At 34.8% G+C, this 72,089-nt stretch overlaps 4 protein-coding genes across 6 annotated transcripts in view; 3 read left to right on the top strand and 1 right to left on the bottom strand.

Moving 5' to 3' along the window:
• The window catches only part of LOC120080590 (small ribosomal subunit protein eS8), a 2,678-nt gene extending 1,006 nt beyond the window's left edge, over positions 1 to 1,672 (top strand). The window contains exons 2-6 of the mRNA XM_039035308.2: positions 1 to 49; positions 138 to 210; positions 646 to 976; positions 1,137 to 1,306; positions 1,432 to 1,672. Of these exons, the coding sequence (XP_038891236.1) occupies positions 46 to 49; positions 138 to 210; positions 646 to 976; positions 1,137 to 1,306; positions 1,432 to 1,513 (660 nt within the window). The 5' untranslated portion in view covers positions 1 to 45 and the 3' untranslated portion in view covers positions 1,514 to 1,672. The remainder of the gene's footprint in view (positions 50 to 137; positions 211 to 645; positions 977 to 1,136; positions 1,307 to 1,431) is intronic.
• Positions 1,673 to 21,950: 20,278 nt separating this feature from the next.
• On the top strand, positions 21,951 to 26,692 carry LOC120079941 (VIN3-like protein 2). 3 transcript variants are annotated; one of them, XM_039034407.2, is made up of 5 exons: positions 21,951 to 22,338; positions 22,500 to 22,577; positions 23,312 to 23,984; positions 24,774 to 25,093; positions 25,293 to 26,692. In XM_039034407.2, exons 2-5 carry the CDS (start codon positions 22,553 to 22,555, stop codon positions 26,477 to 26,479), a joined length of 2,205 nt encoding a protein of 734 aa, XP_038890335.1. In that variant the 5' UTR covers positions 21,951 to 22,338; positions 22,500 to 22,552; the 3' UTR covers positions 26,480 to 26,692. The 3 variants fall into 3 exon arrangements, with proteins under 3 accessions (XP_038890335.1, XP_038890336.1, XP_090171110.1); XM_039034408.2 differs by having other exon boundaries at positions 21,954 to 22,338; positions 23,216 to 23,984; XM_090314984.1 differs by having other exon boundaries at positions 22,333 to 22,412.
• A 3,683-nt stretch (positions 26,693 to 30,375) lies between these two features.
• Positions 30,376 to 30,894, top strand: LOC150035640 (uncharacterized). Its single transcript, XM_090314382.1, has one exon. It carries the CDS (start codon positions 30,376 to 30,378, stop codon positions 30,892 to 30,894), a length of 519 nt encoding a protein of 172 aa, XP_090170508.1.
• Positions 30,895 to 35,343: 4,449 nt separating this feature from the next.
• On the bottom strand, positions 35,344 to 47,054 carry LOC120079547 (adagio protein 1). Its single transcript, XM_039033763.2, has 2 exons — positions 46,415 to 47,054; positions 35,344 to 37,604 (listed from the first exon to the last, which is right to left on the bottom strand). The coding sequence occupies exons 1-2, from the start codon at positions 46,639 to 46,641 to the stop codon at positions 35,996 to 35,998; spliced, it is 1,836 nt and encodes a 611-aa protein (XP_038889691.1). The 5' UTR covers positions 46,642 to 47,054; the 3' UTR covers positions 35,344 to 35,995.
• Positions 47,055 to 72,089: the final 25,035 nt, after the last annotated feature.

Raw genomic sequence — 72,089 nt, 5'->3', positions numbered from 1 at the left:
GAACCCTAGACTCGTCTTCACTCCAAGGGCTCTTGTCGCACCAAGATGGGTATGCCAGATAGATTTTCCAGATCTTTAACATATCTAAATTCTGTATGGGTTTTCTTTTTGTTAATCCAAGAGGACTTTTTTGATAGGTATTTCTCGTGATTCTATGCATAAGAGGCGTGCCACTGGTGGTAAGAAGAAGGCATGGAGGAAGAAGCGAAAGTAACTACCTCTTCTTATGTTTCGCTGAGTATATTTTGAACAATCAGTTTTTGTTTCCATTTCCTTACATTAACTGCTAAGAGTTCCATTGAAAAGTTTCTATTTTCGTTCTTTGCCTGATATCAGTAGGAATCTGTAATTTTGTAGGTTAGGCTGAATTTTTTGCTTTGTTGTGGATGATTGTTGTAGTTGGTGGCAAGGATTTGCCTTCTGTTTTCTTCCCCAATATAGATTTGATTGAATTGAATAATCTGCATTAGCCATCTGATCTTCTCTCATCGGTTGTTTATGCTTTATTAATCTGCATTATTGCTCTGATTCCTTCAAATGGATTTTTGTTTACTTTTCTGTAACGATAACAAATGATTTTTTTTTTTGTTTAATTCGAGATGCAACTTTCATCTGCTGTTGTTTCTTTTCTCATTGTTTGTGAAGGTATGAGCTCGGACGGCAACCTGCCAACACCAAGTTATCCAGTGACAAGTCAATCAGGAGGATTCGAGTCCGTGGTGGTAATGTTAAGTGGCGCGCTTTTAGGCTGGATACTGGAAACTACTCTTGGGGTAGTGAGGCTGTGACTAGAAAAACCCGTATTCTTGATGTGGTCTACAATGCATCTAACAATGAGCTTGTTCGTACTCAAACATTGGTGAAGAGTGCCATAGTTCAAGTTGATGCAGCACCATTTAAACAGTGGTATCTCCAACATTATGGAGTGGATATTGGACGGAAGAAGAAGACCTTGGCATCTGCTAAGAAGGACGAGGTAGAGAGATCTGATTGATTTGGTTTTATGCAATTTTCAGTTTGAGTTCTCATGTGTAATTAAGTTTTCTTTTAGAAGTTAGTGCACTCTGACCGTTACAGATAGTTTACTAGGACACAACACTTGATAGTTATCACAAGTTGATTTATATGGTTGATAGGAAGGTGATGCTGCCACTGAGGAGGTAAAGAAGAGTAACCATGTCCAGCGCAAAATAGAGAAACGTCAGCAGGACCGTAAGCTCGACCCACATATTGAAGAGCAATTCGGCAGTGGTCGTTTGATGGCATGTATATCATCAAGGCCGGGTCAATGTGGCCGAGCAGATGGGTAAGCATTGCGAAGCTGTTAATGATTCTATATTCTGTCATGTTCTCTTGGTTGAGCACAATCATTGTCGTAGGGAAGGCTTTTCTGGGTAATGTTGTTACTGAGGTTTTGCAACTTTTTGACAGATATATCTTAGAGGGCAAGGAGCTTGAATTCTATATGAAGAAGCTCCAAAGAAAGAAGGGAAAAGGTGCTGGTGCTGCTTAAATTTTGTTATCGAAATGTTTTTGGCATTTGTTTCTTGTCCGCTTTTCTTATGAAGACGATGAGCTGTTGCAGCTATTTTGGAACTTCAATTTTGCTGGTAATAGTTTAATTAATTATATTACTTTTGACCTTTTCATGATAGCAACAGTTGGTTTATTATCTCGAGTTTTCAAGTTCATTTTTTTTCTTAGTCTATTATTTATGTAAGCGGGTTGATCTGGTGTTTGATCTTGAATTCACTGAGAGTGATTTAAAGTCGCACATTGCTACTTTTAAACCAACAGCGCTTAAGTTCTCACTTAACTGTTTTGTTACGCCTCCTTGAGTTCAAAATTTCCAATTCTTCTTTATCAGACTCAAATTCCTTAAGTAGCTTCGTATGTGTTGAAAAAAGGATTAAATTATGGTACTTAGTACATTTACATAAAATATTATTAGGTTTCATTGACCTTGGACTTTTGGCTTGGATGGTCATCGTTTGTTGAAATTGACGTGTAGGGCATTTCACGGTTGATTTTCGAAACATTTTAAAAAAGATTTCAAGGCAGTATTTGTATGATGTAGAATCATAGATTCTGTTGGTAATGAATGTCCAACCGTTTCTTGTTCAATATTTCTACGATTGTAACAAATCATTCTTTTTAGTTTAAGAAAGTGAATGTTATAAAATTTTACTGTATGGTGGACAGCTCATCCGATACAAAATAAAAAATTTTAAGGACATAATAAACACTTATGAATGTTTAGGGGTTAAATTGACATGAATCAAATTATGCATTTGCTTTTAGGTTATATATAATATGAAAATATTTAACCCAAACAAATTATGCTTTTGCTTTTAGTTTACTTATATTTGAATATCATTTTTAATGAATCAAAATGATCATTTTTTAAAATTAAAATTATAAATATAAGATTAAAAAAAATGAACATTTTGAAAGTACAATATTTTAAAAATAGTATATTTTTTTTCTTTTATCTCTTTCATTCATCTTCCATTTCCCTTGAGATTCTCGTCTCCCTCCATCCACCCTATGATTTTGATGGGTATTTACTATAACCATGATTTGGCAAAAACTGAAACGGAAGTTCATAGTTCCGATAACGGAAAATGAATAACGTCAAAACGAAGAAGAGCAAAGAGATATCAAAACCATACCTTAGGATTTGGGAGTGCATTTCGTCCTTATTTTTTCATATAATGTCTATTTATTTGACATATATGTCTTAATTATTCTCAATGTCGTTTGTCTATATGTCTTGAAATTATGTTCTGTTTGCATGTTGTTGAAATAAAATAAAAAAAAACTAAATAATTACTTTTTGAAGGTTCTAAAACTAATGCAAATTCTAAAAATTTGAGATCAAAATGATATAAATATTTTAAAATTTTAAAGACTAAGATGAAGTAAAATTAAAAGTATATGACTATATAATGTTGGACATGACTTTGGGTCAAAGTCCATAGCAAAAAGTAAAAGTTAACATGGAAAAGGTAGATGTTTTGTTCCATATCAGACGATTTAGCATTGACAATGCACAATCTTTTCATTTAAAATTTTACCGTTTTATTGAATAAGTTATTATTTTGTTAAATTCAATCCATAATTTTTGGATTTGACTTAATTGATGACCCAGTTGTTTTGGGCTATTTTTAAATATAGAAAAATGAACCAAATTATTTACAAAATATAGAAAAAATTTAAAACTATTATTTACAAAATATAGTAAAAATTTAAAACTATTGGTGATAGATGCTGATAGACTTCTATTAGTGTCTAGACAGTGACAATGATAGATACGGATATAAGTATATCAATATCTATCAACGTCTATCATAAAATTTTACAATTTTTTGTTTATTCCATTCCTTTTTCTGACCAGTGCATGTATGAGATTGGAGGTTGTGTAAAACTTGGGAGCAATTGACAATTACATTTTAGCACCGAGGTTGTGCCAAATTTTACTTTCAAGATAGTGAATCCTCCACGGCATAACAACGATTTGATTTTGAAACTACAATTGATACTTAAACCAAATAATATTCTTTATTTGTTCCTCATGCCTTCGTTTTTTTTTTTTTTGGTTTTTTTCCTTCGTTTTGTTAAAATGTTATTTTGTTCACCAACATTTTTTTAAGTACAATACTAACTATTTGATCAAAATTATATTTTAACCTTAGTCTTATAAATGAAATATTCATTCTATTCGAGAGATATACACAAAATATGGGTATGAAGTTGCGTATATAATAATAAAGGATAAATTTTCCCTCCCAAATTCTCTAGCAAAAGCCTAAAAATCAAACTTCAATTTTCATTTTTCGGGCTAAAGTACCATTTTTTTTCTGTGTAATTTTAAAACTGTCAATTTAGTTAATGTAATTTGGGCTTAGATTCAAGTCTAAATTATAATTTACTGATCGCATTTCAAATTCAATATAGTAACAAGGTTAAATTGTAAAAAATATTTCTAATTTATGAGATTGATATCAATTATGCTATGAACTTTTAAAAATTTTATTTTATCCTTAAAATTTGTTCCAAAGCAATTATTATAGACTTTTGTCATTAAATTTATTGATAGAAAAAAATTGTATATACTTATGGAAACAAATCTAAACATATATATGAAAAACAAAGGCACGTGGTGCATTTGTAAATCATATTTATTGTCCTTGTTCTCTTTCAATCCCACACTCCCGATTTTTTGTTCTTCCATTTATGATTTATTTTAACAAATTCTAACACGCAAATTTACTCACAGTAATGTGTTCAAATTTGTTCATTTAAACAATTTTAAGCATACATAAACTTTATTGTCCATAAATTTAACTACACAGGTCTTTTAAGGATTGTTTATAAAAAGAATTTCAAATTTTAGGAACCAAAATGAAAGTTTTTTCAAAGCTCGAAGATGTAATTGAAACCAATCTCATAGTTCAGGGGTGTTTTTGATAATTTAACCTAGTAAAAATATGAAGGATTTGAGGTTTGACACTAAACTAATAATAATAAATCCTATATCAAAAATATAAAAACCAAATTGAAGTCACAGTGAACTTAGCTCAACGGTAATTAATATGACATTTCATCATAGAGGTGAGAGGTTTAACCTACCATTTCACCATTGTTATATTAAAAAAAGAAAACAAATGGAAGCTTTTACAATTATAAAGAAAAAAAAGTATTACAAATAGGTAACTTAACTTGTGTGTAATGATTCTACATTGGGGCATATGCCTCAAAGTCAACCATTGTGAGGGTCCTCATGAAGAATTTAATCTTTTACAAAAGATAATTTAAAAAAAGATGAAAAAGTATTTTATATTCCTCATTTGATAGTCATGGATTAGGATAGAAGGTTTAGTTGCAATAATGAGTATTTGGATGACTCAATCTTTTGTCTTATAATATTCTCTTTCTTTATATGTTAGTTAGGTATCAATAATATGCAAAAATGGTGGACTCAATTTAAATGTTTTAGGACTTGTTGGTTGGGTAAAAGATTTGTTTTTCATGTAAAAATGTCAACTTTTAGATTCTTCTTTTTAAATTATATTTCATTATTTTTATTTTTATGCCTTAAATCTGTCTACATTTATTCTAGAAGTGTACAAAGAATTATATGCAATTACAAAAAATACTTGGAAGATGTTATAATGTTAAAATAGGAAAGCTTCATTTTTCAAATATTTTCAAAAATGTATTTTTAATAAATAAAGTAGCATTTTTGAAACTTTTTATTGTGAAGTGTAAATATTTTTAAAATTTTTCTATTTATAAAAATTTTGCTTAACATTTCGTAAAATCTCATTAAATTTATACTATATTAAAAGGGGTTATGTAGGAGAATCTTTACATACTCTTTCTACCCTTACATTTTTCATAAATTCTCATATTGCCATTCGTTGAATGGTTGTGACTTTTTGAGTGGAAGTGTCCGTTTGAAAGACACTTTTCCAATTAAAACCCTTTATGGAGAAGACACCTCATCTACGAAATAACACAACTCAAATGAAATTTTTCATCCATTTAAATCTCGCTTCTGCCCCACTTTACTTCACTACTAAACTGAAGAAATCCAAGAGGAATAAACCACTTTGTGAAAATGGAAGAACTATATATCGCCAATAATCCAAACGCCATAAATGACGAACAATAGAAGAAATCTTTTAAGCTTGTATTTTGCATGTGGATAATAAATCTTTGGTCAAAGCGATTTCAGACGGTTAGTTTTATTATTTTGCTCTTTTGGATATGTTATATTGAAATTTATTTGTTTGTGTTTAGATTTTGAAGGGTTTTGATTCAGAAATTTATTTATATCCAAAAACTCAAATGCGAAATGAAGAAAAAGTCTTCTCAATTGTCTAGGTGGATAATGGATAGTTATTTGTTTGTTTTTAGATTTTGGAGAGGTTTGATTTAGAAGTTTATTTATATGGAAAAACCCAAATGCAGGACAATGGAAATATCTTCTCAAAATCTAGATAAAGGATCTTCGCACTATGTAATTTTTTGGCAATTTTTTTTGTATATTGTATTGAAATGTGTCTGGTTGTCTTTTAATTTTTAGTTTTTTGAGGAATTTGATTTAGGAATTTATTTACATGGAGAGATGAGACTTGAATTTGAAATGGGGAGTATATAAAAGGTGTTTGATGATTTATGTCTACATACATTGACTCCATTGGAAGGATTGATTCAAATTAGGGCATTTTGTTCATTATTTTTTTTTATTATAATTGGGAATAAGTGTATACAATTTATTTAAATTTATTTGTTCTAACTTTTAGTGACTCATTCAATTTTATTTGCGTTTCTTATTTTGCATGAAAATAGAAAAGAAATAGCACCATATGGCAAAGAAGATGAGGGAATGAAACAAATGAAGATCTCAATAATCTCATTTCTCATGCCAAGTTAGGTACATTGGTCATTACTTCCCTCCCTTGATTTCATAGATTGTGGGATCAAATGACTTATTTTTTATTCAATTTTTTTTAAAAATTTAACTGCAATGTATTTAGATATGAAAATCCACCTCAATAAAATTTATTTGATTTAATAGGTTACACGATATCCACAATATTCCTTTTATCAGCTTTCATTATTTTATATTTTATTTTATCTCATTGAATTGTATATTAAATAATACAACCGAATAAATTCATTTGATTTCATAAAATATATGATCTCCAATATATTTGTGTTACCCAACTTTCACTCTTTTAAACTTGTTTTATCTAATTGCATTGCATTTAAATATAATAACTCACTTTAATTAAATTCATTTGATTTCACATAATACATAATCTCCGACAATTTTTATTACTCCATCTTCATTCTCTAGATTTATTTTATATCATTGTCTTGTATTTTAAATATAAAAACTCATTTCTATAAACTTTGCAACTAAAATTTTGTATTATAGGCAATATGAAATGGATTGGATGATAACTATGGTTTCAAATATATTTTTATATTAAAAGAACCTTGCAAAGGAGAAAAAATCGAGAAAATCTTTTAGATTTAGTTTTGGTTCATGCTATCTCTTAGATTATTTTCTAATAATTCTCCAATCCAACCATTCGCTTTCTATGGATGAGTCAAATGTCTACTAAAGATTGGTTGGAGAAAAAAAAATTAATTGAAGGACTTTATAATTTTTTAGTGCTTGGAACTTAGCATAATTGAAGCAACTTTGTGAACCATAAAAAAGATAGCATGTTGATGATCGTAATCAATTTGATGTTTGTGTGATGAGGGGGAAGACTCGTTGGCATTGGCACTAGTGCAGGCAGATCTTGATCCGTTATCTGTTATAGATGGGATGTTTAGGAGTTCGGGCAAAGGCCCAATGGGAGGTGGTAGGTGTGATTTCTTGCAAGGTTCATGATTTGGTGTTCCTGGAATGTTAGGGAGTTGAATGACCCTGTCAAGTGGAGGGTGGTGGCAGACTTTCTGGTTTTCTCCTCTGTTACTTTCTGCTGTTTGCTTGAGACGAGGGTTCGTCGCGAGAATTTTGGTATGGTGATGGGTAGCTTTGGTGATGCTTGGAGTTGTGTGTGTAGCCATAGTGTGCAGGGAGTTGGGAGGATCTGGGTGATGTAGCAGAAGAGTGTCTATGATTTTTCTATAGATGTCAGTAGGGATCAATTCATTTTTGAACCCTTAGTGGATATTGTAACTAGTGTTAGGGTACATATTGGCGTTGTGTATGCCTCTAATCACATGAGCGAGAGGAGAAACTTGTGATCTCAGTTGATTGATGTGTGTGTCTCGTGGTAGCTTCCTGGAGTTGTTTTGGGGGATTTTAATGCTATTTGTAGTAGTTTAGAGGATTTTGGTGGTTGCCCTAGCTTGAGGGAGATGGGGGAGTTTGATGGGGCGTTACTGGAGGCGGATCTAGTTGAGTTGGGTGTGACAGGTAACTGATTTACTTGGACTAGTAAACTTCAGGAGAATGGTATCTTGCGCCGATTGGATCAATGCTTGTCTAATGAGGCGTGGAAGGTAGCTTTTCCGTAGTCAGAGGTTAGGGTTGGTCAGTAGGAGATTTCTGATCATAGCCCTCTTCTAGTTTCTCTAGGGGAGACGAGGAGTAGGTCGCCTCCTACGTTTATCTATTTTTCTCATTGGGTGGAGGTTGAGGGTTTTATTGATACTATCAAGTCAGTGTGGAGAAGGTCTGAGGATGTGTCTCTTATGATTAGCTTTGTGCGAAATTTGAAGGCAGTGAAGTGGGTTTTATATGCATCGTTTGGTAGGCATATCTCTGTGTTAACTGATAAGGTGCGAGTGGCTAGGTAGGTTATGGAAGCTACTCAGGCTGAGGTGGAAAGGGATCCTGATTCAGAGTCAGTGTGTGCGAAGGCAGCTCGAGCCATTGAGGTGTTCTGGTTAGTGGCGAGATTGGAGGAGGCGTTGCTCCGGCAGAAGGCCAGAGTGAGGTGGCTGAAGTTAGGTGATATGAACACAACTTTTTTTCTCGCCAGACGGTGCATGACAGGGTAGCAGGGGTGGCGGTAGAGTTCTTTTGGGGTAGTTTAGGATCTCAGCCTGTGGGGTATAGGGATCTTACTGCTCGAATTGGGGATATTGTGCAGTTCAGCTGGTCCGAGGAGGGGATGGAGGCGCTTGGTCGCCCAGTGAGTCGGGATGTGATTCAGAAGGCTTTATTCTCGATGAAGTCTGGGAAAGCTCCTGGGCCTGATGGGTTTTCGGTGGATTTTTCAGAGTTGCTTAGAGTGTAGTTGGGGATGATTTCTGTGATGTTGTAAACTTTTTTTAGTCCTGTTACATACCTGGTGGAGTTAATTCTACTGCTATTACTTTTATTCTAAAGAGGCGGGGAGTTGAACGTATAGAGGAGTTTCGTCCTATTTCTTATTGCAATGTTGTGTATAAATGTATCTCAAGGATTTTAGTTGAGAGATTGCTGTTGTGGTTGCCTGCTTTCATCAGTGGTAATTAGTCTACATTTGTTTCGGATAAGTCGATTTTCAATAACATTTTATTGTGTCAGGAGCTTATGGGGGGCTATAAGGAGGGCAGAAGGAAGTCGCGTTGTGTGTTGAAGGTAGACCTTCAGAAGGCGTATGATTCGATCAATTGAGATTTTTGTTTGGTATGTTGCTGGCTATAGGTACGCCCTTTCAGTTTGTTAGTTGAGTGAGAGCTTGTGTTACTTTGCCTACGTTCTCTGTGATGGTTAATGGTTCCCTTGAGGGATTTTTTTCTGGTAGGAAGGGGTTGAGGCAGGGGGGTCCGTTGTCTCCTTTGTTGTTTGTGATAGTGATGGAGGTCTTGTCTAGGTGGTTGGATAAACCTCCTGTGTGGTTTAGGTTCCATGATCGGTGTGAGTGTGTCGGCCTGACTCATTTGGTTTTTGCAGACGATTTGATGATTTTCTGTGCAACTGAGAGAGATTCTTTGGAGTTTTGAGGCAGGTCCTGACAGATTTTGCAGGGATATCTGGGTTAGTTGCAAATGTTGGGAAGAGTTCCATGTTTGTTGCGGGTGTGGAGTCTGGGGAGGCAGAGGAACTAGCTGTGTTTATAGGTTTCTCTCTTGGTTTACTGCCTGTTAAGTATCTGGGATTACCTTTATTGATTGGTCGGTTGAGGGCTGTGGATTGTGCGCCTTTGATAAAGAGGATTACAACTCGTATTAGAAGCTGGCAGCGCAGTCCCTCTCCTTTGCTGAGAGGTTGCAGCTTGTTAGGTCTATTTTACAGTCCTTTCAGGTGTTTTGGTATAACATCTTCATGTTTCCTGCGTGTGTAACTCATGAGGTTGATTGTCTGTTACGTAGTTATTTATGGAAGGGTAGTGCGGTAAGTCGGGGTGGTGTGAGATGATGTGTGCTTGCCGTTGGGAGGGGGGGGGGGCTGAGTATGAAACATGTGGCCTCATGGAACCAGGTTGCTATAATGAAGCTGCTCTGGATTCTCTTAATTAAATCGAGATCATTATGGGTGGCATGGGTGGAGGCGTATATTTCGCGTGGGCAATCTTTGTGGGCTGTTTGGAGTTAGGTTAGGAGGTCTTAGTACTTGAGGGCTATCTTGCGAAGTAGAGATAGATTCAAGCATCTGGTTCGTTTGATGGTCAGTGATGGACGGTCTTGTTTTGTTTGGTGGGATCATTGGCTGCCGGTGGGTGCGATTTTGGATTCATATGTGTCTACGATAGTTTATAATGCAGAGAGTAGTTTTGAGGCGTGATTGTCGGAGTTCATGGATGGTGAGGGAGGTTAGAGGTGGCCTATAGTGTCTTGGGAGTTGCTTGAGATCTGGGGTCTTATTAAGGTAGTAGGGCTTAGGTTGAGGGGGGAGGATTATTGGGTTTGGGTGCCGGATGCTAGTGGTCGGTTTTTTATCGATAGTGCGTGGGAGAGTTTGCATCCTCGTTGTCCTAGGGTGTCTTAGGCTGGTATTTTTTGGGCAGAGGGAGGTATTCCGCATCACTCATTCTACGCGTGGTTAGTTGTGAGGGACAGGTTGGGTACACGGGATTGGTTGAGGAGTTGAGGTGTGTTGTCAAAGAGGGGTATCTTCTGTGTGGAGGAGGTGTGGAGTCGCAGGATCATTTATTTTTTGAGTGTGGGTTTGGGAAAGAGGTGTGGTCTGCTGGGTTGCATTAGTTGGGTTCGTCTCATTGGGTGGCAGATTGAAATGTAGAGTTAGTTGATTGCGCCGGGTGGGGTCGGGTAAGGGGTACGTAGTATTTTTAAAATGACAAGAAAAAAAATATATAAACTTGACATTTGTACAGTATGAAGAATTGTGTCAACGTGAAAAAAATCCGAAAAACACCAAACCTTCGCCTTTTTTTTTTTGTCATTTTCTTGATGTTTTTCTTTAAAATTACATATTACTTGATGTTTTTCATAAAAATGACAAGTAATTAAAATTGCAAACGTCAAGAAATGTAGTTTTTCTAGTAGTGCATATGGAAAAAAATATACTATATTCACATGCCTAACAATCATCAATAACTCGCACATGAAAGTCACATAGGTTATAGTATATAGTATATATGTGATTTATTTGTACATTTTGTTTTCAAATAATTGGAGGACATCTTCTATCTTAGTATCATATACATGTGTATATATGACAAAGTATGTGGAATATATTTCTCAATAGAAACGAGACTTACATTAACATATGAATTATATATTATATATAAAACCTTAAATTTGTACTTGTTCTAAATACATTGGGAATAAACCTCGTACATATTTGAAATAAACCTTGCATATATATACATAAATACTGCCAAGAACCCGGTGTCGGACGCAAAAGGAAGAAATGGAATTCTATATATCGACGAATGAGAACCTTAAACGTAACTACCCTATCATATTCTTAAAATTTAATGATATATACCATATTAGTTAATAAATGAAATAAGAAATCATTAAATGAAAATCCAAAATTAATGATGATATATAAAGTAATTAATGATTATTAAAAAAATATCTAAATAATTAATGTTAATTTCATTTTGATTTTTTTAATATTTTAATTATAAAATAATATGTTTTTTTTTTCAAATGTATTGTAATTAAAGTGTGAGGTGGAAAATCAAACCTTTATCCTCGAGGTCGATAGTACAAACACTATGCCAGTTGAGCTACGCTCATGTTGACAAACCACGAGGTTGATATTATGAACACTATACAAGTTGAGCTGTGCTCTTGTTGGCAATAATATAAAAATTTAATATGATAAAAGTACTATAAAGTTAAAATTATCTTAAAATTATGTAGAAATCTAGTTATGAAATATAATTAAAATTGAGGATATTTCTAAAATATTATTTGAGAAGAAGGCCAATTCTCCAAATCTTTCTAAAATTTATTTCAGCCTATTCAATTTTGGTCCATTCAATAAGTTTTATATGGAAAAAGTACCTTTTGGTTCATAGATATTGAATTTAATTTTTGTTTGGTTTAAATTTCAAAATGTTCCATTTTTATTCGTGAGTTTTGAGTCTAACTTTTATTTGGTCCCTACATTTCAAAAAGTTACATTTTTATCCTTAAGTTTTGAGTTAATTTTTGTTTAGTTCCTAAATTCTAATATTTTACACTTTTTATCTTTGAGTTTTTACTAATGCTCTCTTTGGTATTTGATTTTGAAAGAAAATTAATGAAAACTAATTTAATAATTAATTTAATTCTTTTAAACTTAATAATAAACATTAACACCAAAGACTAAAAGTATGTTGTTCGCATAAGATTTCAAGAGAAATTTATTTCGTGGAACTTCAACTTTGTATTTGTATTAATTTTGTGGAAAGTGAGTACAATCTCTAATACACAGTATTTTGATGCTTTCAAAATAAACTATATAAACTTTAAGCTAATTGATCTTCTTGGGTGATCGGCCTTTGGGCTTGTTGATCTTCTTGGGTGATCGATCTTTGGGCTTGTTGATCTTCTTGGATGATCGGCTTTCGGGTTTGTTGATCTTCTTGGAGGATTAGGGTTCGCAAGAGGCTTCCGGAGAAACTTGTTTCGTGAAGTTGAACTTGAGTTGGTGTTGATGTTGAGGTTGATTTGATGCGATGTGGTTCGATCTCTAGTACTTGATCCTCTGATTCTCTCGGTTGGGTGGATGCGTTTGATTTGAAGAAGGAAAACACCGAACGTTCTTGTAGAAGTCTTGGAAGAGTGTTTGTGTCTTCAAAGGTCTTCTGTCTTCTAGGAGTGTAGCTTCAGGAGTCTTGAGAGTCTTCTGCTTGTTGATGAATTCTCTCTGGGCTCTCTGAATGTAAAATTACTTGTATCTTCAAAAGGACTTCAGTCTTCAAGCCGGGAAAAAGATTTTTGCTTTTTTTCCAAGTTATCAGGATCAAAGCGCTGCGCATTGTATCTTCAAAGAACTTCAGTCTTCAGGATGCTTGCATCTTCAAAGGACTTCAGTCTTCAGAATGCTTGTAGGAGTTTTCTGACTGTAGAGAATTTCTTATAAACTCTCTGGAGTATAGAATTGTTGACCCTCACAAATGAGGAGAAATCCTCTATTTATAGAGTTCTCTACTAGAATTCATGGGCTTGAGTCTAATTACTTTACTTGGCCAAAATTGGGTTTGAGCTAAAATTGGGCTTGGACCCATTTGTTGTTGGGCTGAAATACTGGGCTCGAGCTTAATCTTTAATTTAGCCCAAAATTCACCACGAGTTTGAATTGGGTTGGGCCCGAGCGACCTTAATTACTCGGCCCAGGCCCAACCCGACTTATAATTTTTCCAATAGGCTCGGGCTTTCATTGATGATGTAGTGACTCATGATTCGCCGAAATTTCTCCTTCAACAATGAAAATCAAGGTTAAACATATATTGAAATCCCAGAGACCAAATGAAAATGAAACTCAAAAATTGATAAAATATAACATTTTGAAACTTAAAGACTAAATAGAAAATAAATTAAAAATTCAAAGTTAAGAGCTAAGTGTATGTAACATTTTAAAATTTAGAGATCAAATGAAAATTATGTACATTAGTCTTTTATACCTCATTTTGTCGGTTTCCTTTTTTTTTCCTTTCATTTTTTTTTTTTTTTTTTTTTTGAAGTTGATCCAATTTATTCAATTATTTTTTTAAGCAAAACACAAAACTTCCTAAATGACCATGTTAATTAATTCTATATCCATTTAAAACAAAGATCATACCAATTCAAACTTGTTTACAATTCCAATACATTAAAAAAAAAAAAAAATTGTTTTTAAAAAATTTCTTAAAACCCCCCCTTCTATTCTTCAAAATTTAAAATTGGAGCCATATGCATTTAAAAACTAAGAAAATGATATATGCCAAACAAATATATGACAAAAAAGATAAGGTAATGAAAGCCAATAGAACTGCCGACAAATTAGGATAGATTTGAAGCCGTTGTAGAATAGAATTATCAATTTGGTTGCTTGTAGACGATGCCATTCACCTACTCCCTTTTACTTCTTTTTTATTTTATTGGTTATTATCCTTATATGTTTTCATATTTTTGTTAAATTACGAGTTTAGTCGTGAAAGTTGTTTAGTGGTCAAAAATTACTTTGACTACATTATATAAAAATACTCCGGAACTTTGTATTTTGTATAAAAAATACTCTCAAACTTTTTAAAAGGTCAAAAATACCCTTAGATTTTAAAAACAGTTAAAAAATATCTTTATCATTAGTTTTGGATGAAAATTATTAGTGTTTTGTTTCAAAAATACTGTTGAACTTTCAAAAAGTAAAAAAAAAAAATACTTTTACTGTCAGTATTGATGGAGTTAGCATGCAATTAGCGGAAGAAATCAAAATCATTAAACACTCTAATTCATCAATTTTAGCATCTAAGTAAGCATGTTCATGAGAAAAAAATAGGTTTTCAGAAACATACTTTTGTAGAACTCTTTTATCTTCAAATTGAACTTGAATTTCTACTCCAAAGTGTTGTAGATCATCGTTTGATCTACCTTACTATTCTCTAGAACCTTAGATTGGATTATAGGATCCAAAATGAGCTTGAGTTGAGAGAATTTTTTGAGAGGATAGTTGATTTTCTGGTTTTTGTTGAACACTTCTTCAACAAAAATAAAAAGAAAACTTTGCATGCCTTTTTTTCTCAGCAATTAGAGTTGGTTTTGATCACCTTTCTCATGCATTCAAAATGCATCCATGAAAGACAATTCCTACTTGAAGTATTAAGTGGGATTTGGTGTTGTCTAAAGTGGAAAAAACCCACTTAGTTGAATTTTCAAATTAAAAATGAATTTCAAATTAAATTCATTTTATCTTTTAATTTTAAGAAAGATTTTCAAAATTAATTTAGAAAATTCAAAAAAATATTAATTCTATCATTAATATAAAATAATTAATTTTATACAAAAATTAATTCAACAATTAATTTCAAATAAAATTAATTCTTTAATAATTAATTAAATGATTTAATTGATTATATTAATTTAATATCAAATATTAAATTAATCATATATCAATACCACAATCACGAATCTCTATTCATGTAATTAATATTTAAAATCAAATTTAAATATTATCCAATTCTCTAATTCCATTTAATTCAATGATTAAACGTTTAATTATATTGTATATAATTACTAATTCCTTTAATTCGAATTTAAACGTTTCAAATTTACTCATCACGCTATTCTAAGGTTTAATTCATTTATGAGCTAGTAGAGGGACCTAATTGACCTACAAATCATGAGCTCCAACGATTCGAGATTAATTAGCTAAACTCTTTAAACTGTATTATTCAACATTCGTTAACTAACGAGTTACTCCACTAAAACCCAATAGTTGCATACCCCTCAGTGCAGATATATTTTCGTCCACTTGATTTAACCGTAAACAGTAAGTCGACCATTTATAGGTTGTTTGTAATAACGGCTGGGTCAATTGTTGTTTTACCCCCGAGATTACATCTTACTCCTTAAGTCCGACTAATCCTCTAATGAACAATTAGTTTGTGATCCAATCACAAAACTGAGTCCGTCTCTGGCCAGTCCGAGGATGGAGCCCATTGTTCAAGACCTGGAATCAATACTTTAGAGAACAACCTCTCTACTATCCCTAAAGTGGGTATAGGTGAATTCCGTCTTGCACCTTATGTCCCCAGCTATCTACCCGGTCTTACCTCTGAAATGAAAGGCTTATTGAGCCGACGCTATTGAGTCGGCCCTCACCTATGCAAATCTAAGGATAATCCCGAATAAACAGGAGTTCATAATTAGCTTAGGATTAAGGTCGAGTTACCTAGGTCATCGCTTTGAAATAGTCGATCTTAAACAGTAAACAGTATTATAAAATAAGTGTGACTTGTTTCTTGGTCCAATTTTACACAAACTCATGCATAGGACGGCCTCACTCATATGTCTCCACATGAAAGATTTAGGATCACATCGTTTGTACTAAATACAAAGTGGGTCGCGTCTGATAGTGTTACCAGAATAAGATACCCAACCTTATTTGTATATTATAGACTATTTTGGCTATCAACTTGAACTTGATCCACTCTTATTTCTCCACATAAAGTCCAAGTACTCATGTAACAACCATAGATTTTTAGTTTATTGGATTTAGGTTTTACAAGTGCAATTTACATATTCAATAATATATTTATTGAATAAACATCAATAACCTCTTTATTGCAAATAGAATATGTTTAATATTACAAACTATGAGTTTTAGGACATACAACCCAATAAGTATATGAACACAAATCGTTGTTACTCGTTTAAAAAAATCCTTGAACTAATTTTAAGAATTACATTAATACTATCACCCTTGCAAAAAAAAAAAAAAAAAGGTTTTAAAATACTCCTACCGTTTGTGTAGTATTCAATTTGTTTGCAGTTTTCTTGAGTTCGAAAAGAACCAAGTTTAAAACAAATTATATAGATATCATTTTTTTTCATATAGACACTCTCATTTTTCTCTCGTTTGTCCAATTTTTACACCAATTTTGCCCAACAAAACATAAACCATAACTTCAAGTTAAAGCATAAAATACCACAAAAATCCAAAGTAAAAATCTTCCCTTAAAACTTACTAAAACTATAAATACCCAAATACAAAAAGAATGTATTTAGCTATGAACACACAGTCAATTATGTACTAACATATATTCTTGATAAAACATATAGGTCCTAAGGTCCCATTGGTGCTTCCATTATTCTCTCTCTTTTTTTTTTTCTCTTTGTTATAGTCTATATACCTTAATTAAATGGGTAATTTTTTTAAATGTGATAAAAAAAAAGGTTAAATAGTTAATAGGAAGAAAAGTAAGAAGGGAGAAAAAAAAAAGAAGAGAAAATAGAGAAGTGATAGATCATAGATTGAAGTAGGGGAGAAAGAAAATGGAAGAAGTAATAAGCTGTAGATAAACGGTAAGAGCATTTTTAACTTTTTTTTTTTCTTAAGGGTACCAATACAACTTTTGAAAGTCTACAGGTATTTATGCAATGAAGTATTAATGGATTCTGTTCATATATTAACAGTATGAGTATTGTTGGACTTTTATTTAAGTCTAAGGGTATTTTTGAAACGTTTGAAAGTTCAATGGTATTTTTTAAATAACCGGTTTCCATCCAAAACTAACGGTAAGAGTATTTTTTTGAATTCTTTTTGAAAATTTTAAAAGGTTAGGGGTATTTTTGGCACAAGTACAAAGTTCAAGGGCATTTTGTATAATTTAGCAATTTTTACTTTTGATCTCTAAATTTGTATGGAAGTTGCAACTTAGTCCCTGAACTTTAATAAGTAATAATTTAATCTCTATAATTTGAATTTTGTAACAATTTAGTCCATATTATAAAAAACTCATCAAAATTAACTGTCAATTTCAATGACATAATGACAGTTGTAGGTGTATTTGGATCTAGCAAAATAAATAAAAAAATTAGTAAAAGATAAGATAAGATAAGATAAAGATTTAATCCTACCTTGTTAGGGATTAGAAAAAATTCATATCCTAATTCTAGTAGGATTAAGATTATAGATCAAATTCTCTATTTGACATTTCTAAAGTTTTTGAGACTTATTGATACAAAATTCAAAGTTCAAGGATTTGATAGACATTTTTAAAACTTGTGATATATTTTCTACATCCTTTATCTTTTATAACTTCAATCCACCCTTAAATTTGATCATAACAATTTTTTTTGATGCTGTTGAAATCTAAAGTCCAAAATATTTTAACTAAATTAGAGTAGCAACTTTAAAATCCTTCTAACTTTAATGATTTTTCATGTAAGATGAACTAGGGGCAATTGTCTCATATTCTCGCAGAAAATGTAGTTGATTAATTATTGTTCATTATAAAAATAAATAAATAAATAAAAAATAAAAGAAAGAAAGATTTTTTTTTTTTAAAAAAAATAATTACAACACATATTTCATTCAAACAAAGATGAGTATGACTATTGAATAAAAAAGTTTCAAAACAGAAATAATAATCATAAAAATAGATTATGAAGAGTTAAAAAAACTGCACTAAATACCTTGATATATGAACTATACACCTCAAATATAGACATATGAACTCAAGCAAAATAACTTTGCATTACATACACAAATATATGAACTTCCCAAACAAATAACTCCATAGACATATGAACTCTAAACATTATATCTCAATTCAGTACCCCAAACAGTCCCTAAACTTCTTATCAAATAACCATTTATTTTTCGACTTTTGGATAAGATCGAAAATTTGCTATTATTTAAGTTATATAACCTATATTTGTCTATATAGAACTCAACACATTATGATTTTATTGGTGCTAGTTAGTTGCTCTTTATTTCACGTTTATGAATAATCTACAAAACAATTTTTTTTTTTTTGAAAAAAGAAAAATTAGAGGATGACATTTATCCAATATAATTTTATTATTCATATACCACATATTGAAATAACTAGAACCCTATTTGCTTTTATTTGATACATGAAGTTTCATTCATATTTTCATGTAATTACTCGTCTCATAGAGACTTGCCACTTTTGTTTAGCACTTGAAAATTCCATCTTCATGGCTAAGTTTTGGAACATCATTCTAATATTACTAGTTAAGAAGGTAAAGATCAATCCACCGACGAATTTAGTATAGGGATGGAGCTCAACCTCCCAACTATATATATATATATAATTTAACAAAACATCATGCACTTTAACTAGCCCGGTGGAAAAAGTGTCTCCCAGCCCCCTTAGACACAAATTTGAATCTTAGTCCAACACATCAAAATCCAAATACTTACTTTATAATACTAGTGAGCTTCTACTTCAATAATTCTTCGGTCTTTTAGGACCTGTTTTGTAGGCAATCTGAAAACAGAAATTTGAAAATAAAGAATTCAATAAAAACAGAGTTATATTTCATATTTTTCGATTTAGACATTAGATTCCAATTTGGTCAAGACTCTCCAGTTTATGGCTGCTTCTCTATGGTACCAGTTGTTGCTTCATTGAATTTGCTTCATTAATATGTTCATGATTCGACTTTGATCGTTATGGACTGGTATCAAGATCTAGTCCTAGACAGGCAGACTTAATTTTAACAGCGGGCACAGTAAAATGAAAATGGCTCATTCTTTAGTAAGATTATATGAGCAAATGCTTGAACCAAAATATGTTATCGCTATGGGTGCATGTACAATTACAGGAGGGATGTTCAGTATCGACTCTTATAGTACTGTTCGGGGAGTCGATAAGTTAATTCCTGTCAATGTGTATTTGCCGGGTTGTCCACCTAAACACGAGGCTGTTATAGATGCTATAACAAAATTTCGTAAGAAAATATCTCGAGAAATCTATGAAGATCGAATTAAGTCTCAAGAGGAGAATCAGTGTTTTACTACCAACCACAAATTTCATGTTGGCCCAAGTACTCATACTGGAAATTAGGATCAAGGATTACTCTATCAACCATCATCTACTTCAGAGATCATTCATCCTGAAACTTTTTTCAAATACAAAAGTACAATCTCTTCCTACGAATTAGTAAATTAGGCAGTATACTTTTGTACAGAATAACAAAGAACGAGTGAATCTTTAAAAAAAATTGGGGGGGGAGATAAACTAGTCAAACATGGATTGTTTCATAAATCTTTGGATTTCGATTACTAATGAATAGAGACTTTACAAATAAAGCTCGAGGAATGACATTCCATTGCAGTCATTTTATATGTATATGGTTACAATTATCTACGTTCCCAATATACTTATGATGTATCACCAGACGGACTGTTAACTAGTGTGTATCATCTTACGAGAATCGAGTATGGTATAGATCAACCGGAAGAGGTATTCATAAAAGATTGAATATAAACCATTACTAATTAATTTCTAAACTTATTTTCTATTAAAAAAATTTGTATAATTATTATTTGGTAATATCATATTATATATATAATATACAAAAATAATTGAGTTTATAACATGAAATAGTATAATTGTTATTGTTTTTATCATTTTTAATATAATTTTGCATTTTAAAATTTTGAATTCAAAATCTAGGTATACTAAAAACATAAAAATATTGTTTTCAGAATTTACACTATTTAGATCACATAATCCGAAACTAGTTTTTGAAAATAGAATCCAAATGGTCAACCAAACACATATTTGCTGAACTCGAATTTGAAAACATAAAACACAATTTGAGTTGCCTACCAAATATGCCCTTAATATCTTCTCCAATTTCTTCTTGGCTTCTTTCAACTTCTTCTCCTAGTTTGTGAGGTACATTTTTTAATTTATTTTTCTTCTTCTTTTTAAGTTTCTTATTTTATTGCATTTGATTTTCATGTTTCAAACCATCCTTATTTTTTGTTTTAGTTTCTTTATTTTATATTTAATATATTATTTTTTTTAAATAATTCATGGAGCTTAAGCAAACATCCTAAACTTTACTTGTTGAGTTGTTTATGTTATGATATAGTTGTTATATTGTCAATCTTTTCTTAATTTATTTTCATTACAATGCTACTGTAGATTTAATTTGAAATTTAAATGGAAAAATATTTTAAAAGAAAATCAATATAATCATCATCTCCATTGAAGAAAAATAATAATATTGATGTACAAAAGTTCATAAATTTATGAATTTTTAGAATTACTCATTTATAAATTATTCTTATTGAATTATAACACCTCTAGTCAACAAAATGTTTAGATCTGCTTTAACCCCTGTACAAAGCAATGACAAAGAGATAATAATTCACATAATAATTTATATAATTTATTTATAATAAAGCCATGTCTTATTTCCAACATCTATGGGGTTCCACTATAAAGATGAACATTACAATGGAAAGAATATTTTAATTATAAAAAGAAGTTACAATCAATGAACCTGTACCTCTACCGAACGACCTTGATAAACAATATAATAATATACATCATCATACACCATTTTTATTTTTAAAAAGTATATATTATAGTTTTCAAATTAATTTTATTAGCAAAATATAATAGTTTGCAATAAGAAAATATGGTAGTTTTGCTTATGTGATAATGAAAGTGGCAAGGAACTCTAGCATTCTAGTGTGAACTTTTATTTTCCTTTTCAATTTTACTTCTCAAACTTCATAAAAGTCGTGAACTTTCTAAAATGAGGTCTATAAATTTACTTGGCTATTGAACAAAAATCATCTAGTTTAAATCCCGATTCATAAAAAATAGATTATTACATGAATATAGTAGTACTCTGCTACTCTTCTAATTTACATTTGTATGAAATCTTAATCTCTTATGTCCAGAGATGGTAAAATCCTTAAAATTTTCATCTTAAACCGATAAAAAAGAAAAATATTTGGGTATATTCTAAGTTTCACCTATTTTTTTAAGTCCAGCCAATTATCCAATTAATATTTATCACATGGCAAATTTTTGTATTTTTGAAAAAAATTGAACTCTTTTACTATGTGATGCATGAATGTTGCACTTAAGTATTAGTCAATAAAAAAATTATCGTTTTAAATGAAGTTGAAAATATTTGTCACTTTTCTTAAACAAGGTCAATGTCTTCTTAACACGAAAAATGAAGCAAGAATGAAAATTAAAAATTCTCGTGAAGTGGAAAACAAGAGCGTATCTCGATCTCATCCCCTCACCCAAAGATTAAAATAATGAAGTCAATATTGATATCGAGATTTCAATTTTATGAATATAGTGATAAAATATTAATATCGATAGATGTTTTTGGAAGTAACAAAATTTATAAAATTGTTGTTTTTATTCCAAAACTAAATTATTAAGATTGTTATTAGTAATCATATTCATATTAGATTAATAGATGACAATTTTTTTTATATATATTTTAGGAATATTTATAAAAGATGTGGAAGATATTTATAAATATTTAATATTGATATCAAATTGTTGGATTTATAAATATATGGACATGTGGATACATCCATCATTGCTCTCACCTTGATCTCTACTTCTTACGTTGACCAATCAATAAGAAATGCAAAGAACTGAGAAAGAAGAGAAATTGTACAATGGGTGCTTGGATTTTTGCATTACAAATTTCCCAAACTCCTCAGCTTTGCAAGTTTACAAACTGCCACCCAAAAAAAATTGTATTTTTAATAACAAATTGGTCCCTTTTTTTCACTTGGGGTCCTTCCTTTATGCTCTCTTTTCACTTTCCTCACTGTAAATCTCTCTCTCTCTCTTCTGGGTTTTGGTTTCTGAAAAGATAAAAAAAGGACCCATAAAAGAGTTTGAGAGAGAGAGTTCTCTCAGCCTTCAACCCTCATGATGGGATCTTTAGTTGTGGCGGAATACAATGTGTCCTTTATTGGTACTTGTGATTCCGCCTCTCTTTCTCTCTGAATATACCTAAATTTTTTTTCTTCTACTTCTCTTGATTTTACGGTTTTTCTTTTTCTCTGTTCTCTTCTGTTTTCAGGAATTGTATATCTGTGTGTGTTTTTTTTCTTATTCCTTTTGCTTTTTTGGCAGGTTCAAAAATGTTGGTCTTTTGGTGGTAATGTGGAGGCTTGAGCACTTTCACCATGGCTGCTGATTCTTCCTTTGATGGTACCATTTTGCTTCTTTTTCTTGCAGATTTTGTTTTGTGTTTCTAACTCTTTCATTTAAATTCTTCTGGGGTTCTGTACTGTTGTGTTGTTTTGGTTTTGGTTTTTAGTGGTACCTGCAGATGGTTTTCTTTTTTGGGCTTCCCATGGGTTAGAGGGTTTTGTTTTTGCATTAGAGTTTTATTACAAGGAGAATTTTCTGTGTCCTTGAGGTTGGATTTGACCCAAGTTTTGGTTTTAGTGGCTATATAATTCATTGTTTTTACTTCTTGTACCTAGAACTTCCATGTTATCTATCTTTGAGTTCATCAAGTTTGAGAAACTGTATGTTATCTCATTGCAGAGAGAGGGCATGAGCTTGTATGCCAAGTTTAAGGAAAATATGTCATACAAGAAAACTATCAATATCTGATAATAACATAGGGGTTTTGGGAGATCTAACCCAACCATAGAGACATAATTGGACTATTTATAATCATAGGGGTCAAATTAAAATCAAGGAATCTAAGTGACTAGGATGATAATTTAACCAAAAATTTATGTGCAGTGTTGAATTTCCTTACATTTTTTTATCCTATGCATAAAAATTTGTGTTTACTTTGCCTCTAAATCTGGCTGTATTTTTTTTTTGTCTGTTAGCTGTCGTGTAGCTGAAGTGTTAATGAATTGGTATTCATATGGCTCTTGTTCCACTTGCTGGATTCTGATATGGATATTGCTTATACTACATTCTAGGTGCTATTTTTGACTCGCCAAAATGTAGTAAGTTGACTATGCAAGAGAAGAGAGAACTTGTATATGAAATTTCAAAGTCTCATGGTGCAAGTGAGACACTGCAGTCATGGAGCCGTCAAGACATTCTACAAGTCCTGTGTGCAGAGATGGGGAAAGAAAGAAAATATACAGGCTTGACGAAGCAGAAAATAATAGAGCATCTTTTGAGACTCATATCCGAAAAGAAGTCATCAGTGCCTGAGGTTTTGAAAAACCTTGAGCCACAGTCTCCTTCGGGTGGCCATAAAACTACCAAAAGGCAGAGGAAATCTGAGCATCTAGCTCAACTTTCTGTTCCTACAAGTGACTTTCCAACCAGTAGTTCTCATAATGATTCGGGTCCTACGGCTTGCTGCAAAAACTTGGCTTGTCGAGCAACTCTAAATCCAGAAGATGCGTTTTGTAGAAGGTGTTCATGCTGCATCTGTCGTCAGTATGATGATAACAAGGATCCTAGCTTGTGGATAAGTTGCAGTGCGGAGCCTCCATTTCAAGGAGACTCATGCAACATGTCATGTCATCTTGAATGTGCTTTAAAAGATGAAAGATCAGGAATTTCAAAAGCTGGACGAAGCAGGGGAATTGATGGGAGCTTCTACTGTGTGTCTTGTGGGAAATTAAATGATTTGCTTGGGTAATAATCTTTTCAATATATATAAGTATCAGAATCAGTAATTGAATTACTCTTATATCTCAGTATTATAGTTCTCTAACAAATAAGAAAGGAGTTTTCTGGTTCCGCAGACCCTTCAACAGTGAGACCTTATTATATAACTTTTTCGTTATATTCATGGTATTAGACCCAATCCAATTCTTCTAAAATATTATCAAATTTCCTCTTCTTGCTGAATTGATCTAGTTGTGTATTCTTGTTGAATAAATGAGACTGCATAAATAGGTGGTGGTTTCTACATTTTTCTCTCTGTTAAAGTTGGCCTTTGAGATTTAGAGCATTTTAAAATTTTCTTCCGTATGTTAGGCTTTCTGCACTTCTGTCCTTTCTTTTAATCTTTCCAGTTATAACACTGAAAAGTAACACGTATAAGTACACAGTTGTAGACGTATATGTTCTCTATAATTCTCAATAGTTCAATATTAATTACTATCTTATGAGTTACAATTAATGATTAGATTGTCTCGGGACTTGCGGCATATTGCATATTGGAAACTTCAATGCTTCGTTAATTCCTTGCAATGACAAAAATTTTTGTTTGACTACTAACATGAAGTATCACTGCCCAGGTGCCTGTACAATTCCCACGATAGTACGGCTGCTCTTGTAAACTTTCTTTCATGTCAATCATCACCTCCTTGAATTACAATTTTGCTTTTGAATGATGAAAAACCAAAGTAAATTGGCTAGGATTTTGTCTTCTGTTCATAGAAAGAAGGAAGGAGATTTGATTTGTGTTCTATTCTTCAGGTGCTGCAGAAAACAACTAGTTCATGCAAAAGATACGAGAAGGGTGGACATACTGTGTTATCGTGTCTCTTTGAGCCAAAAGCTTCTCCGTGGAACTGAAAAGTATAAAGTACTTTATCAGATTGTTGATGATTCTGTGAGGAAGCTTGAAGCTGAAGTGGGACCAATAGCCGGTGTACCGGTAAAGATGGGTAGAGGTATCGTAAACAGGCTTTCATCTGGACCCGAAGTTCAAAAACTCTGTGCTTCTGCTATTGAGTTACTGGACTCGATGATCTCCAGCAAATCATTGCATCTTTCGCCTAATCCTGACATTCAAGGTAAAACTATATTATGCAGATCCTTTTTACCATCTTTGCTGTGAATCTGTAACATATTCTTAATAGGTTGTCTATTCTCCTGCTGCAAATTTATTGTTCTTTTAACAGTTGTAATGTTTCTTTTTTCCTTTCATATTCTCATGGAATTTTGTTTTGAGCGTTTTCTGTCAGCATCTGATTTAGTTAGCTGGCTTTGCAGATGCAAATTTTGTTCCTGCAAACATGGTTATATTCGAAGATGTTCAGTCAACATCCCTCACTCTGGTTTTAAGTTGTGAAAATGGATCCTCAGAGAACCAGGTCGGCTTCACCTTATGGCATCGTAAGGCAGATGATGCAGATTACCCGGCGGAACCAACACGTATTCTACGACAACCGAAGGCAAGGTGTGTTGTGATGGGACTATCACCTGCTACTAAGTATCATTTCAAAATTGTTCTGTTTGAGGGGACAAGGGAGTTGAGGGAGTTTGAAGTTCAGTTCTCAACAATTAGGGTGGTAGAAGAGAACCCAGGCTGTTTAGAAATTGAGAGAAGCCAAAGCCACTTTACCAACTGTAGTGACCTTTCTAATCCGTCTTCAGTTGAAGACGAAACTACCGACATTCTTCCCTATGGTGATCGAACTGATAACCTAGGAAAAAACTCCACTGCCTATTCAAAGGGCACTGAAATGCTTTCCTCGGCTATTTTATCCTCTGATGCTTTTAACCTCAGTGACAATGGTGAAGAAGGAACACCTGCAGGTACAGTTTCTGTGCTAGATGAGGCAAATGGTGCAGGAATGGTAGGTTTGATTCCCAACTCTGTTGCATCAAAGCTCGAGAACAGGCATGGTCCAAGTGTCCCAAAACTCAACACTGATAATCAGTTAAACGCCCTTGTTCGATGTGGAATGGAGTGCCAGCCATTTGTTGGCTGTTCTGAAGATGGCTTGCCTATTACTCCCTGCAAGATTGAAGTGTTAAAGGACAGTCTTGGTAGAGGTGAGAGACCAAAATCCGGCTGCAAAGACCTCGACAATAGGACTCGAAAAGGAGGGGAACCCCAAGATGGTGGCACGTCAAAGATGCGAACTGGGGAAAGACAGGATGACAAATGTGCTGAAAATGGTGTTTCAGATCGGGATTTCGAACATTATGTCAAGGTAATTAGATGGTTAGAGTGTGAGGGTCATATCGAAAAAAATTTCAGGCAGAAGTTTCTCACTTGGTACAGCTTGAGAGCATCCCAACAAGAAGTGAGGATTGTGAAGGTGTTTGTTGATACCTTTATTGGAGATCCAGCATCTCTTGCAGAACAGCTTGTAGATACTTTTTCAGAGTGCATTTCGAGCAAAAAACCAACGACTACTCCGCCTGGGTTCTGCATGAAGTTGTGGCACTGATTAACCTTCTCTTGCATTCTGCTATGAATTTATAATCCAAACGCGTTGAGAGGTATAATGGTAGCAATTCTTTGGATGTCAAAAATGTATTTTTAGTTCAGACTCGAACATTTCTGTTCATCATACTTGTGACCATGTAAATATTGGTATTTTTCATTTCATCATATGATCTGGTGGATTTGGTTATAATGTGAGAGGATCAATTTCTTGAAATCATTGTTTGATTTTAAGTTTAGCATTTCTTTTTGGCACAAAAGTGACTTGTTTAACCATCATGGGTTGGGTTGGCCAAATATTTCTATGGCCATGTCGTTCTCATGGTAGATATGATTGTTTTTATCAATCATGGATATATGGGATATATTCTCCATAGGCTTTTTCCTTTTCTCAAGGTCATTCTTTGATCCGAAAAGATGTTTTTTAAATAGTTTTTTTCCCTTCGTTTGTAATGTGATGCCTTGTTTCTGTCTTCACGTTATAGTTCACATTTCAAAAACTATTTTGTTTCATTCCCTTGTCCAAATTCCATTCAAATGTTATTCCTTAGGAGATTTTTTCCCAAGTTTTTTTTTAATATAAAATATAGCCAGTATATATTCTCAAATTCAAAAGTATAGATCCTGTTTGGTAATCATTTTGTTTTTTAAAATTAAGATTATGAACACAACTTTCATATCCAAATTTCTTTCTTTGTTATCTCATTTTCACCAATGGTTTAAAAGACCTGGCTCAAAATCTAAAAAAGTAGCTTTAAAAAAGTTATTTTTATTTTTGGAACTTGACTAAGAATCTAAGAAAGATGTAAATCATTTTAAAAAATGTGAAAAATAAATAATCAAATGGTTACCAAACGAACCCCGTGATAAATTTTTCATGTAAGAACCATGTATGGATGGATTTTCATTTTCTTTGAGGTATATGTTTTTGGTTACTAAATAGATATTATGTTTGATATCAAGGGTGAAAATAGGTTGTTCCTTTGTCAGAATGGGCCATTGTATATTTGTTATTTTGGATAGACCAGCATTCAAATCCTGGTTGATGCTATAACATACACACAACTTTATATAAAATATTATGTATTACTTATCAATGCATTTGAGTTTAGTTTCTCCATTTTCTATTTAATGTCTATTAAGTTTCTAAACTTTCAATTTTATATCTAATAATTTATTTAAATATTACCAAATTATAATTAGAAGAATCATTAGTTCAATTATATATTGATGAACTAATCAATAAAAATCACTAACTAAATCATATATTCTAATATTTTGTTATAAACATACTACAATAACCAACTTATGTACTATGCTTGGCTATTCAAGTTTGAATTTGATATATAGTTATTCCTTAAGTTTGAAAATAGTTTACTAAAGGTCCTCTTGAATTAACTATTAAATGACAATGTTTATTTCTAAAATATCATCAAAATTTACATCCAAAAAATGGGGAAAAAAAATCATATTAAGGACACGTTTACTAATCCGTAATCAAGATTATCGCAATTGTAATGAGTTTACATTCATGTATCAATTGTAATGGGCCTCAATCACAAAGGAAATAAGATTCCTTTGATTGTGTTTACTACACAAAAATGTAATCGTAATAAAAAAAATTCATTGGCGTTGTTTACTTCTATAGGGAAGCCCAATTAAGGTAAAAGATGAAAAGTTAGTAAAAAAGAGGGTTTAAGTCTAATACAATAATTAAACGTAATTTTGATTCCATGTAATTGGATTGATGACCATCTTTTTCATAATAATATTATGTTTATTGCTGTAATTTTATAGTGGGGCCCACATTTCTATAAGGCTCCCAATTATACACACGGGTAAGAAAGGGGAGACTAAGGAGCATTATGAAGTTTGTTAGGGAGGTGGGGGTCAACATTAGGCATTATGGAGTTTGTTAGAAAGTTGGGGACCAAGAAGATTGCAGGAGGGTTTAAGAAGGGGTTATGGCGAGGTAGAGGATAGGCAATTTTGAGTGCATCAAGCTTGGCTTGCAGGAGAGGAAGCTAGAAAGTTTCTAGGAGGTAGTGATCAATTGTTCTTTTCTATGTTTTGCAATTTTGCTTCGGCAATTCACTTTATTTCCCCATAAAGTTCATAAATAAAGCTTTCAGAACATTGCTCTGTTCTAGGGAAGGTGTTACTGAATTTTCACTTGCAAAGGTTCGGGTTCCTAACAATTTCGGGTGCCAAAGCAAAATTACAAGAAAAAGAAAAGAATAAGATCACTACCCCGGTACTTTCTGGAGGGCTGGAATCCTCTCCCACAAGCCAAGCTTGATGCGCTCAAAATTGTCTATCCTCTACCTCGCCATAACCCCTTCTTAAACCCTCTTACCACCTTCTTGGTTCCCATCTTTCTAACAAACTCCATCATGTGTAATGCCTAAGATTACGTTTGTTGCCACTAATTTTATAGTGGGACCCACATTTCATTATAACTACATAACACTAATAAATAACAACAAAATTAATCAAATGAGTCAACTTTTCAAATTATATTTGATGGAATATATTTACAAGGAAGCAAACTGTCGAAAAAGGGTTTGTTTTCCCTAGGGGTTTATTTATAATTTACTTATAGGCCTAGGGCTTCCTATCTGTCTATTTATTTGAGCAATATTTCTGTATTTCAGTGTAATTTAATAATAAGATTCAATCGTGGTTTTTTCTCCTTGGCCTAGGGTTTCCACGTAAATCAGTCTTGTGTTTCTCTTCTTCTATTTTTATTTTTATCATGGTATCAGAGCACAGGGACGAAACCCTAGCCACCATTGATGAGTCTCCTTCGACGACAAATTTTGAGATGGCTAACACGATTAAGGAAGCTATCCAACAATACCTAGAGACTTCCTTACCTTGCCTCCTCCAACAAATGAGTGCCGGTGGACAGATCGGGTCTCGCCTAGATGTGAGCGATGCCTAGCCACCCTTCAACCGCAGACCAACCGACATCTCAAGTGTAGATAGTGATTGGCGAATAGATCCAACCTTTTTCGGTGTTCGGCCAAGTCCAGTCGTAGCCCATACGGCGTTCGGTGACTATTTAGATCCATTGACGACGATTAGACCTACCGATCGGTTGGGAACCTTCGCGCACAATAGGCCGGTCGATCTCCCGGAAGTTTTTGCACAACCTAGACGAGAGCTCCCAGCCGCCGTGACTTCGGATTACTTCCAGCCGCGACTTTGGACCCTAGGGCAGTCGACCACACCGGGTTACGTGACCAATCGACGACGTTTTCTGACCAGCAACCTCTGGGGGTGGGACGGCCGGTCCTCTCCGACTGCAGTGACGCCGGTCCGGTTGTTTTTCTGTCGAACTCTCCGGCCGGTCTGACTAGGGCATGTTCTGATGAGATTAAAAGCAGGTTTATTTTCCTCCAGCAACAACTCGCTGAATTTGGGTCGGTTCTTGGTACAAACTCAAAAATGGTTCAACTGGAATCGTCAAATTTACAGCTAGGCTCTGAGAGCCCGGTAAACTCTTTCCATTCTTTACCTGCTACAAATTTATTATCTGGATCAATAGAACACTCTGCAGGGATTATAATTGGAGAAAAGTTGAATGGCGAAAATTATTTTTCATGATCTCAATCCATACGAATGGCTCTGGAAGGAAGACAGAAATTTGGCTATCTAACTGGGGAGATAGCCAAATCTGAACCCGATAGTCCCCACGAGTGTCTTTAGAGAGCAGAAGATTCATTGCTACGATCAGTTCTAGTGAGTAGCATGGAACCTCAAATTGGCAGACCATTACTTTATACGGTGCCTGGCAAAGAGATCTGGGATGCAGTAAAATAGTTGTATTCGTAGAAGCAGAATGCATCCTGCCTATATACCTTACACAAACAAATTCATGAATGTAAGCAAGGAGCTATGGACGTCATGTCATACTTCAACAAATTGTCCTTCTTATGGCAAGAAATGGACTTATGCCGTGAGATTGTCTGGAGATGTACATATAATGGAACGCAGTATTCCAAACTTAAGGAAGCTGATCGAGGGTACGATTTTCTGGCAGGGTTAAATCCAAAATATGACGGTGTTTGCAGCAGGATTTTGGGTCAATGCCCTACACCATCACTGAGGGAGGTGTGCTCTAAAATATGCCTCGAAGAAGATAGGTCTAAGGCCATGAATATTTCAGTTGTTATGTCTCCTGAGGCTGCAGCTTTTGCCACCAAGTCATCTGGATCAAATAGTGACAAGAAACCTCCACCTATCTGTGAGCATTGCAAAAAACCATGGCACACGAAATACCAGTGTTGGAAGCTTCATGGGAAACCTCAAAATTACAAACGACGCCAGTCACAGGACAAGACTGGTTCTGGACGTGCTCTGGCCAATGACTCGACAAATGGCAAGACTTTGACTCCGCCTCAAGTTGACAGTTAGAGTAACTTAAGTGTTGTTGGGGTCAGTGCAATTGCACACTCAGGTACGACTTAGTCTTTTGGCTTTATTAGCATTAATGGTAAACAACCTTAGATTGTGGATTCTGGAGCAACAGACCATCTGACCGGGTCTTCTGATCATTTTATCTCATATCACCCGAGTGTCGGCAATGAAAAAATTAGAATCGCTGATGGCTCCTTTGCCCCTATCGTAGGGAAAGGACATCTGTCTCCATTTGATGGTTTAATATTGCATGATGTGATGCATGTTCCTAAAATTTCGTATAACTTACTATCTGTTAGTAAAAATACAAGGGACTTGAATTGTCAGACTGTTTTCTCACCCGACATTGTTTTGTTTCAGGATCTGGGCTTGGGGATGATGATTGGTACTGCCCAGCACGATAGGGGGCGATATTTCCTGACTGATGAAACTTCCTTTAAGGATGGTTATAGGACTAGTTTTGTTTCTTTGAATTTCTCTGTTGTTGAAATTGATCTTATGTTATGGCATTACCGTCTGGGACATCCCAGTTTTCAATATATGAAGTACCTTTTTCCGCATTTATTTCATAATATTAATATGTCATCCTTACAGTGTGATGTGTGTATCTGGGCTAAACAAAGTCGTGTTTCGTTTCACTCTCAACCTTACAAGCCGTCCAAACCATTTAGTCTTATCCATAGTGATGTCTGGGGTCCCTCACCTACCACTACCTCTACAGGCAAACGGTGGTTCATCACCTTTATTAACGATCACACCAGATTGACCTGGGTCTTCCTTTTGACCGATAAGTCTGAGGTGTCCTCCGTTTTCCAACAATTTTATGCGACCGTGAAACCCAGTTCAACACAAAAATTTCCATTTTACGGAGTGACAACGGGCGTGAATTCATTAATAACTCATTCCGAGACTTCCTGGTATCTAAAGGAATCATCCATCAAAGCTCGTGTGCCTATACTCCCCAGCAAAACGGAGTTGCCGAGAGGAAAAATAGACATCTGGTAGAGGTCGCCCGTTCCCTTATGATATCTACCTCTCTTCCTTCCTATTTGTGGGGCGATGCTATCCTCACTGCAGCTCACCTTTTCAACCGCATACCTTCCCATGTCTTGTCCTTCCATACTCCTCTTGAATGTTTCAAAGAATTGTATCCCAACACCCGGTTAATTCCTGACGTACCTTTGTGGGTGTTTGGGTGTGTTGTCTTTGTCCATACCTATGGTCCCAATCGTACAAAATTCACTCCTCGTGCCCAGAAATGTGTCTTTGTTGGGTATCCTCTCCATCAACGTGGGTACAAGTGTTATCATCCCTCGTCTCGAAAATACTTTATGTCTATGGATGTCACCTTCCTTGAGGATCAACCGTTTTTTCCCGTTAGTCCTCTTCAGAGGGAGTGTCCTAGTGAAGAGACTAACTGGTCCTCGTACTCTATCCCCCTAGAGATGTCGACTGAACCTGAACATCCTAACTCTGCTTTTCCTAGTCCTGTTCTTCCCACTAATCAAGTCCCTTGGATAACCTACTACACGAAGAATCTCAGGAAGGAAACAGTGTCACCTGTCGCCTCTCCGGCTTCAGTTCATGAGTCTGACTTGGTCTCAGTTCCAGGTATGAATATCCCTGTTTATGATATTGGTGATTGTGTTGAGACTGATAATTGTAGAATGGATAGAGATGTAGAGATTGATGCAGATAATGAGAAAATAGAGGGAACTGAGGAGGATGGAGAAACTGATGGAAAAGACAACACTGAAGAAATAACTTTAGCAAACGAGAATAGTGTAAGGGAAGGTGATTGTGTGGGAAATCCTTCTGACAAAAGATCCATAGATCAGACGGTTGACTATAGTAAGGAACGTGAAGAAGAGAAGAACCGTGATGCATTTCTTGATCTTCCAATTGCCTTGAGAAAAGGCACTAGGTCATGTACAAAGTTTCCTATGCATAGTTACATGACATATAATAACCTATCTCCTGAGTTCAAGGCTCTTACTATCAGTCTAGATACGGTAATGGTTCCAAGTACTATACAAGTTGCCATGGAAACTCCCGAGTGGAGGGCTGCGGTTATGGAAGAAATAAGATCCCTAGAGAAAAAAGGAACATGGGAACAGGTTACTCTTCCTGAGGGGCACAAGACGGTTGGATGTAAATGGGTAATTACTGTCAAGTACAAATCCGATGGCTCGATTGACAGATATAAGGCGAGACTGGTTTCCAAAGGCTTTACCCAGACATTGGTATTGATTACTTTGAGACATTCTCTCCTGTGGCCAAACTCAATACGATCCGAGTGCTATTATCTATTGCTGTTAATAAAGATTGCCCTTTGCACTAGTTAGATGTGAAGAATGCATTTCTTAATGGAGAGCTAGAAGAAGAAGTCTATATGAGCCCTCCACCTGGCTTCAAACACCAGTTTAACTATCGGGTTTGTAGATTGAAGAAGTCTCTGTATGGATTGAAACAGTCGCCAAGAGCCTGGTTTGACAGATTCACCACGTTTGTTAAAGCTCAGGGGTATGATCAGGGGCACTCAGACCACACGTTGTTCACAAAAAGGGCGAGTTCAGGAAAGACTTCGGTACTTATTGTGTATGTAGATGACATTGTTCTGACTGGTGATGATATTGATGAAATCATAAGACTTAAAACGAAGATGGCTGAAGAATTTGAAATTAAAGATCTGGAAAAATTGCGATACTTTCTTGGGATGGAGGTGGCCCGATCGAAAGAGGGTATATCTATATCACAACGAAAGTATACTCTAGATCTCCTCAAAGAAACAGGAATGACTAGGTGTAAACCTGTAGACACCCTTGCAGAGTATAATGTCAAACTGAGTAATGTTAATAATTGAGCTCCTGTTAGCAAAGAAAGATATCAGCAGTTAGTCGGGAAGTTGATATATTTATCTCACACGAGACCTGATATATCATATGCCGTGAGTGTTGTTAGTTAGTTCATGCAAGCTCCCTATGAAGAACATATGACAGCAGTTGAATGTATCTTACGGTATTTAAAGGGCACTCTTGGTAAAGGTCTTCTATTTAGGAAGTCTAGTAAACGTGGTATAGAAGCATATACAGATTCGGACTGGGCTGGATCTGCTGTTGATAGAAAGTCTATGTCAGGATATTGTACGTTTTTCTGGGGCAATCTGGTCACCAGAAGTAAGAAACAGGAAGTGGTTGCCAAGAGTAGTGCAGAAGCCGAATACAGGGCCATATGTTTGGGGATATGTGAAGATATCTGGTTGAAGAAAGTATTAACAGATCTTCGACAAGACAGTGAGCTTCCAATGAAGTTGTTTTGCGACAATAAAGCAGCAATAAGTATTGACAACAATCCGGTCCAGCATGATAGGACTAAACACGTCGAGATCGACAGACATTTTATTAAAGAAAGATTGGACAATGGGAGCATATATATTCCCTACATCCCTTCAAATCAGCAGCAGATTGCAGATGTCCTTACAAAGGGGTTGTTAAGACAGAGTTTTGATTACTGTGTCAGCAAGTTGAGTCTGATTGATATTTACGCTCCAACTTGAGGGGGAGTGTCGAAAAAGGATTTGTTTACCCTAGGGGTTTATTTGTAATTTACTTATGGGCCTAGGGCTTCCTATCTGTCTATTTATTTGACCAGTCTTTTTGTATTTCGTGTAACTTAATAATAAGATTCAATCGTGATTTTTTCTCCCTAGCCTAGGGTTTTCCACATAAATCAGTCTTGTGTTTCTCTTCTATTTTTATTTTTATCACAAACATTACATCTATTAGGATCTATTGACATTTTAATTGTGTGATTTCATAACTCCTATGAAATGTAAAGGAAAGTTGAAATGTCTAAAATTGTTAAACTATATTCATGTCGTCAAATTAATATATCTGTCATTTGATATTACAAATAAATAGCCAAAGAAAATGAACAACTAGACAAATAAGAGCAACATAATGAAATATTTTTTTTCGGCTAAATTATAGAAAATATCTCTAAAATTTATAATTTGTTCCAAAAATACCTCCAAACTTGAAGGAGTTCCATTACTACCCTAAAACTCAAAAACTCAAGTTTAAAGATATCCATAGTGTTAGTTTATTTATTATTATTTTTTTTATTTTACAAAAGCCACCAGTACTTTGGGAGAAAAATACCCCTAAGTTTCAAAAAACCTCACGTCACGCTATTTTTTGAACTTTGTCTCGACACAAAATACTACAGATTTCTGTTGATATACATACATACATACATAATATATATATATATATAAAATTTAGAACTCTAAATATAACCAAAACATGAATTCAGTCTGAAAAGCATATTTCTGATTAAAAAGTTTTTGTTGATGAATGGGAGTTGAGGAAGAGGCAGATAAAATCCCTGTGAAAGTTGATTGAAAAGAAAGGTAAACCCAAGCAGAGAAATGAGGAAAAGTTAAGCTACACAGCCAACCAAAGACAGCAAAATATATAAATAAGATAAGCAGAGTGTTACTTTTACAGAAAAGAGAAGGGGTTTTGGATGATGCCTTTTTTCCTTCTTCCTTCAGTGGCAATGTTGCTTGCTTCTATTTCACATCTTGAGGTCATGAATAGATGGCCAACCTGAGCAGAAAAGTTATTACAGACAGACATGGACCCACTCCCTCTTGCTTTGTTCCAAATCCTATAGAATCTGAATTAGACCAAAATATTCTTATAATATAATAAGAATATGCCCTACTTATATAGATCATTGAACTTAAACCTATCTGTCTACCTACTATGGAAGAAGAATATACTCCATTGTGCATAATACAGAAGAAAAGATTCTTGCTAAACCTCACAGAGAACACAAGAATTGGTATCCGCACCACTCGTTGAAACTGAATTTAAAGTTTTATTCTGAGTCAGAACAATTCCTTACAAGAATATGCACTTTTGGAACAAACATCTAATACAGAGTCCTGACCAGAGCAATAACATTTCTGCCAACACATCAATCTCATAAAGATCCCACAATCTTGCAATTCATGGCTCTCTCTCAAGTGTTTGTTTTTCGTTTTTTTCTCTTTCCATAATAGCTTCCTTTCATGATTCTACACTCTCTTCAATCAGATGACAGAACTGGCCAATGATAGTTCATGAAGCTCACTTAGCATCCACTCCTCTCCAGTTTGACCACCAAGGACTATTGCCCTGGTTCCCCCAACGACACATGTGCTGTGTCCCCATGCGAACCTTGGAGGCCGCCCAGGTACTTTCAATATCCTCCAAGTTGGTTTCTCTTCTGTTGGATCAAGGAGATAAAGCTGTGATGCAGAGTGAAGACCGGCAACTGAGCCACCAAAAATCAGTATTCTGCCACCCGGGAGACTCACAGCAACATGATCCAGTCTAGGTGGAGGTGCTACCCCTCCTGGGTTTCCAGCACCTGGCACTCCGCTTCCAGCTACACATCTCCAACATGGCTCCTCCTCACTTAAATCCATTGTGAAGACATCACTTGATCGAAACCGTAGAGGTCCACTTTTAGCTAAACCCCCAAACATCAAAATCTTCCGGCCACCATATACAGATAATGTGTGCCCCAACCGAGAGGGAGGAGTCCAAGATACAGGTATCTCCCTCCATATGGGTTTCTCCATTGAGAGATCGAGCAGAAAAGTATCGCTAAGAAGTACTCCCGAATCTGCACAACCACCGGAGACTATCAACTTGGTGCCGTCAAGAGTGCAGGAGCTATGCCACGATCTTGGGAGCGGAGGAGCCAATCCAGATATTTCACGCCAGGCAGGAGGATTGGCGTCCAAATCCAACAAAAAAACATCATTAAGCAAGCCCTGTCTACCACAACCTCCAAAGACCACTAAATGAGAACCATTTACACAAGAAAGAGTGTGACCCCATCTACCAGGAGGTGGAGAACTAACTTGAACATGCTGCCACTCTGGTTTACTAGAATTTAAATCCAGTACAAAGGTATCATTCATCGGTTGCATATTAACACCTTCCCCACCAAATAGCACAACTCTATTACCAACTGCACAAGCACTGAAGTTGCAACGGGAGGGTTCAACAGATCCCCCAACGGTTAGCTTCCTCCAGGCAGAAGCTTCAAGAGTTGTCAATTCTCTAGCTAATCTGCCCCAGCCAAGAGTTTTTGCACCAGGCACAGTCTCTAGAACACGTGTTGTTTCACTACCCCAGGCATTTTGGCAGACCATTCTCCAGAGATCCTCATTTTTCGTCAGCTCATAAAACCGCCTACAGACAGATCCCACTGATGCAATATCCCTGGGTGTCAATCGTGAAAGTATTTTCAAAGATATCACCTCATCACTTAATTGGAGAATACCACATACACCACGACAAATATTTCGGTCCCCAACAGATGTAAAGCGAAAAGATGAAAGGGCAGAACGAAACCTATCAGATGATTTTGTCAACTCCTTTGTCATAGAACTGGTCACAGGTCCCAGATCAATATCGGCTTCAGTGAAGAACTGGATACCAATAACATGAGTAACTGTTTCATCATCTCCATAGATAGGCGTTAACCTCAATTTATTCATTAATGGGGTTCCATCTTTTCTAAAGTTCAACAATTCGCCTTGAAATTCAGTGCCATCCTCTAGACATCTTCTGATCTCTGAAACTACTGATGAGTCAACCAGTGGGTGCCTTCTTTTTGCAAATGGACCTCTACATTGCAAGAATCGACTGCAAGAACATCCCAAATGTGTTAATAATCAAGCATCAAATATATATGAATCAAAACGACCAACATGGAAAGAAATGATAAGCTAGAATAATCTTGCATGGGCAGACAAAGAGACAGGATACCATACAAATTAGAGAAGCTAGGCATCATGAATTAGTGAAATAATAAAATTCCAACCATCTTATCCTATTATTAGGTAGAGCATTAGGATGCATCTAAAACGCTCCTAACTACAACTTATGAGAGTGGTCCAAGCATCCTCAAATCTTACATACAGAATCAGGATCTTTGAAAATTCATAGAGAAACAACTCAAAACAAGTTATCTGTAGATGAATCAGATCAAATCGTCTGAGTATACTGAAAAAAAATGTTACTTATACAAAGTAGGCAATAATTCAGTTAGTGACAGTACTATTAATTTAAGATATCCATATTCCATACAATGTAAAAATTGAGATTGTAAAGAAAAATGTTTGAGTAGCCATTGTATTGAACAATGCTTATGAGTAGCCATCGCTGTATTGAAAAATGCTTACACCCTATGAAGAGCGGATATGAAAGCTTATCCTCAATTATTGATCTCTATCATACTTCCATTTAGAAATATACCAAAAACTAAGTAGAACAATGTGGTCATCCAATGGTTTTTATCCCTATCATCTTGAAGAACTCAAATGAAAAGCACCCTCCCCAAAGATTTGTGGAATTACCCTTCCCAATGAAGAGTGACAATCAAAGTTCAAAACCTTATGCTTGAAAATTTGTTCATTGCAGGATTGCTTCTTGTGATTTCATCCCAAAAAGAAAAGCAATGAAGAGTTCCTTACTCTTCCCCTTCCCTACGATTATTCTTTAAACGATGACTGTTCAAATCATGTAACACCTCTCATCTACTGATCTCATTGAACAAGAAACAAATATTTAGTTGAAAAGATACAAAAGAAGCTATGTGGAGGCACTCCTAGTAATAAAAAAAAAAAAAAAAGATAGATAGAACAACTTTGCAACCGAATGGACTATAAAGATCTAAAAACGTTCAGCTAGATTTGGAAGAGTAATAGTCAGTCGTCCTCGATTATGTGAATTCAGTGTTCATGAGAGCTTTGCATAGGTCTCACCAACTAGGAAATGTCTGTAACCAAGTACCAACTTAATTGATCAAATTAATTGCCTCATTATTAGAAACTTAGGACTTCAACTTAAAAAAATGCAAAGAGTTAAAGAAAGAAAGAGTAATCATAAACTGAAAGTGAAGTGGGATAAAGAGAGAAGAACCAAGTAAAGAGTGAAATGGAAAGAGAGAAGAAACAATTGGGGTAAGAGCAAGAGAGCGCTTACTGAGAATCTAGGCTGTGGCGAGAGCAACCTGGTGGCTAATTGGCGAAGAACTAAAGAAGATTGAAGCAGAAGAGGGTTTTTTTGCAGGAAAATGGAGATAGAAATTGATTTACCTTTAAAATATTTATTTTATTACGTGCTTAAAAATTTGATAAATAACTACCTTACAACAAAAAAACCCTTGCGTCTAGGTTTACAAACATGCAAAAAAAAAAAAAAAAAAAACCAAAGCTAAGAAGACGAGTGCACATTTCAAAGCTTTAGCTTCATGGGAGGCACGCACTTCAATTGCGCCTTCCTAACAGCACCTCACTTCTTCAAAGCGAGGTGTCACTATTGCACCAAGGTGCATACTTTATAAAACACTCAGCCAGCCTAGTAATTGTTGTTCAATGGTCAAGGAGATCTCCCTCCATCCACCCTCCGTCATGAAAAGGATCATTTTTTGGCTTGCAAGAGGTTTGTGAGATTTTGTGGAACCTTTCAATTGAAAGGAGCAATAAGATTTTTGGAGGGATTTGAGAGATCTAAGGAAAGTGTGTGGACTCTTGTTAGGTTCCATGTCTCTCTTTGGACATCAAAGTTCAGGATTTTTTTTTTTTTTAATTATTATTCTTTACATCTCATCCTTTTTATGATAAAAATAACAGCTTTGATTGAGAAGAAAATAAAAGAATACATGGACATACGAAAAACTCAGTCCCACAAAAACACCACCCTCAAAGAAAGGGGCTCCAACTATGTAAAATACTACCTATAGAATAATTACAAAAGGTCTTCAAAACCCAAGCCCACAAAGAAACGTGATGATACACTAGGGTCCTTATCCACCTCTCTAGAAATCCTAACATTTCCACTCCCCCCACAAAACCCACAAGATCACACACACCCCAGCTAACCATAAAAAGTGACCCTTCTCTCCACGAGGCAGATTGAGGAGGAACTCCTTGATCATAGCACTAACATTCCTACGACGAACGAACGATAAGCCAAATGTCTGGATTGGAGCCTCTTGTTTTAGGATTGATGAAATAAAGGAGTAAAATACCACAGCAACTATTGGTGATTACAAGAATGACCTTTAATAGGTGATTAAATAAGACAAGTTATAAGTACTCGATCATCTTTAATACGTCATTGTATCCTCTTTGTTGAATCTATGATAAATTCAAACACGTGACTTGCACTGTCATTGGCAACCTACATGATAACCTGGACATTCAAGAACAAAGAAGTTCATACTGTATCTACCCGTAGAAGGACCTTATTACTTGATTCCAAGTATGAGGTCTTCTTAAGCTTGCGGTATTTTTAAAATGTCCTTACACATGAGAAAATAGGAAGCAGATTCGCTAACACCAGTTGATCCAATGTACTTCTAACAATCCCTATGATATTAACTTCTGTTATTGTAAATTCAAAATCATTTACTCTCAAATATATTTGAAAGAGCACTCCATCACTCAGAAAGTCCTTTGTTTTCTTTATGCCCACGTTGTCCATCCCGTGGAAAGCTCTAACAAAATATGCCCACATGATTTTCTTTTCCTTCTTGAAAAGGAGTCCAGCCAGAGGGTAAAGAAACGTGTGATGAGTTGCTTGTTAAGGCTGTGAACCAACAGAAAGAGGAGAGGACCCTTCCACAAAACCGCTGGGCAAACTCACACAGCAGGAAAAGGTGATTCTATGCTTGTTCATGATTTTTTATACCATGCCCGCCCATGAAAGGCATCATTTCTTGGCTGATCACAATTTCTAACAAGTTATAGCAGACTTGTTGATAGAACAAAATAGAATATTATCACTGGCGAATTGGAAGATTTTTCCATTCCAAGGCTAAAACCATCAACAAAGTTCATCTGTTGATTGAAATTGCCAATCAGCTCTTTTTTTTTTCTTTTTTTGTGGAAACAAGAAAAAAACTTTTCATTCAATTGGTAATTAATAGAGCCATTATGGAAGAAGACTTGAAACAATACCAAGAGTTAGAGAAGTGAGTACACCTCCATGTTGAAACCCTTGGTCATTCACCCATCCCTTGGACTAGAATTAATAAAAATAGAAAATTTTGTGTTAAAAATTACACTCTTTAATATATCCAATCCATTTCACGTGAAACTTCTTTTCCCTTAATAACCATAAACAACAAGTCTACAATCTGCCATTTACATGCTTTCTCAAGATTGATTTTTTTTTTTTTTTTTTTTTTTTTTAATTTTACTTTAATGCCTGGCCTTTTTCTCATCTTTTTGTTCTTTTGGTTTACTTTCTAAAGTTCATAAATTCTAGGAGAGAAACACAAAAGAGTACAAAATAGAATACCAAAATACAGCCCATATAAGGGATTCACGCCAAACTAACTAAATAGGAAAAGACCCCAATCCAAAAAAGGGGGGGAGGGGGGGGAAAGACAAAGCAAATAATTACAACCGTCTCCTTCCAAACCAATTATAAACCCTTCCAAGGATTGAGTTCTATGTTCAATCAATCCAATTAAAACGTTGCCAACCATTAAAAAAATACTAGAAGTGAGTACATCTCCATGTTGAAACCCTTGGTCATTCACCCATCCCTTGGACTAGAATTAATAAAAATAGAAAATTGTGTTAAACTTTAATATATCCAATCCATTTCACTCGAAACTTCTTTTTCCTTAATAACCATAAACAACAAGTCTACAATCTACCATTTACATGCTTTCTCAAGATTGATTTTTTTTTTTTTAAATTTACTTTTTTGCCTGGCCTTTTTCTCATCTTTTTGTTCTTTTGGTTTACTTTCTCAAATTCATAAATTTTATGAGAGAAACACAAAAGAGTACAAAATGGCATACCAAAAGACAGCCCATCAAAGGGATTCACACCAAACTAACTAAATAGGAAAAGAAAAGAAAGAAAGAAAAAAAGACAGCAAATTAACCTTATTTGTCTTTTGATAATCATTATTTCAGTTTCCACAAGTATTTGTCTTCCCTCCAGAAGCACTTAGATAGGACAACATTGTAGAACTCAGGCTACGCAGCACACCCATTAACCTTTCAACCAAGACATTTATTACTGATTGTGTGTAGGGAAAAATTCTAGACTAAGCCCTTATTAGTAATGGGGATATTGAGGATTATATAACACTCCCAACCAGGAGAGGGTTACTTTTAAGATTGACCTTGAGAAGGCTGTGATCACGTGGATAGAAACTTTCTGGACAAAATTTGGGCGAGAGAGGCTTTGGGAATAAATAGAGAGTGTGCATTTGGAGTTGCATCAGAATAATTACGTACTCCATTCTCATTAATTGTAAGCCGCTGTAGGATTCGAGCCTTGAGAGGTCTTATACATGTTGATCCTCCCCTTCTTTTCATGCTCGCAGTGGACATTCCTAGTAAAATTATTTCTAGGGGTTGAAGGCAGTATCCTTGATGGTTTTGAGATTGGGAAGGATAAGGTGTCTCCATCTCATTTTCAGTTCGCCAATGACATCGTCTTTTTCTACTTGTTTAACGAAAAGTTGTTCCTCAATCTTCTAATTCACACTTTAGCTATCACCAAGGCTATGTTTGGGCTTAAGATTAATGGATCGTTAGTGTTAGATTTTGGTTTGAATTGTGACGCTGGGAAGGTGGATAGATGGGTTGGTCTGGTGGGGTGCAAAAACAGGTTCATTCCCTTCATCCTATTTCGACCTTACGCTTGGCCATAACCCAGGAAATCTCTCTTTTTGGATCCAGTAGTGAATAAGGTTCATAAGAGAGCAGCCTCGTGGAAGAGAGGAGTTAGTTCTCAAAAAAGAGGTAGAATGACTCTTATTTATTCGATCTTGATTCTTGAGTGGTCTATCTTAGTCTATTATTTGTACCTAACTAGATTCCCTAGTTATGTTAGTAAGACTTTAGAAAAGGGACTTCATGTGGGAGGGGGTCACCAATGGGAAGGGTCTTGCCTTGTATGATGGAAAGTGGTGGCAAAGTTAGGGAATTTAAAGGCACAAAACAAGACCTTGTTCACCAAATAGTGCTTCCTCTTGAATCTAATACCTTATGGTATAGGATTATCACAACCAAATATGGTCCTCACCCTTTTGAATGGATGTCCAATGGGGCCAAAGGAACTTCAAAAAATCTTTGGAAAAAATATTTCCAATGAGCTCCCATTCTTTTCTCAATTCTTTTAATGTTCTGCGGGTGATGGAAGGATACTTATTATTGATAGGATAAGTGGTTGGAAGATAGACCTCTATGCTCTATGTATGAGAAATCAACGTACTCTCTCATTTAGATAGCTCTCTTGCTCTATCACTTCATTTGTTGTCTGATAGGGAAACAAGGGACATAATGGTTATTTTAACCTTGATCAAGGACTTGAAAATTAGTTGAGGAAGAAGGGTTGCTTGTCTTTGGAGTCCAAATCCCTCATAAGGGTTTTCTTGTAGTTTCCTGTGTCTGGTGAATCTCTCTTTCTCTAACGTGTTTCTTTACTTCATTGTGAAAAGTGAAAATTTCCAAAAACGTTAAGTTTTTCATGTGACAGGTCATTCAGGAAAAGTTAAAGCCTTGGATGGGTTAATGAGAAAGTTGCCTAGTTCAGTAGGGCCGCTTTGATGCATTCTTTGTTGGAGGGTAGTAGAACTTGATCATATTTTTTTGGAGCTATGGCAATTTGAAACTGTTTGTTTCAGGCATTTGGCTTCCAATTTGCCGAACATAGTAGTTACAAAGAAATGGTCGAGGTGTTCCTAGAATTTTCTCTGTTACCTGATTGGAACAAATCTCCTTCAACTGCTCTTAATGCACCTTCCATCTTGAATCTTATGTAGTTTCTCAATTTTTTGTATCTATGATTCAATATTCAACTAATTTCAACATCACAAATCTTACTTTCCCTTGTAATTGATCTAATCAATCAGGTGAATAGGATATACACTTCGTGTGTTTGTGTGCTCTCGATTGCTTCATCCACCATACAAATGCTATTTCATGCTTCTTCTTTAGTTTGTTTGAATATCTCAAGTATAGATGGTACACAATGGTCCATGCTGATGAGTCCATTTTTCAGACTTGGAATTACTATTACTAAAATGAATTCAATGGCTTTATAAATATGTGGCCACTACCCTCAGCTACTAATTGCAGGATAATCAGAAATTATGTTGCCTTTGAGACTGCCTTCAACTTCTTTTACCTAGAAAGAGGGTTTTGGCCCTGGTCCCTCCAACGAAAAAGAAAGGAAGGTTTGGGCCTTTGAGGAGAGAAGAATAATAAGACCTTTTCAGATGTTGATAAGGACTCTAGTGATGTTGTAATCATCCTTTTAAGTCAGTATTTTACTTTACTAAAGCCCATTTATTTAGTTTTGCTCCCTTTTTGTAAACTTCATTTATTGTATACCCTTGTATTCTTTTATTTGTTTTGAATGAGTTCGATTATTCACTAAAAAAAATCTTGAATATACTAGTAACCAAGTTGATCAGCCAAAGATTCTTACTTTTTCTACTTCCTGTTTCTCCTTAGTCAATGAAGTCTTCTTATGGTGGAATTCAAAATATCATTCACCGGGAAACCCTTTAACACCTCCATGACCTCATTCTTGAGGGGGAAAAAAAAAACCCAGAATTTTGTGAAAATTGTCATCTTGAAAGTTGAAAGTTTGAAACCATCTTGACCAATGCTTTCGTCTAAACTCTTCAAAGCTAATATGGCATCACCTCCATTCTTGAAGCTTGGCTGCCAGCACACCACTTCCCGAATAAATCTGTACTCTCTGTTTGTAGTGTAAAGCTTGCTAAAGAAAGCCATAACTTCATCTTATCCTATGAGAACTTGCTAAATTGTCATCTCACCAAATCAAACCAACTTTTTTTTCCCCTTTTTGTAGAAATCTGGCTCCCTCTTTGTGACTTAACTCCACAAATTTCTATTTAAGAATGATTCTCTTCTCCCTGTCCTCAACCAAGAACCTAGCCAAGAAGTATTCATCATGTTCGTCAACCCTAGACTCCTTGAAACTCAATAACCAATCATTGAAGACTCCAGTTCATGCATTTTATTCTAATCGTTTTACAATCATGAAAGTTACATCAAAACGTTGCAACCTTTTTTACCTTTGCCTAAATTTGGGGTTTTACCACTTTTTAAATAATTCATTCTACAAAGTATTTTTCCAGTAAACAATCTCCACCAACTTCAAGTACTGAAGATCCCAAACCAAGCATGAAGATTACAGCCCATCCTTCGGAGGGCAATACACACTAGATCTCCAAAATACCTAAAAGCTTGCATCTCGGAATCATAAGAATCCTAAGAATTCCATCTTTTACTGCCTCAAAAGCAGTCAAAATACCTTCCCCACATTGCAGCACAAGCACAATTACAACAGTAAGCCTGATCCTTCATTCCAAGAATACTGCCAATGCCATAGTACAAAATCCTGTGGTTGGTGCTTCCTAATACCTCAAAAGCAACTCGCATCTTCTAAATTTTTGTGAATAGAAAAAATTTAGCCTCAAAAGATTTCTATCATATGCTTCTCACTATCCATGCAAATCATTTGACATCCTACGAATTTGGCCATATAATTGGGGGTAGGAAGTAGGGATTACAAGATTGGAAAAAACATTTAGAAAAGCACCAACATTCAATATCCTCTGTCAAGTCAACAGGGAAAAGGGAAACCTAAACGGAATTTCTTAGCTGAAATGAGAATAGTAGAATATAAGAACAGAAAGGTCATTCTTCTGCAACGACTTGATAGAAATTGCAAAATGGATGTTAAGGCATGGGATGATTTCTTAAGAAACTTGCACTAATTTCATCAATCCCTTTCAGAGTCAATCACTTCTTGGTAAGGGAAGAAAATATCCATCATTGTCAGAAAGCCTTTTATTTATGATAGTTCTGCTCTACTTGTAAAGGAGTGTTCATTTACATAGGCACAAGATTACTCATGTAACCTATCCTCTATCCCCATTCTTTGAAGATTCATCTCAGTTTGAGAAAAGAGACCCTTTACGAAAACTGTAGTAGTAGATTTCTTCAAACTTCAACTGATTATAAAAACTCACAACGAAGCTAAATTGTCACAAGAACTGAAAACAAAGAAGTAGAAAGTTGCATAAATATCGATTATACCTTCCAGAGAAAACACTACGGTTTCCAGTAACCTGCCCATCAGCTATAAACACACACCAAAAACTTGCCAATTCATCCAATCCAACATTAAGCTAACTGACCAATTTAAACCAAGAACACCAAAGAAAGAATAACTAAGCCAAAGACTTCCTATCCGCCCCAGAAACCACAAGACACAACTACAATACGCATAAAAAAACAAATGCCACCCTGTCTCTAACCAACCGAAATAACCCCACCCCAACCCAAAGGAAGAGAAAAAAACGCATTCAACCCCTAAATAAGCTCCAGAATTCGAACAAAAAAAGCACTAAATCAAAAAAATACTACTACTTTACAATCAACTGACCAATTGCGACCAAGCACTTCCTCCGCACGATATCCAGTAACCATTTCGAAGACGGAGTTGACATAAATGATGGGATGGTCAGGTTCAAGAGAATCGGTGACGACGAACCCACACGGCGCAGTTTGAAATAAGTTCTCAACAGGAAAAGGAAGAGGCCCACCATCGTTGAGTAAGAAGCCCTCCTCTTCCTCGTCTCCGCTCAGATCCGAATTGCTGTCCCACTCCATTTTCCTTTCTTCCAAAATCCAAATATTATCTTCAACCCATTTACAAGATATCCAATTAGGAAGAAAACCCAGAAAAAATTCCGGCGATCGGAGACCCAAAAACAGGGTTTTAACTCAAAAACGACCAATTAAGACGGTGGGAACACTCGATAACTGAAATTGAAGAAGGTTGAGACGGTTCACAGAGGGAAAAAGATAACGAGTGGTTGAAAGGGTTCGACAATTTAGCTAAAAGTTTAGCTCTGGTATAGATGGATAGAAGAAGAAAGTGATTTTGGGTTTGACGGGGGTTAATAAAAAGTTGGTTTTGCCTTTCGTGTTCGCTCTCACCGCCGTCTGATGGAAGAAAAATCTGAGGGATGAAGAGAAACTGGGTGGTTAAGGCTTAAAGCAAAGGAACGGCCTTTATGAAATGTGGATTTTACTGTGGCTAAGGACTAGGAAAGGATCGAGCGAGGCTCGACTTGGCTTGGCTTGGCTTGGCTTGGCTTTGCTTTGCTTTGTTCAATCGGGCTTTCAAGTTTCATTGAGCTTTAGGTCTACGCTAACTCTTGTTGTTTGATGCCATTTTTCTCTTCTTACTGCTTTCATTTTCCCACGTTGGATGCTTGGGGTCCTCCTACTCGAGTGCCAGTTCTCACAGTGGGGCAATTGACAACAAATAAAATGGCTCAAACCATGGCTTCTCCTTGCAATTTTTGGTGTTTTGTTCAGGTGAATATACAATCCTATCCTCGTTTTAAATGTATATATGGTATATATTTTTTTTGTTAGTCTCGATAAATGGCTAAGAGGTTAAAGGTTCAATTTATGGTGGTCGTCTACCAAGGAATTAATTTTTTACGAGTTTTCTTGACACCTAAATGTTGTAGAGACAATAAATTGTCCCATGAGATTAGTTTAGGTGTGTGTAAACTGGTCCAAACACTCATATATATAAAAAAATGGTATGTTCTTGGTCATAATACCATAGTTTATACTAACAAGTGAAGCCAACATAAACAAAATCCAAACTAGAGTAAATTTGACTTAGTGGTATTAACATGTGTTTCGTCCCTAAAAGTCAGAGTTCAAATTTCACCCCTTTAAATATAATTCAACGATAAAAGTGTCATGTTGAGGTTGGAGTTCATATTTATATTTGTTGAGCTAACAAAAATTAATGGGTAAATATTCAAACCTACCACCCTTGAGGGATAATTAATGTAAAGTACTTTGAAAAATGAGTTGTAAGAAATGTAGCTAAGCCTTATATTTTTCTATCTAAACATATTGGTGGGAGCTTTCTTTCCAATTTTGTCACTTTCTATCACAGGAAATAATATATTCCATATTTTGAATATGACACTTGGTGCTATGTTATAGTGTTATTAATCTCACATGATTTTTGTTGGTGTCGATTTTTTTGAGTTATTGCTTATTTAATGGTAAGATTCAAGTTGCACTAGCTTTTCTAATTGCTAGGGAAGAATTTGATCATAGAAGCAAAATGCTTCTTGGTAGAAGTAAAATATGTAGTTGATGAAGTTGAGTCTCCATTTACTCAAATAAATAAATAATTGAGATTCCTTTTAACAATAAATTTGGTTTTTTTTAAAGAAAGTAATAAATTTGTAAATGTTGTTGTTACATATCAATTATTTTATTTTGTTACCGACTTTCGACGGACCTTTAATATTAATATTTTTGTTTTCAAAACTTATTAGAGAAATATTGTTGTTTTGAAACTTACTAGAGAAATATTGTTGTTTTGGGAGTTCGATGCTAGAAGTCGAGGGTTGAAGATTCGACTAATGTAGAGGTCGAACGCTGAGAACTCGACAAACAAACAAAAACTTGGAAACAATACGTAAATTAGGGTTGTCGAGGGTTGAAGTTTCGACAAATAAAGAAACACTTTAGGGTTGTCGAAGGTTGAAGTTTCGACATACATGGAAATCTCGCTAATTTTGTGATGAGGATCTCACTCTAGAAGGGAATCCCGCTAATTTTGTATAGTCTTGATATACATAAGTCGAAACTTCAACCTTCGACAAGGAAGATAAGTGGGTGAAGCAGAGAGAGAGCGAGATTGTAGGAGAGAGCGAGATTGAGAGAGTGAGATTGAAAGCGAGATTGTAGGAGAGAGTGAGATTGAAGGAGAGAGCGAGATTGTAGGAGAGAGCGAGATTGAAGGAGAGAGCGGCCATGACTAATGCTCTTTACACAATCAGAATAAGCTTAGTCTAATTAATCCTATGCAATCATCCCATATCCTCAACATTTCTCATACATACGTTGTTAAAAGGTTTTAATTAATTTAACCATAAGAACTATCATAAGAACTATTATTAATGGATGCTATGTTATCATTAATTAGTACACTTTGAATTAACTCAAGATGTTACATATCTGTAAGGTAAAATGTTCAAACTTCCATCTTTTATATAATTAAACTAAAAACAAAGGTTTAGTTATGCAAGTTACCACGCTCGAGAATGGACTTTCATTTAACATGATTTACATACAAACAAAATAACCAAAATTCTGAGAAAATAATGATAAATTCTCTCAGTAGGCAACAACTGAGATAAATTCAATGATCGAATAAAATGATAAAAGATTGATTTTCAGAGATGGGTTTGTATATTACTTCCATTGGAGCTTCCATTCTCAGAGATTGTAGGAGAGAGCGAGATTGAAGGAGAGAGCGAGATTGAGAGTATCTCGCTGAACATCTCGCTCTCTCAATCTCGCTCTCTCCTACAATCTCGCTGAACATCTCGCTCTCTCAATCTCGCTCTCTTCTATTGTATATTCAAATTTTTTATATTATAAAGTTGTACATTATTCTTTTAATTAAATTGTACATTATTCTTTTAATTAACTTGTACATTATTCTTTTAATTAACTTGTACATAACTTTTAATTAACTTGTTTTGTACATTATTCTTCTAATTAAGTTGTACATTATTCTTTTAATTAAGTTGTACATTATTCTTCTAATTGAGAAACAAATATTTTTTTTAATTGAGAAATAAATATTTTTTTTTTCAGATCATGGCTTTAAACCCAGGACCTGTTGATCCCGATGTTTTGTACGACCAGTCTATTTATCGATCATCTATTGTATGGCGAGATCGTCTACTAGACAAATATCTTGCAGGCGTCGAGAGGCAGTTCTCCAGTGCACTATCCCGCTCCACCCTCGAATACTACCGCTACTGTGCACATCTGGATTCTATGGGGTTGCTAGATTAGTATTTATTTAGTTGGACTGGCATCTGATCACAGCCTTGGTCGAGAGATGGAGGCCCGAAACGCATACATTCTATATGTCTGTTGGAGAGTGAACTATCACTCTACAAGACATAGAAATGTTGTTGGGGTTACCTATTGACGGTGAGCTGGTTACCGGAGTGATGTACGATGACTGGTTAGAAGTTTGTCAACTGTACCTCGGTGCGACCTCACCTGCTGACAAGATTAAAGGATTGAGGTTAAGTTTAATATGGTTAGGAATACAATTTCGTGAGCTCACAGATGATGTAGACGAGGAAATCGTCATAAGATATGCGCGAGCATATATATTACAAATGATGGGTAGAAGTCTGTTTACAGATAAATCAAGCCATTTTGTTCACTTGATGTTCCTGCCACTGTTAGCTAACCTCCATGATGCGGGGCGGTATTCGTGGGGTGGAGCATGCTTGGCATGGTTGTATAGACAACTATGCAAAGCAACAAGACCTGATGTTCGAGAGATAACTGGGCCTCTTATACTTTTGCAACTATGGGCTTGGGTGCGATTTCCAACAATGGCTCCACAGCTACATCATGTTACATGATGAAGGATTCAAATATGGGTGGATGACAAAAAATCTATTAGAGTGCATAAATGGAGTTCTCAAAGGAGCTCGAATGTTGCCTATAAATGCTCTTGCTCAGATAACATTCTTCAAATGCGTGAACTATTTCGAGAAAAGAAGAGAAGAAATAAGGGATGCATTAGAGCGTTAAGATAAATACACCTGGTAATATTATTTTATATATATATATTTTATTAATAATTTATTTCAAACATATTTTATAATACTAAGTGGAGTAAAAATCCAGGTACACACACGACAAAATAAATAAATGGGCTGCACGATCTAGTAAACATGAAGTACAATCATACGATCGAAATGAAGGTGTGTATCATATGAAGACCGGACATCATAGTCTCAATGCCAAAGGAGGAAAAGTTCAAATATTGAGGTTAAATAGGTCTGAGCAGTACTGTTCATGTAACAAGTGGCAAGCATTCGGCATTCCATGCTCGCATTTTATGGTCGTTTGCTCACATTTTAACATGAACTACGAAGATTTTATTGAAGACTACTACAAATTGTCAACGTATGCTGAATGTTACTCTCCTCAATTTCAACCTGTACAGCATGAAGATTACTAGATCACGCACCCTAATATGCCCGTCTTACATCTTGATCCATCGTTGTTGAGAAAACCTGGTAGACCGAAAAGTTCACGTTATCACAACGAGATGGATTGGACAGAATCAGCCACTCGACAACGATGTGGATTTTGTAACCAGTTAGGACATAATCGAAGAAAGTGTCCTTCGTTACTAAGACGGGCTTTGGATAGTTAGAGATTGAAAAATAAATAATTTTGTTATTATATATTCATTTTAGTGTATATTCAATTTTTTTATTATAATTTATTGTATATTCAATTTTTTATTATAATTTATTATATATTCATTTTTTTTTTTATAATAATCTATTGTATATTCAATTTTTTTTATTGTAATCAATAAAGTTTTACATTATTCTTTACCCTCACACTTTTCTTTACTATTCAATTATAGTCAATTTTAATATATTTTTTTTTTAGATCATGGCTTTAAACCCAAGACCTGTTGATCCCGATGTTTTGTACGACCAGTCCATTCATCGTTCATATGTTGTATGACGAGATCATACTACTGGAGAAATATCTTACAGGCGTCGAGAGGCAGTTCTTCAGCGCACTATCCCGCTCCACCCTCGAATACTACCGCTACTGCGTACATCTGGATTCTATGGGGTTGCCAGATTAGGATTTATTCAGTTGGACTGGCATCTGATCACAACCTTGGTTGAGAGATGGAGGCCCGAGAGGCATACATTCCATATGTCTGTTGAAGAGTGCATTATCACTCTACAAGACATAGAAGTGTTGTTGGGGTTACCTATTGACGGTGAGCCGGTCACCGGAGTGATGTACGATGACTGGTTAGAATTTTGTCAACTGTACCTCGATAAGACCCCACCTGCCGACAAGATTAAAGGATCGAGGTTAAGTTTAATATAGTTAGGAACACAATTTCGTGAGCTCACAGATGATGCAAACGAGGAAACCGTCATAAGATATGCACGAGCATATATACTACAAATGATGGGTGGAAGTCTGTTTTTAGATAAATCAAGTTATTTTGTTCACTTGATGTTCCTGCCACTGTTAGATAACCTCCATGGTTGTATAGACAACTATGAAAAGCAACAAGACCTGAGGTTCGAGAGATAGCTGGGCCTCTCATACTTTTGCAACTATGGGCTTGGGAGCGATTTCCAACAATGGCTCCACAGCTACATCATGTTAATGACGCTCAGTTACTTGGACGAGCTTAAGGTTCTCAGTATGTTGTTTTAGTTCAATTTAATTTTTATATCACTGATCTAGTTAATTTAAATTCTAAATTATCAATTTAAAAATTTAGGTGGATAGACAAATTTTGTGTGACTAGGACAGCCACACATGTAGTCAACCAGTATAGATACATGTTTGATCTGCTTCAACCTGAACAGGTACATTATACTAAACCTAATTGATTATTTTATTCACATTTTTATTGTATTTGTCTTTAATATTCTCTAATATAATATTTTGTGTTTCAGGTTATTTGGGAGCCGTACAAAATTATTATGCATACTTTGCCTAATTTTTCACATTGGTGAGTGGCATCTTCCTCAGCAAGATGTCTTATCGCCTTGTAATACTGAACCCGTACTGCATGATATTGACCTAAGGACTGGAGATTGGTCCGAAAAAGTTGCACATTTGGTAGTGCGATGGCATTATCGTGTAAGGTTTATTGCAGTGGGGGTTTCTCTTGAACAGTTTGACACAGATGTCACTCCAGAATATATTCATTGGTATAATAATATCACAAGGCGCTACGTCACTCGTCCGGGAGCATCTGTGGGTCATTTGGTAAATGAATTAATATTATCTAATTATTTTTATTTAAATTTATTTTAAATATTGTCTAATTGTTTTATAATTCACAGAGATCGAACAACAGTAGACTCCATGAGGTTGCGAATGATCCGAATAGGTTCTTGCTATATGTAGTGACAACCAAAGTTATATGGAGGAAATTCATTATATGTACGATGTACCTATTGTTCCTCCACCAGCTCCTAGACGTAGAGGACCTATTCGGGAAGAGGATGAGTTTGATGAGGTTGCACATAATGTGGAAGAGTTGCCCCCTATGATGCAGACGCAGAGTCAAACTAATTATGTTAGTTCGATGATGATGATGCCAGCATTTGGTTCAGGACATTATGACTCAGAGGCTGGTCCTTCGTCTTCATACGTGCATGGATATGGTCGGGGTCGTGGAGAGCATAATGAATATTTATATTATGAATCGCCTGCAGAGGTACCAGAGCAACATCAAGAAGAACCCGAGCAACCTCAAGTTCGAAGTCGATGACAACAACCAGCTCGAAATCAACGACATCCGCCTTGTGGGACACATTGATTTTTGTAATTGTTTTTAATAAATGAGGTATTTAATTTACATTTTTTTTTATTTTTATGAGTTATTATTTTTTAAAATTTATTCTTTTTAGAGTTTAAATAAAATAATAAAATATTTTTAGAAATTGTTTTTATAAAATGGAAAATTAAAAAAAAAAGAAAGGAAGAAAGAAAGAAGAAGGTGGAATGTGTAATAAATAATTAAAAAAGAAAAAAAAGAAAAATTTGTACGGTATTCTCGCGCTCTATCAAAATCTCACTATTTCGCTCTCGCTCTCGCTCTCACTCAAAATCTCGCACTCGCTCAAAATCTCGCTCTCGCTCTTGCTCAAAATCTCGCTTTTGCTCTCTCTCATAATCTCGCTCTCGAATTTGATTGGGAAGTTCAGTGGCAAAAAGAAGGAGATTCATTAGCTCGTTATTTAGTCAAGATGACAGAATCTTAAAAATTATTCAACAAGCTTTGGAAGGAATTCCAGGGGGACCTTATGAAAATTTAGAAATAAGATCTTTTGATAGAGGAAGGTCTCTAGAATGATAATTAAACAGACTCAATAATAATGTTAGGAAGGGCAAGATCGAGGGTTCAAAGTTGGACGTATAAATGAAAAGAAGGATCTAGATCGAATTTTCAACCCTCGACTTATTTAAAAAAAAAAACAATATTTTTACAAATAGTTTGAAAACAACAATATTTTCCTAAATAGTTTCTAAAATGACAATATCCTTTTAATTTTTCCGACTTTTGACCTATGTTTTTTTTTAAAAACCAAGCTAAGTTTTGAAATGTTAATAATAATAATAAATTTTAAAAACTTGTTTTCTTCTTAGAATTTAATAAAGAATTTAGATGTTTATTTAAGGAAGGTAAAATTATGGTAAAAGAAATTTGGGAGAAAGTAATTTCAAAAACTAAAAATTTAAAACAAAATTGTTATCAAATAAAGTAAAGTGTGAGAGTTTGATATATTTTCTTAATATTATTGAGAATAAACCATTAGCAACATTAACCTCGTAAAGTTATGAAATACTATATACTACTTTAATATGTGAACTTTGCACTTGCAACAAAATGAATATGAAGGAAAATTTTGAGAATGATGCAATATAACCCTTTTATCATTAACTACTACAAAAGTTTACATATAACCCAAAAGTGAGAATTTAAACAAAGCCAAAATTGCAAATAGAATGTGCTTTCTACTATATAAGGCAATAGAAGATAATGACAATAAATGGACATGTGAATATCAATGGTTTTTTTGGAAGTTGAATCCTCTAAGTGCAATATTATTACCAACAGAATATGCAAAAGGGATAAAATAATACAAAAATAGACATCTTCAAGAAGGTTGTGGAAGAGAATACACATTTGATGATTTGAAAGAAAAAGTTGGGCTTCATATTTGAGGGGAAATGTCAAATCTCAAATGCCTAAAGGCCCATTTCAAAAGACAAACCCTCTCATTTGTGGCTTATGATTCTTTTGAGTGTCCAAGAAAATAAAATAGGGAAATTGAACCATATAGCAAAGTTCAATATTTGGTTTAGAAGAATGTCAAAAAATGAAATTTGTTCACATTTATGGAAAAAGGTTGTTTTGCATGTAATCCCAATTTTTGATAATCCTAAAATGCTAGAGGATTTCAAGTACACTATGCTAATGATTGTCTCATCTTTTAATCTAAATCTCTATTATCTTAATTTTTTTTTAAAATTCCATTAAAAGAACTAAACTATTGCCCTTTAAAAAGAAACAATAAAAGAAAAAAAGAAAAGAAAAAGAGAGAGAACATAACAAAAAATATAGGGACAATACGTTTATTTAGATACTCCATGCAACAACTACTTCTTATAGTAATAGCAGATTGCTACAACCATAATTTAGGTTCATAGCTAAAGGATATTTTGGAAACTGAACAGCTGCAAACCTTGATAAAGATGAATCACAATAACTCATCTATTCCTATCAAAACCATCAAGTGGCTACCCAGAAAAGAATTACAAATGAGTTGCTAAGGGGCTTGATATTTTGTAATGGTTATTATATATCTACATGTACTCTATAACACAGAAACAACAATCAAGAATAAACAGCAAGCAGGAATACCAGGTAATTTTAAAGAAAAACGTCAAGAAAATGTAAAAAAGAAAAGAAAAGAAAAAAGCGGAGACTGACGAATTTTTTTCGGATTTTTTCACGTTTACACAATATTTGATATTCTAAAAAGGTCAAGTTTAATTTTTGTTTTCTTGTCATTTTTAAAACGTCAAGTATAATTGGCATAAGAGAGTTTTGATTATCAGGTGTTGGCTTAGATTTTTTCTTTTTAGTTTTAATTTTCCTCCCCGCACGCGCTTCTTCCCTCTACCGAATCATGAAACACACCCAAAACCTAGCTTCTACGAAATCTCTCTTCTTCCCATGCGATTGTACCCAAAACTTAGGGTTTGATACAATATGTGCCTTCACACAGCCGTCGTTGCTTCCACATTGCTGCCGGTGTCCATGCTAATGCATTAACGACAGTACCAACGCAAATCCCCTGTAAGTTCAACTCACACATTTTGATTCTACTTACTTTCTTCTTCTTAAAATGTTTGTTTGGATCTTTAGTTTGGATTTTTTTAGCTCTAGTGGATGGTGCTCTCAATTTCACTTATTCTTCTTGTTTTTCCTTTTCCTTTTCAACTTTCACTCTTTGTACTTGATGTTTGTCTCAGTTTTCTTGGTAGGCTTCTCTATTTCTCTTCTAAGGTTGGTGTCTTTGGGTTTATTTGAGAGTTTATGCTTTAATATGACTGAATTTTTGGTACTACTTGAATGTAACTAGTTGGTGGGTTTCTACTCTTTTTGTTATTTGTGTTATGATTTTTGGTCTCTCTGGTTTTATTTGGAGACTTTTGGAGTTGTTCTTGCTCAAATGTGAATCTAATTTTGGTCCTATTTGATGTTTATTTTTGTTTTGTTGGTGGATTTTTACTCTCTTTTTTGTTTTCTATCCTAATTTTTGGTCCCTCTAGGTTTACTTGGAGATTTTTGGGTTGGTGTTTGTCAAATGTGATTCAAATTTCCTTCCTATTTTATGTTTATTACTGTTTTCTTGGTGGGTTTTTACTCTCTCTATTGTTTTGGTTCAAAGTTTTTTGTTTCTCTGGGATTTTTTAGATATTTTTGGAGTTTTTCTTGCTAAAATATGACCTAAACTTGGGTCTTATTTGATGTTTATTTCTATTTTCATGGTGGGTTTCTTTCTCTTTTGAAAAAAATTTGAACTATACTTATAATTCTAGTTGGTTTCTCTTCCATTTTAAAAGTTAGTGATGGACAATTAAGGTTTTACTAAAGATTGAAAATGACAACATCGATGACATCTGGTTAATGAAACACAATCTGTATATTTATCAATATGATGTTTGTTTCATTGTTATTTTTGAGTGCGAATGTGTGAAACTGGATAACGTCCGTTCTTAGATGCATATAAACCATCTTCTCCCACTATTCCACTCTTGTTGTTATTTATTTTTTTTTGGAGGAACTGAATACCAATTTGCTATCTTTGACTAATTTTAGATAGTATTTAGGGGATGTTTTTGCATTAGGGAACATATATGGAACTACCCATTTTGAGCTTTGCATTTTCTTTGGAATAGAGCCATAAATAGTTCTTTGAAATTGTTTCTACTTCAAATGGATTTGCCAAGCTTGAGTTGCTTGAGTTTTTAAGTTCTATGTGATTTACTATATTTCTCCTTTAGATGTCATTGATGCTTGAAGAATTGTTCTCATTTAGTAAAAGTACATGTGGGGCAATACTCTATGTTATTTTTGGGGTGAAAAAGTTTATAACAATTGACTTTGTTGGGATATTCTACTTAAAGAGTATGCAAAATTAGTTCTTGGGAAAGGAGGGGTTAAAAGTTAGTAGAAAGTTGACCCGATTGGAATCTTGGAAGCGTTATCCTTGTGGTGTCATTGCCAAATGATATGCTTGTTTATGTGTTATCTTGTCCCTTATCAATCATGTAAGGGCAATTTCTTGTATTCTCTAAAATTCATTGAATTGAAAGTGTATTTTTCAAAGGAACTTTGTAAGTCTACATCTTAGATAATTTTCCTCTCCTTTTTGTAGCATTTTTGCTCCATTTTCCCTTTTTTCTAATATAATGGATATAATTTTATCGAAAGTTAACCATTAGTCATCATCTTTTCTTACTAGATTTACAATTATAGATAAATCATGGATGCATAAGAGTGTATTATTAAAAGATTATGAATTGGGTGTAGAAAACTTCATCAATTTTGGATTTTCTAATACAATAATGTGTTTATTCGTTGTCCTTGTTGAAATGTGGGAATTGGGAAAACCAAACTCACAATGGTATTAGAGATTATTTATACGTCAATGGAATTGATGAATGTTATGAAATTTGGTTTTGGCATGGTGAACAACTACCTAACTCATCCTTACGTGGAGAATCTTCCAAGTTTGACACCTACATGTATGAAGAGAACGATGTTGGAAGTATAAAAGAAATGGTTGAAGTTGCTCACGAGGAATAGTCAAAAGACCCAAATAAATTTGAGAAATTGCTTAATGATGCCGAAAAATCATTATACGAAGGATGCACAAAATTTACCAGGTTGTCTACATTAGTCTAGTTGTATAATTTAAAAGTTAGATATGGATGGAGTGATATTAGTTTTTTAGAACTATTCAAAACTTTAAGGAAAATTTTGCCTACTACCAATGAGCTACTAACATCAATGTATGACAAAAAAAACATTAGGTGCACTAGGAATGAATTAATGAAAAGATTCATGCATGTCCTAATGATTGTTGTTTGTATAAAAAAGAATATGTCAATGCAATTGAATGTCCTGAATGTGGTGAATCAAGGAGGTATGTTAAGAATGCAAATGAAGGGAAAAAAAACAAATTCCTACAAAAGTTGTATGGTATTTTCCACCAATTCCATGATTCAAAAGGCTGTTTAGAAGTATTTACTGTGCTAAGAATATGATTTGGCATGCTAATGAGCGAGAAGTAGACGGTAAATTACGCATCCTGCAGACTCTTTGACCTGGAAGTTAGTGATTTTATATGGCCAGACTTTGATTTTGAACCTAGGAATCTTTGTTTAGCATTTTCAGCTGATGGAACAAACCCACATGATGAAATGAGTTTTAAATATAGTTATTGGCTCATAGTGATAGTTATTTATAATCTCCCTCCATGATTATGCATGGAAAAGAAGTTCATGATGCTATCAATGTTGATATCGGGTCCAAAGCAGTTGGAGGATGACATCGACCCATACTTAGCATCACTAATTGAAGATTTAAAACTCTTATGGGAAAGTGATGTTGAATATTATGATGCTTATCAAGAAGAACTATTCAATTTAAGGACGGTTTTGTTAAGGACAATCAATTATTTTCCTGCATACAGAAATCTTAGTGGATGCAATGTGAAAGGGTATAAGACATCCAATTTGTGGAGATAATACGTATTCTATAAGATTGAAATTAAGGAACTCCTATCAAAAAGACCCGTGAGCGGAAGGAGATCGTTCCAAACCCTATTATGATAGAAATACACATTTACAATCAAACAGTAATAGTTATGCAAAACTCTAAATTACAGCATACTTCAAAAGGGAAAATACTGAGGTTCAAGAGAACTTACCCTTGAAAAACTATTCTTCTCGTTCCTTTGAACTTACTGCACGATCGTTTACCAACACGAACAAATCTACACTCGAACAGTAATCTTCTCAACAATCTCCTCGAACAAGAACAAATCTACACTCGTCCCTCGAATAGTAACAAGACACTTCCAGAAGGCTACCTTGGTATTCTCGGTGTAAGAATCTAGGAATTATGGGCTTTGTAGGATTTGGTAGAGGGTAGGAGGAATTTGAAAGATCGTGTAGACGATCGAGTAAGTAGGAGATAGTTTTAGTCTATCGTGTAGACAATGTACTCGATCGATTAGAAGATAAGTGACTATTATATAGAAAAACTCTTACACGATCGTGTATGCTCTCAAGTTATCATATAGTTAATAATCGCTTAATGATTGCATTCTGTAAAAATGAAAACAATTTTCATTTTATCCATTAGTTACCATAACTGATGACAACTTCCCACTAAGTTGGTTATGGGAGAAAAAAACGTAACCAATTATCTTATAATTGGTTTAATTACAAATATAATCAATATATTCATAACCTATAGTTTTAATATCACATCTCATGCAATATATAAACCATAGTTCTTTTTCTCCTTAGCATTTAATAATAATTTCTTCAATTAATGTATCTAATACATTAAGTCAATTATATTTCATATAATCGATCCAATTTAATTATATAATTAAATTTCCTCTTGTTAATTTGAACACTTCAAACTAACCCAAAAACTGATTCCCAATATGAATCCATTGAGCTACCAAGGGGACCTTATGGACCTATAGCTTGAAGCTCCAACGATACGTGAATAACTGACTAAACTCTTCAATCACGATATCCACCATCCATTAACTGCCGGACATTCCACTAAAGATCGATAGCTGCATTCTTCGTACTACAGATATATTTCTGTGTTCATTGGATATAACCAATCAACAGTACAATGACCCTTCACAAATCACTCGTAAGTACATCTAGACCAATTTACCATTTTGCCCCTGTAATTACACTAACTTCTTAAGTACTACTAATTCCTCTAATGAACAATACATCATAGTTCTACTATGAGTAAATCCTTCTCGGGCCAAGAGAAGGTATGGCGCCACATTGTTTAAGTCCTGGAATCAGCCCTTAAGGGAGCAATTTATCTACTTACCCTTAAATCGGGGAATGAGTGAATTCCGTCTTGTGTATTTGAGTTCCCAGCTCCTTAATCAGACGAATTCCCAAAGTGGTAGGTTTGAGTTGACGATCTGGCCACTCGCACCCATACAAATCAAAGGACTACCCTCATAGGCAGGAGTTCCCAACTCATTCAGGATTAAGGTCATGTTACCTATGGTCATCCTAGTGAAATGACAGTCTCTGTCATGAACGACGTTATATAACGAGACTAAACATTTCGTGGTCCGGTATTATACAAACTTTTTTCTTTGTATAGAGCATCTCCACTCGCATGTCTAATACATGAATGGTCAGGATCAGACAATTTGTAACACTTTACAACAATTGTAATATCTACAAAGTGGGCCACACTTGTAGTGTCAATAGGATAAGGTTTCCCTCCTTTATCTATTTACTACAGACCATTTAGGTTATCACTTAAAACACAATCCACTTGTATGTCATCACATACATGCTTAAGTTACAACGATAACCATGGATCTTAGTTTATTGGTTTGTGGTTAATGCAACTAAAATATCTCATATTTCAAAGACAATAGTGAAGAAAATATCTCATATTATTACATCACATAATGTTTTTTTATACAGGTGTTTACAAACTACTAGACCCTATGGGAAGAAAATGACATATCTTGGACATTAAAAATTTCTAGCATGCAATCATCTATACCGATGTCAAAAGAAGTCATTTATTGGTAAAAAAAAAGCTTGGAACAATTTCATAATCTTTGTCTGAAGAGGCTATATATTCAAGAATAGAATATCTTAAATTTCCAAGAGAAAAGAAGAAGAATAGAAACAACCTATATAAGGAAATACAATGAGTTGTTGGAATAAATTGTCTTCTTTTTTTAGCTACCATATTGAAAAATTTTTCATGTTAAACGTTGTCAAGATGTGATGCCCATTGAAAAAAAATGTTTATATGAATATACTGGGTATGCTTCTTGATATTCTCGAAAAAAGTAAGGATGGATTGAATGCTAGATGTGATTTAGTCCATTTGAAAATTCAACCAGAGCTCGCACCCGTTAGGATGACAAAAGAAACTTCATTCCTCCTGCTTGTTACACTCTTACAAGGGAGGAAAAACTTTTTGTTTTGAAGACATTGTCAGTAATGAAGGTGTTGAGTTGTTTGGTATCAGTAGAAAGAGTTGTGTCCCGCGGGAAGATATTATTGACTTCTGTAGCATGAGAGAAGTTAAGACTTTGACGTTGGTGGCATATATGGTACAAGTAATATAATGTTATTCGTTCAGGTACTCTAATCTTTTATAGGTACTCGTTTATTGACTTTTAATCTTTTATTCATATGATGGTGACGATTGTTGGGTCCCCACATGTGATGGTGACGATTTGCATTTTTTGGATATTGGCAATCAATTTGATCATTTTTTGAAGATGTGGCATGGAGATATTGGTGCTTATTTTTTTTTGAAGATATGGGTTAGGCAATATATTATTGATATTGGATATAGGAGTAGAATATTCATATGGTAATTTTGGAAACATGTGTGTTGATCATATGGGGTACTTGGATATATATAGTTGATGTAATTTTTGGAATTGTAGATATTTGTGTTTGTTCTTTTGGAATTTTAGTTTATATTGAGGTTTAACATTCTTTTTGAAATTATTCATATGGTCAGGTTGATAGTCTTCTATATAACTTACAAATTAGATTGTTCATATGGACTTTGTTATGAAGTTTGTTAACATTTTTATGGTTGTAAGTATAGATATGACAACTATGTTCAAGGATATATATATATATGCACTTTGTTACCTAGGTTGGTGGAAAGTTTGGGTTGATTGAAAAAGCTTAAATAATTCAATATATTGATGTTTGTTTACTTGATTGATAAAATGATCATCCTCTATATCATTTGGACTTCAAAACAGGGGCAATTATATTGGTAATTTCTAATGGTACAATTTTTTTTTTCAAAAACGAGCTTGATGAGTAAGATGTATCAAGTATTAGTTAAGTTGTCAGTTTTTCGGTGTTAAAAAGAAATTACATTTGACAAGTAAAAGTTGTCAAGTTATGAAAACCTTGATCCATAATAATGTCAAGAATTTAGATACTTGACACTTAAAATAAATCAACAAATCTCATATACATGATAGTTATAACATATCAAGTAAATTACAACTTGACATTTTCATCCAGTAAAAATTATTTCGCTTATGCTTGACACGAGCTTACATGACGTTTTGACTGTGAAAAATTATCAAGTAATACAGTTTTTGTAGTACTCGAAGGGGGCTAAAACATAAAGGGAGCTAAGCACATATCTTAGCTGATACGTAACTGCAACAAAAACTTATCTTGAATCATTGTTCTCCTCAAGATCTCCCTTTTTTACGTATCTTCCTTGCTATGACTCTGGTAAGGATCTGGTTTGTAGGAACCTCTCTTAAAGTTGTGAAAGATATAGGAATGAAAATTTTAGTGAACTTTTCTCTAAGTTTGGGATAAGTCCTTCTAAAGAATTTCTGCAGAATGATGGTAGAGATCATGTTGTTGTATATCCTATGAGGGCTCCCTAGGGCCCTTTATATATGACTCTAAATCCTAATCCTGTTAGGATAACCTATTTAATTATAACTATCTCATTTTATATCTCATATTAAAATTAACATTAAAATTATCCATTTTAATATCTCATATTAAAAGGATTCAAATATTTGAATCATATTCAAATATACTAATTCTCTCATCATCTCTTTAATTTGAATCTCTTTCAGATTAAATAATTTAATTATTTGAGTTTCATTCAAATAAATAACATCTCCATGTTATATTGTCACAGTTTGAATCTAATTGTAATAAAAACAATTTTGATAGTGAATCCTCGTTCAATTATTTAGGTGAGAATCTTTATTCTCTCCCAAGAATAATTTAGTAAATGAAATTTACCTTTATTCTTATTTTTCTTCCCATTAAGGTACTTCAAAAAATTCCTCATAATATTATTCCCCAAACTAATTTGAAAACAATTTTCTTATATAGCTCTAGTCACATAGTTTATTTTTTCTTGGATTAACATAGTACTTAATCCCGAGATTATTTAGATTATTATCTAAATCAAGCATATATTGACTTCAACATCCCATATGTTGCTGTCTTGTTCTTTATCCTTTAAGCTTGACATCTAATATGTCAATTAATAGATAAATATAAGCCATCTCTCCAATTATGACTCATTAATCACATGATTCATGAACAATAATGAATTGGTAATAGGACTTCGAAAACATTTCTTAATTAAAGACAAATTTAAAAAACTACACTACCATGTATATAGTGTCAAGGTAATTTTCCAAGAAATACTTTTCCTCAATTTTAACTTATATCGGTAATTCAAAATTAAAACTATGAGAGAAAATGACATGATTGAATTAAATATATAAAATATTTTAGTTAACATTAGGCAACCAAATATCCATTTAAGTTAAACATAGAAATCAAATAATTTTCAAAATGAATCCTATAAATCATTTCAATTGTTATGATACTCCAGTGATTTAGAACAAGTGCTGTTAGAGGGAAGGTCAAGTATTTCTTCACTGGATTAGGACATTCTTGAAGGAACCTGTGAAGGCCATGAGCGGAAACAAGGATCGTCCCATTTTTTGGTTTTTCACAGAATCAAATTTTACAGAAAACAAATTATGCATAATCACAAATAATACGACATGCAAAAAAATAAGAAAATAAAAATCAAGGTTTAGAAAAACCTTACCTTTGAAGATCCGATCTTCTTCGAATTTATTCCTCTCCAAAATTGGTCACGAACAAAAAAATATTCGATGGCTACGTGTCACGAACTCAAAACCCTCAAACTAAGATGGCCACCGCCAATTGGTTCCTCTTGTATCCTCTTTTGGGATGAGAATCATAGGAGTTGTGTGGGCTCTGTGAATTTTGGGAGAGAGAAAAAGTTTAAGAGGAGAAGGAGAATTTTTGGGATTTTTCTTTATCACACACTCATAGAAAGATTGAGAACTACTGTGAAGAAGATGATCTCACACCTAAAATCAACTCTGTGTGAGTTGTAGAGAGAATTAAGGGGGAGGGAAGTCATTTCCTTTCCTTTAAAATTCAAAAATAAAAATAAATTTAATTAATAAATAAATTTAATTTAATTTAATATATATATATAAAATAACTAACTTATTATATATATATACATATAGTATAACTTATGGTTTAATGTTGTATCTTATACAATATAACCTATAGTTTTAATTCTCTCATCAATGGTATTTAATATAAATCCCATTTATATAAAACTTAATTATATGAATCCAATTCACATAATTAATATTTGAACTAATTCAAATATTTATTTCCTCTCAAATAAACTTTATATATTATAATGTATTAAATACATTATAGTAAATATATCATATATAATTAAATTAAATTAATCATACCACATATAATTAATTCTCTCATTTAATTCAAACAATTCAAATTAATCCAAACTTGATTCTCATTAAATATCCCTGTTGAGTTACAGGGGGGACCTCATAGATCTATAGATTGAAGCTCCAATGGACACTCCACTAAAGACCGACAACTGCACCCTTCACACTACAGATGTATTTCTATGTTCATTGTATATAATTAGTCAATACTGTGATGACATTTCACAAATTGCTCGTAAGTACAACTAGGGCAAAATTACCGTTTTGTTCCTGTATTTACATCTAACTCTTTAAGTACCACTGACCCCTTTAATGAATAATAAGTCATAGTCCAACCATAATCAAACCTCTCTTGGGCCAGGAGAGGGTGTGGCGCCACATTGTTTAAGTCCCAGAATTAGCCTTTAAGGGAGCAATTTATCTACTTACCCCGATATTTGTGGAAGGAGTGAATTCTGTCTTATGCAGCTATGTTTCTAACTCCCTAATCAAACGAATCCCCAAAATGGTAGGCTTATTGAGTCGACGATTTAGCCACTCTCACCCATACAATTCAAAGGACCGCCTTCATAAGTAGGAGTTCACAACTCACTTAGGATTGAGGTCATGTCACCTATGGTCATCCTAGTGAAATGTAAGTCTCTATTATGAACGTCGTTATATAATGAGACTAGTCCTTTCACGGTCCGATCTTATACAAACTCGTTTGCATAGAACACCCCCACTCACATGTCTCCACAATTAGGATCAGATCATTTGTAGCACTTTACAACTATTGTAACACCTACAAAGTAGGCCATATTCGTAGTGTCACCAAGATAAGATATCCAGCCTTATCCATTTACTATAAACCCTTTAGGTTATCACTTAAAATTGATCCAATTGTATGTCTCTACAGACATGTTTAAGCTACAGATGTTAACCTTGGATGTTAGTTTATTGGTTTGTGGGTTTAATGCTACTAAATGTCAAATAAAATATCTCATATTTTATTAAATAAAAAAATGTTTGTATAATACAATTAAAAACTACAGAACCCTATGAGATTTAGGGCATTAATTCTAACAATCTTCCACTTGTCCTAAAGCTAGTCGGGTATACAATATACAAGTACACAAAGCAATAAACTAGGGCATAAAACGCGCCCAGTACAAAATCTCCCACTTACCCTAGACTAAATATGGTTTTTCCCGTAGACCCACACTCTGCAGATAATCCCCAAACACCTTAGCCATGAGGGCCTTTGTAAATTGATAAACAACGTTGTCCTTTGAAGCTATCTGTGTGACGATCACGTCCCCTTGATGCACAATCTCTTGGATGAGATGATATGTTAGTTTTATGTACTTTCCGTGCTTGTGACTCCGAGACTCTCGGGAATTAGCCACAACACCACTATTATCACAATAAAGTTTGATGGGTATTGACATGTTTAGAACTAATTCCAAATCAGTTAGAAATTTCCCGAGCCACACAGCTTCCTTAGCAGCTTCACAAGCCACTACGTACTCAGCCTCCATGGTGGAGTCAGCGATGCACCCTTGCTTGGTGCTCCTCCATTAAGAGTGAACACTGATCATGATGTGGATTTTCTAGAATCTTTATCAGTCTGAAAATCAGAGTCCGTATATCCTGTAAGGATAAAATTCTTAGAACCATACACGAGCATGTAGTCCTTTGTTCTTTGTAGATATTTGAAGATGTTCTTAACGGTGGTCTAGTAATCAAATCCTAGATTAGACTAATATCGTCTGACTATCTCTACTGTGTAGCAAATGTCAGGTCTAGTACATAACATCACATACATCAGGGTGCCAACAGCCGATGCATAAGGGATTCGTCTCATTTCCTCAACTTCTTGAGGTGTCTAAGGACATTGTTCCTTAAACAATATAACTCCATGCCTGAAAGGGAGTAAACCTCTCTTAGAGTTATGCATCGAAAACTTGACAAGCACTTTGTCAATGTACGATCCTGAAACAAGGCTAGCATTATGTTCTTTTGATCTCTAAAGATCTGAATGCCCAAAACATACTTCGCTTCTCCCAAATCTTTCATTTAGAATGGGGTCGCTAGCCAATTCTTAATTTCTGTCAATATATCTACATTATTCTCAATGAGTAGGATATCATCTATAAACAACACTAGCAAAACTACTGAATTGTTGATGATTCTCTTGTATACACAAGGTTCATCAACATTTTGATTAAAGCCATAAGATTTGATCGCAGCATCAAATCTTATATTTTAAGATTGAGAAGCTTGTTTCAATAATAGACCGATTAAGCTTACAAACCTTTTTCTCTTGACCTTGGGTTATAAATCGCTCAGGCTGCCTATATAAAAGTGAAGGTTCTCTTATCAAAGAGAACCCATGAGTGGAAGTACGATCGATCCAAATTCATTGTGACAGAATTAAAGGCATTCACAAACATACAAACTAGTTATGCATCTTAAAACAAATCATAGTATGCTTTAGAAATTAAATATAAAAGAAACGAGAGACATGCCTTTGAAGAACTCTTCTTCTATTAACCTCTCTCTCTCGTGAAGACTTGGACCAACAAACTCTCGTTTTCGTTGCAATCATCTACCCAAACGTCTAGTGTCCACGAACAAAGACCCCTCAGACACCACCACTAGGCAACCTTGGTATTCTTAGAGTGAGAATTCAGGAGGTGTGGGCTCTGTTATGAATTTGGTAGAGGGATGGAGGAAACAACAATAGAACTATATGACCAAGCAGATGAGAGAAGGAACTGTCTATCATATAGACTTTGTGTGCTTGATCGTTTAGTAAAACTCAGTAGGTACACAATCGTTTAGGAAATTAGACTTGATCATTTACACGATCGTTTAGTGAATCTCGCTTGGCACGCGATCGTTTATTAAAACTTTACATAATCGTTTAGTAAAAGGCGCGCTAGTACACGATCGTTTAGAAAATCACTTGAAGGCTTATTTTAATTATAAAAAAATATAATAACTAACTTATCATATTATATTTATAACCTATAGTTTTAATATCACATCATATGTAACATTTAAACCATAGTCTTTTTCTCCTTTATTCAATATAAATAATATTTATATCAAATTCCTCCAATTAATTTATCTTATACATCATGTAAACTATATCACATATAATTGAACCAGTTTAATTATGTCATATATAATCAAACTCCCTCTTGTCAATTTGAACACTTCAAATTGACCCAAAAATTAATTCTCAACTTGAATCTATTGAGCTACCAAGGGGACCTTATGGACCTGTAGCTTGAAGCTTAAACGATACGTGAATAGCTGACTAAACTTTTTAATCACGAGATCCACCACCTGTTAACTGTCGGGCACTCCACTAAAGACTGATTGTTGCACTCTTCTCACCACAGATGTATTTCTATGTCCATTGGATATAAGTAGTTAACGGTACGATAACCCTTCACAGATCGTTCATAAGTACAACTGGGCCAATTTACTGTTTTGCCCCTATAGTTACATCTAACTTCTTAAGTACCACTGACCTCTCTAATGAACAATACAACATAGTCCTATTATGAGTGGACACCTCTCGAGTCATGAGAAGATGTATGGTACCACATCGTTCAAGCTCCGGAATCAGTCCTTAAGGGAGCAATCTATCTACTTACTCTTGCTTTGAGGAATGAGCGAATTTCATCTTGTGTAGCTGAGTTCCCAACTCCCCAATCAGACGAGTCCCCAAAGTGGTAGGTTTGAGTAGGCAATCTGGCCACTCGCACCTATGCAAATCAAAGGACCGCCTTCATAGGTAGGAGTTCCCAACTCACTCAGGATTAAGGTCATGTTATCTATGGTCATCCTAGTGAAATGAAAGTCTCTGTCATGAACGACATTATATAACGAGACTAAACACTTCGTGGTCTAGTCTTATACAAACTCCTTTGTATAGGACACTTCCACTCGCATGTCTTCACATGAATGATCAAGACCAGACCATCTGTAGCATGTCATAACACTTGGAACTATTTACAAAGCGACCCGTCTCCGTAGTGTCACCAGGATAAGGTTTCCCTTCTATATCCATATAATATGGACCATTTAGGTTATCATTTAAGGCATGATCCATTTGTATGTCTCCACATACATGCTTAAGTTACAATGACAACCAAGGATCTTAGTTTATTGGTTTGTGGTAAATACAAATAAAATATCTCATATTTCTTAGACAATAGTGAAGAAAATATCTCATTTATTACATCACAAGCATTTGTTCATACAAGTGTTTACAAACTACAGAACCCTACGAGAGTTTAGGGCATCAACCCCAAAAATCTCCTACTTGTACTAAAACGAGTGGTTATACAAGATAAGAACAAGTACAAAACAATAAACTAAGGCACTAAGACCCAGCATTAAAATCTCCCACTTGCTCTAGTCCAGTCGCGGGCGGTCTTGTAGACCCATGCTCTGAAGGTGACCTTAAAAAACTATAGCCATGAGAGCCTTCATAAATGCGTTAGCAATATTGTGCTTCGAAGCGATCTTGGTGACTACCACGTCCCCTCATGCACTATCTCCCGGATGAGATGATACTTCTGCTCTATATGTTTGTCGTGCGTGTGACTTCTGGGCTCCCTGGAGTTTGCCACAACACCACTATTATCACAATAAAGGGTGATAGGCCTAGACATGTCTGGAACAACTGCTAGTTTAGTCAGGAACTTCTTGAGCCAAACAACCTCTTTATCAGCTTCACAAGCTGCTACATACTCGACCTCCATCGTGGAGTCAGCAATGCACCCCTGCTTAGTGCTTCGCCACACTACAGCTCCTACGTTAAGAGTGAACACTGAGCCTGAAGTGGATTTTTGAGAATCCTTATCAGTATGAAAACCAGAGTTCGTGTATCCGGTAAGGATTAAATCCTTAGATCCATACACGAGCATGTAGACCCTCATTCTCGGAAGATACTTGAGGATGTTCTTGACTGCGGTCCAGTGACCCTGTCTTGGATTATACTGATATCTACTGACTATCCTCACAGCGTAGCAGATGTCCGGTCTAGTACACAACATCACATACATCAAATTGCCAACGACAGATGCATAGAGGACCTATCTCATCTCCTCAACCTCTTGAGGTGTCATAGGACACATTTCCTTAGATAATGTAACTCCATGCCGAAAAGGCAGTAGGCCTCTTTTGGAGTTCTGGATCGAGTACTTGAGCAACATCTTGTCAATGTACGATGACTGAGACAATGCTAGCTCTTTGTTCTTTCAATCCCAAACGATCTGAATACCAAGAACAAACCGAGCTTCTCCTAAATATTTCATTTGGAATTTGATTGCTAGCCAGTTCTTAACTGAAGTCAGTAAACCTACATCATTTCCAATGAGTAGGATATCGTTTATATACAACACTAGAAAAACTACTAAACTATTGATGATTTTCTTATTGACATAAGGCTCATCAACATTTTGATAAAAGCCGTATGATTTGATCGCAGTATCAAACCAAATGTTTCAAGATCTAGATGATTGTTTCAGCCCATCAATGGATCAATTCAGTTTGCAACCTTTTGCTCTTGTCTTTGGGCTATAAATTCCTCAGACTGCACCATAGAAATGGTTTTCTCAAGATTACCATTTAGAAAGGTAGTCTTGACGTTCATTTGCCATATCTCATAGTTATAATATGAGGCAATGGATAGGAAGATGTGGATAGACTTTAACATGGCAACAGGCGAGAAAGTCTCCTCGTAGTCGACTCCCTTCACCTGGATATAACCCTTTGCCACAAGTCTAGCCTTGAAGGTTTGCACCATCCCATCGACACCCCGTTTCCTCTTTTATATCTATTTACAACCTATAGGTTTTACCCCATCAGGTTGATCTACAAGATCCCATACTAAGTTAAAGTACATAGACTCCATCTTGATATCCATGGCTTTGACCCATTCATCCTGGTCAACATCCTCCATGGCTTTCTGATAAGAAAATGGATCCTCAACCTCACCATCGGCTACCATAGCTAGGATTTCAGTGAAACCCATATAGCGAATAGGTGGGTTCGCAACCCTTCCACTACATCGAGGTTCCCTCAAATCTTGAGGTGGTTCTGACCTACCATATGAACTTCTATCAACAACTCTTGTTGATGGAGCAGGCTCTTCAACAACTCTTGTTGAATTTTCAGTAGTTTCGTTGGAAAGTTCACGCAACACGATCTTACTACATGGACTGTGCTCCCTCATAAGATCCTCTTCAAGGAAGGTAGAATTTATCGAAACAAACACTTTATTTTCCTTAGGATCATAAAAGTAACCCCCTCGTGTACCTTTGGGGTAGCCTACAAATAGGCACAACCTCGAACATGGTTCCAATTTCTTTGGATTGGCCTCAAGCACATGTGCTGGGAAACCCTATATGGGGAAGTGACGCAAACTAGGTTTACGCCCGTTCCAAAACTTCAAAGGTGTTCTGGCAACACTCTTGGAAGAAACATAGTTGAGGATATAAGCTGCAGTTTCCACTGCAAAACCCCAAAATGAGTCTGGTAAAGAAGCGTAACTCATCATCGACCGAACCATGTCCAACAAGGTTCTGTTTCTTCTCTCTGATACACCATTCTGCTGAGGTGTACTCGGCGCTGAGAGTTGGGAAACAATTCCATGTTCTATCATATAGTTCTGGAACTCAGAATCTAAAAACTCTCCACTTTGATCTAATCGAAGTGTTTTAATCCATCTATCCAATGTGTTTTCAACTTCAGCCTTGAATTCTTTGAACTTTTCAAAGGATTTCGACTTCCATTGCATCAAATAAGCATACCCATACTGGGAGTAATCATTAGTAAAAGTGATGAAATACTCATAGCTTCCCTTGGCTCGCATATTCATCGGACCACAAATGTCTGAATGCACTAATTCTAGAGACTCTTTGGCTCGATAACCTTTTCCAGTAAAAGGTCTTTTAGTCATCTTGTCTTGAAGGCATGACTTACACACAGGTAAAGAATTTTCCTCTAACTCGCTTAGAAGTCCATTCTTCACCAACCTCTTAATCCTATTGAGATTGATGTGTCCTAATCAAAGGTGCCAAAGATGGGCATTTTCTTTAGGAGAAGCCTTAAGTCGTTTAGTTTGAGTTACGACAATTTTAAACATCTCTATTATGGAGGAAATTTTTTGCTAACGGCCTTAGCACATACAAATTATTTTCCAGTTTTGCTGAACAAATCTCAACACCATCTTTCAAATAAACACTTTATTCACTGAAAAGTGTGGAGTATATTTACATTCAATCAGACACTTTAAGAAATTAAGTTCTGCTTTAACTCGGAAACAACATAAACATC

The sequence above is a fragment of the Benincasa hispida genome, chromosome 6, assembly GCF_027475165.1.
Source record: "Benincasa hispida cultivar pf3 chromosome 6, pf3_genome.v1.1, whole genome shotgun sequence".
NCBI classification, from domain to species: Eukaryota; Viridiplantae; Streptophyta; class Magnoliopsida; order Cucurbitales; family Cucurbitaceae; genus Benincasa; species Benincasa hispida.
The sequence above is the reverse complement of the archived record's forward strand: the minus strand, read 5'-3'. Positions and strand labels throughout refer to the sequence as shown.

Coding starts and splice junctions, on each gene's coding strand:
- LOC120079547 (XM_039033763.2), bottom strand. CDS start 46,641: ATGGAGTGGGACAGCAATTCGGATCTGAGCGGAGACGAGGAAGAGGAG. Junction 37,605..46,414: donor GAAGTGCTTGGTCGCAATTG/GTCAGTTGATTG, acceptor ATGTTCTTGCAG/TCGATTCTTGCAATGTAGAG.
- LOC150035640 (XM_090314382.1), top strand. CDS start 30,376: ATGGACGTCATGTCATACTTCAACAAATTGTCCTTCTTATGGCAAGAA.
- LOC120079941 (XM_039034407.2), top strand. CDS start 22,553: ATGGCTGCTGATTCTTCCTTTGATG. Junction 22,578..23,311: donor TGCTGATTCTTCCTTTGATG/GTACCATTTTGC, acceptor ACTACATTCTAG/GTGCTATTTTTGACTCGCCA. Junction 25,094..25,292: donor GCCTAATCCTGACATTCAAG/GTAAAACTATAT, acceptor CTGGCTTTGCAG/ATGCAAATTTTGTTCCTGCA.